This window comes from Salvelinus namaycush, chromosome 28 (assembly GCF_016432855.1).
Source record: "Salvelinus namaycush isolate Seneca chromosome 28, SaNama_1.0, whole genome shotgun sequence".
NCBI lineage: Eukaryota > Metazoa > Chordata > Actinopteri > Salmoniformes > Salmonidae > Salvelinus > Salvelinus namaycush.
The window spans coordinates 24,180,236-24,252,324 of record NC_052334.1 but is presented as its reverse complement, the minus strand read 5'-3'; the positions used below and the strand labels follow the sequence as shown (position 1 = coordinate 24,252,324).

Below are 72,089 nucleotides of genomic sequence, written 5' to 3'. Positions count from 1 at the left end.
GTCTGTTTGTAACTCCACTCACGACCTGTAGCTGTATAGTCTCTTTGTTTGTGTTGTTGGTGTTGGCAAGCTTAATGTTCCAGTCAGTAGCTACTGCAACTAGCACTCACTCACTCAAGTGGCTGCTAGCATCGTCATGAAAAGGGGCATGAGGGAAGCCTTACAATATAACGTTTTTCTAAGTAGTGAGAACGCTAGGGAGAAGGCGATGTTTAAAATTAATCTTTGACATGTCATATTTGGCCTCCCGAGTGGCGCAGTGGTCTGAGGCATCCCTACAGACCTGGGTTCGATCCCAGGCTGTGTCACTGCTGGTCATCACCGGGAGACCCATGAGGCGGTGCACAATTGGCCCAGCGTCGTCCGGATTAGGGGAGGGGTTGGCCGGCATGGATTTCCTTGTCCCATTGCACTCTAGTGCCTCCTTGTGGCGGGCTGGGTGCATGCAAGCTGACCTCGGTTGCCAGCTTTATGTTTTTCTTCCGATACATTGGTGCGGCTGGCTTCCGGGTTAAGCGAGTGTCAGGGTCGTATTTCGGAGAACACATGGCTATCGACCTATCGTTCGTAGGGGAGTTGCAGCGATGGGACAAGACTGTAACTACCAACTGGATATCATGAGAAAAAAGAATACATGTTGTACTTTTCTAAAATGTAGTTAATTCACTAAAACAAGCAGATTACAAGAAAATTGTGTTTAAAAAGGTCAAGTTTTTGCTGTGAGAGAATGGGGAGCCAATGGGGTAACCACAGGTTGTTTTCCCCACAGGCGGACATTCTATCTAATACTGACTGGGTCTATGGGGACAGCTGAAGAACCCTTTTGGTATCTTCTTTTGTATGAGTATGTGATGGTCTGTTTTTTAGAAGCACCAGTCAAAGAATGATTAGTCTATCACCATCCAGCTTTTCCTTCTATCTGCCAGTAGAAGTGGAATTGTGATTATCAGAGAGGATCTAAACTGGGTGAGGATGTTTCAAAAGAGACACTGTTTTCCTCTCACTGTCTTCCCCTCTCCATTTTATTATTCTATTCTCCATCTCTTTCAAACCACTTGAGCAGATTTCAAAACCACTCTGCATTTGGAGTTTATCACTCGAGAGATGCCCTTTAAGAATAAAGGGCGAAAAGACTACCTTAATTGTGAGCATGGAGAAGTACACGGAGCTATCCTTCCATACTGGCAGAGGCCCTTTTGTCATAAAAGGAGTAATCTCAGTCAAAGGAACAGGGAAGCCTTTATGGTGTAAATCAAAGCACCTTGAAGACTGGCCTCCTCCCAGGCAGCCAAACAGGGAGCTTTTGACTTCAGCTCTCTATGTCTCTCTTTTTTACCCCCTGTACTGTCTCAGTTCTCTCCCAGGCCATCTACCTCCAGTTAGAGCAGGGTAGGCATGTTTTGTGTATTTCATGTGTGTAGGGATGAGACTGTTGAAAGTCTGTCTCAACACACAGCAGCATTCTTTAGAAAGCATGGTTTTAAGCCTTGCATATTAACATGTAGGGTTGTTGTAGCCTTGGAAGCCATGTTTATCGAACTACGCAGCCAACTGGAATAAGGTCTTTATATTTCAATGTCACATTATATGTGTTTTGAGTATCACCACAGAATGCCCAATAGGACTACCAGGGACTTCAACTCTAGGGGAGACGGTTTGGTTGTCACACTTTTTACTCACATGTGTATTTCCCAGGACCAGTACATCTTACAAGACTCTTTTTGACATGAATAGAAATACCAAGGTCTTTGGTTGAAATAGGGATCCTTTTTATCCTCATATCTTATTCAAACAAGGAGTTATAAGCCATCCAACACACTCTGTCCACTTGTGACAACCAGCCCCATCGCAGGGTTTATGCCTCGAGAACAACATATTACATTTTGAGTAAATGTGTATGTGTATACGTGTTTGCACATGCATGTGTTTATGTGTGAGTATGTGACAGAAAAAATATGTCTGTGAGAGAGAGCACAGATACCTCTGCCCAACGGATGGACAGATGATGCATCGGGACGATGCCATTTAGACATCATTTGCTAATTGGCAAGACGTCTTAGAATACCTCCATTCTAAATTCTACAGTTTATACATCGGTCAGGCATCAACATTCTATTCTGATGTCTCGGCGACGTCTTCCCAAACACCCTCCATATTCCCTACACATTTTGATATGTCGGCCAAAGGTGTTCATATTTACTGGGAAGAGAGCAACAGCAACAGCCCAAAAGAGCTGGGGATTTACAGTATACTGGCAGTGGCAATGTCCCTGAACAATAATGGAGTTGATAGTGACAACCAACTCTACATTTCATGTGACAACCATCCCCCCAATGCTAATTAACTTATCTGATCTACGGATACCGAATACGGGTTCACTTTCCTAAACAACCGCTGAATTGCAGGGTGCCAAATTCAAAAATATTCCTAGAAATATTTATAATCATGCAATCACAAGGGAAATATACCAAAACACAGCTTAGCTTGTTGTTAATCCACCTATGGTGTCAGATTTTGAAAATATATTTTACAGCGAAAGAAATCCAAGCTTTTGTGAGTGTAGCTTTCAATGCTACATCAGCTAACCCCAAATTAGCATGGTCACGAAAGTGTGAAAAGCAATAAAATTAATCGCTTACCTTAGATAATCTTCGGACGTTTCCACTCACGAGACTCCCAGTTACACAACAAATCTTCTTTTTGTTCGATAAATATTTATTTTATCACAAAAAAACGCCATTTGGGTTGCGCGTTATGATGAAAAAAACTACAGCCTCATTCCGGTCCTGAAAGGAAGACGGAAAAACGTATCAGATTAAAAAATATTACTAAAAATATTTCTAATCATGCAATCACAAGTGAAATATACCAAAACACAGCTTAGCTTGTTGTTAATCCACCTATCGTGTCAGATTTTGAAAATATATTTTACAGCGAAAGAAATCCAAGCTTTTGTGAGTGTAGCTTTCAATGCTATAACAGTTTAGCCTTATATTAGCTTGGCTAGCTTGGTCACGAAAGTAAGAAAAGCAATCAAATTAATCGCTTACCTTTGATAATCTTCGGGTGTTTCCACTCACGAGACTCCCAGTTACACAACAAATGTTATTTTTGTTCGATAAATATTACTTTTATCACAAAACACCGCCATTTGGTTTGCGCAATATTTTGAGAAAACAAAAGCCGTGTTCCGTTCGACAAATCCCCAAAAGTATCCGAAATGGTCGTAGAAACATTCCAAATGTTTTTTATAATCAAACCTCAGGTTGTCTTTAACTTCTAGTTCCTCCCAAACCCGGATCCGGGAGCACCCCCACCAGTAAAAAAGCTGACTAGCATAGCCTAGCATAGCGTCACAAGTAAATACTAGCATCTAAATATCATTAAATCACAAGTCCAAGACACCAGATGAAAGATACACATCTTGTGAATCCAGACATCATTTCTGATTTTTAAAATGTTTTACAGGGAAGACACAATATGTAAATCTATTAGCTAACCACGTTAGCAAAAGACACCATTTTTTTTACTCCACCAGTTTTTTACTCCATCAGTAGCTATCACAAATTCGACCAAATAAAGATATAAATAGCCACTAACCAAGAAACAAATTCATCAGATGACAGTCTGATAACATATTTATTGTATAGCATATGTTTTGTTAGAAAAATGTGCATATTTCAGGTATAAATCATAGTTTACCATTGCAGCCACCATCACAACTCGACTAGAATAACTACAGAGAGCAACGTGTATTACCTAATTACTCATCATAAAACATTTCTTAAAAATACACAGCGTACAGCAATTGAAAGACACAGATCTTGTGAATCCAGACAATATTTCAGATTTTCTAAGTGTTTTACAGCGAAAACACAATATAGCGTTATATTAGCTTAGCACAGTAGCAAACCACACAACAGCATTGATTCCAGCCAAACATAGTGATAACGTATTCACCACCAAAATATATTAATTTTCACTAACCTTCTCAGAATTCTTCAGATGACAGTCCTGTAACATCATATTACACAATGCATATAGAGTTTGTTCGAAAATGTGCATATTTAGCGGCACAAATCGTGCTTATACAATGAAAATAGTGTCCAAATACTCAAGCAATCTGTCCGGCGCCATCTTGGAAAGACACCTATTCTTATCGAAAACTATTCATAAACTTGACTAAAAAAATACAGGTTGGACAGCAATTGAAAGACAAATGAGTTCTTAATGCAATCGCTGAATTACATTTTTAAAATTAACGTTACTGCGCAATACAGGGTGCGATAACGCAAGGCTACACTGCAAGAAATGGCGTCTTATGCATTTTACATTTTTCAACAGAACAATGAATTATCAGCATAAATAGTTCTTACTTTTCGATGAACTCTCATCAGAATCTTGGGAAAGGTGTCCTTTGTCCAGAACAATCGTCTTTTGGTTGAAAGCTGTCCTCTTGTCCTGTCGAAATAGCCGCTAACGTTCGGCATGTGCCGGAAAGGTGTCCAACTCTTGAAAGCGCGTCACAAAGAAATGCCAGAAAATCGCAATAAACTGATATAAATTGCTATAAGTCGGTTTAAATTAACTACCTTATGATGTCTTTAACAACTATAACGAATAAAAACATGACCGGAGATATAGAACTGGCAAAACGAAAGCTTGGCAGGAGGCCACTCTGATGTCCCTACTGCGCCAGGCGCAACGTTGAAAAGGACGGTACTTCCGCTCCAGGGTCGTATATAAGGTCCCAGATTGCGCAATCCACTCCATTCAAATTCTCCCCGCTTACTGACATCTAGAGGAAGACGTATGCAGTGCATGTAGCCCGATGGCTTACATGGGGACTTATAAACTGACCTCAGAACAGGGACCTCGATTTCTGAAATCTCACTCCCTGACAGGAAAAGTGCTGCAGAATGAGTTCTGTTTCACTCAGAGAAATAATTCAAACGGTTTTAGAAACTAGAGAGTGTTTTCTATCCAAAAGTAATAATAATATGCATATTGTACAAGCAAGAATTGAGTACGAGGCAGTTTAATTTGGGAACACATTTTTCCAAAGTCGAAATAGCACCCCCCATAGGCTCAAGAGGTTAACAAACATAATCGATAATATTTCAATCGGAGCATAACCTATTCATTAAGAGACAAAAGGAAAATGGAGAGCTCCCCTCTGGTGCGCAGGAAATATTGAGAGTACACCTGACTACTTCTGAAAAATCTCGTTCATTTTTCAAAATAAAAGCCTGAAACTATGTCTAAAGCCTGGTCACAGCCTGAGGAAGCCATTGGAAAAAGAATCTGGTTGATACCCCTTTAAATGGAGGTTAGAGGGGAAAGGAAACAAATATTTTTTTTTTAAATATCACTTCCGGGTTAATTTTTCTCAGGATTTTGCTTGCAGAATAAATATTATTTTTCTCACAGACAATATTTTGACCGTTTTGGAAACTTTGGAGTGTTTTCTATCCTAATAAGTAAATTATATGCATATTCTACGATCTGGGCCAGAGAAAATTTCCGTTTAAGTTGGGTACGTTATTTGAAAAAAAATAAAAAATCTGACCCCTAGCGCTAAGTTAAGATGCTAATTACCTCGTGGCTTGACCTAGCAACTCAGAAGTAGGTTTGGAATGTAGCTCTCTCTTTCCTCTTTTCAACAAACAGATTTTGTCATGTATACTCCCATAATTCAAACATTTATAAAGAAAATACCAAGACATCTTTTTCACCTATGAAAGACACACAAATTCACCTCACCTCAATGTTTTGAAATGCTGACATGAATTGACCAGGTGAAGAATTCACACATTTTAATCTTAAAATTATTACACAGCACCCTCAAGATTGGGAGTAATAAGCACTGTGACATCCAACCCTTGAGTCAATCACCCCCAGTCCCCCATACTTTGCATTGCTTTGGTGCTAAGATTCTTTTTAGAACCAGTCTTCCTAACATTACACATAAGCCTTCCCTGTGACATTTGCTTCATGTCAATGCCTCTGAAGCTTCAAGCACATCTGAAAGTGGCTAGTGACTCGTTATCACCTAATTGATATATAATTTATGAGCAGTCCTGGGAACGCTAATTGCCTGTCACTCTGCTTTCATAGCGTTCCTCTGATGTTTATCAACAAAACCCAGTGAAATACAAACTAGTCTACATTCCTCACTGAAAAGACAGTCTTCTCAGCATCTCTGCTGACTCAAAAGTAAGCCCCAGCCTTGGTTTAGATCTCATATTATGTTGCGGGTCAATTTGACCCATTTCCACTTTTGAGTTGTCTAAAATACTAGTGAACCTCTTTTTTTCTCCATTAAATTAAATGACTTTTCCTCATTTAGAGTCATGAACCTAACTTCATAATGTGGACACACTGATTTGTTGTGGAATGTCTGTGTAGATTTTGTATACAAACATGATGTTGTGGGTCATTTTGACCCGGAGGCTTTCATGTGTATAGATCTTTGCACGGGTCCAAAATAAACAAGTGTCTTTGATGTATTTTGTTTTGACTGGTTCTGGATGCACTTTTATAATGATGTTTGGGTGAAAAGGAGCTTCCTCAAGCTTCTCTTAGTGCGAAAGCAGCAGATCTCTGACACAGACACTCATAATGAACTCCAAACAGAAAATGCTTGTTTTTGAGAAAGGTAATATGTTTAGCAAATAAATCTTAAATATAGAGTTTTTGGAATCAACTGGTCTTGTATTTCTTCTTTCTGAAATGTCTGACAAGACAAAATCAAGTTTGGGCTGTTTTTACTTGATTCTTTGACTGTCTTGAGTGTGTTTAAACTGTGTGGGTCAATACCATAATGGACGTCATTTTTTCCCCAGCAAAGCACAACGGTTAGTTTAGCGTCTACAGATGTAGGATCTTAATTTGATTACTCTTTAGTTGCTGAGAATTTTCCTGCACAGTTTATAATTTCCACTTTAAAATTTCAGATTGTATTTGCCGAACAAAAAATGTATCAGCCCCTACAAAAAATGTAAATTAATTAAAATCCACATCATAATTCACATTTCCTGTTGCTGAAAGATTGTTTTCCTGCTGTAGCAAACTGGTTCAAATTAAGATCCTACATCTGTATGTGCACATCTCATACGTGCCGCTATTATGTCTTTCACAAATAATTTCCCCTCAGAATCATATCAGTGTATGCATGCAGAAGGTTGTCTGCTTATTGAACACAGAGTTCCTTTGTAGCCAATCAACAGAGTGGTGATATGTTCTGTAACAGAAAGTTCTTCATTATCACATTGATGCCCTCAAAGGAATTGACAGTATGTGCGAGGCCTGTGTATGAATGAAGAAAAAACACATCTTTCCTCTTTATAACCCAGACCTGGTTCCTTCAAATGGTTTTCATATCTCTGGAATTGAATCATAGGTATTTCAGAGAACTGCCTCTGACATCTGGTTCTCCCACCACACACCTTATTCCTCAGCAAAGGTGTAGGCGGCTGGCATACCAAATCAATTTGCACACTTCTGCTGCAGACACAGGAGATAGATTGTTGTTTGGCATTCCTTACAGCCACAGAAAATCTGCTTTTGGACAGTTTCCCATGCCATATGTGTACAATATGTTGTATACATAGTATATGTGTGTAGACTCTTGAGGGGGGAATGTGCAGAGGCTCTCACATAAAGGAAAGGCATTGGTAGTTGACTCTAATCCGGGCTGTGATATTAATGAGGGGAGGGTAATCTGTCATTTTCCACTCTGTGTCTGTCCATCCATCAGGCTGCCAGGCCAGGCAGGACTGCTGTGTATGCCCACCGAGTGATTGTGTTTAATGACCACACATAATTCATGCCGCAAGATTAAGACGCTCCACTTTCTCGCATTGACAAACTACCCGTTTATTTAAGATTAACACTCAAAACGGCTACAGGCCATATAACTACAGAAGAGAAGGACCCTGTCTGAGATAGAGGCATGAGGGTTTTAATACCAGCGAGTTGTCTCCCCCCAGTGGTGGCTGTAGGAAGTGAAAGGTACTGGTCTTTTTAGAAGTGGGGGGGCACAAGTATTATATATTTTTTTTAATCCAGTCTGATAAACACTCCAAACAGCCTACCGGACTGCTCGGAGGCGTCCGAATGCTCCTAAACCACACCGTTGACTCGTATCGTATCACATTCCAATGATCAAACTGGGGGGGAACAAAAATGCAATTTCAGAATGTGGGGGGGACATGTCCCTCCGTCCCCAGTGAAAGTTGCGCCCGTGGTTGCACCTATCAGAGATCATAAAAGGTGATCATAAGGACCTCATATTTCCTGCTTATGTCATCAGTTATGGTCAAAGCTGATGCAATGTGCAGTATTGTATCTGACCGTTCCATCCTCATATGCTATTATTAACTGTGTGTTTGGAAAAATGTGTTATTCACTCTCTCTTTGTCTCCTTCCATTGCCCTGTCTCTCCTTTCCCCTCCCTCCCCATTTCTTCCCACCTCCTTCTATTGTTCCCTCTCCTTTCTCTCTCCATCTCTTTCTTTCTCTCTTTCTTGCCATCGCTCTCGATCTCTCTTCCTCACGGTCTCCCCAGCCCTAAGTTCTTTCTACTAAACCCACCATAGTGTGCCTAATGAACAGCATTCATCAAAGTCCTATCCCTTTGATCAGAGAAAATCCCCTCTGCTATGCCTAGTACTGTGCTCCCCAGATCCCCTCTGCTATGCCTAGTACTGTGCTCCCCAGATCCCCTCTTGGCTATACCTAGTACTGTGCTCCCCAGATCCCCTCTGCTATACCTAGTACTGTGCTCCCCAGATCCCCTCTGCTATACCTAGTACTGTGCTCCCCAGATCCCCTCTGCTATACCTAGTACTGTGCTCCCCAGATCCCTTCTGCTATACCTAGTACTGTGCTCCCCAGATCCCCTCTGCTATACCTAGTACTGTGCTCCCCAGATCCCCTCTGCTATACCTAGTACTATGCTCCCCAGATCCCCTCTGCTATACCTAGTACTGTGCTCCCCAGATCCCCTCTGCTATACCTAGTACTGTGCTCCCCAGATCCCCTCTTGGCTATACCTAATACTATGCTCCCCAGATCCCCTCTGCTATGCCTAGTACTGTGCTCCCCAGGTCCCCTCTGCTATGACTAGTACTGTGGTCCCCAGAACCCCACTGCTATACCTAGTACTGTGCTCCCCAGATCCCCTCTGCTATGCCTAGTACTGTGCTCCCCAGATCCCCTCTGCTATGACTAGTACTGTGGTCCCCAGATCCCCACTGCTATACCTAGTACTATGCTCCCCAGATCCCCACTGCTATGCCTAGTACTGTGCTCCCCAGATCCCCTCTGCTATACCTAGTACTGTGCTCCCCAGATCCCCACTGCTATACCTAGAACTGTGCTCCCCAGATCCCCTCTGCTATGCCTAGTACTGTGCTCCCCAGATCCCCACTGCTATGCCTAGTACTGTGCTCCCCAGATCCCCTCTGCTATACCTAGTACTGTGCTCCCCAGATCCCCTCTGCTAAACCTAGTACTGTGCTCCCCAGATCCCCTCTTGGCTATACCTAATACTATGCTCCCCAGATCCCCTCTGCTATGCCTAGTACTGTGCTCCCCAGATCCCCTCTGCTATGCCTAGTACTGTGCTCCCCAGATCCCCACTGCTATACCTAGTACTGTGCTCCCCAGATCCCCACTGCTATACCTAGTACTGTGCTCCCCAGATCCCCACTGCTATACCTAGTACTGTGCTCCCCAGATCCCCTCTGCTATGCCTAGTACTGTGCTCCCCAGATCCCCTCTGCTATGCCTAGTACTGTGCTCCCCAGATCCCCTCTGCTATGCCTAGTACCTTGCTCCCCAGATCCCCTCTGCTATGCCTAGTACTGTGCTCCCCAGATCCCCTCTGCTATGCCTAGTACTGTGCTCCCCAGATCCCCTCTTGGCTATACCTAGTACTGTGCTCCCCAGATCCCCTCTGCTATACCTAGTACTGTGCTCCCCAGATCCCCTCTGCTATACCTAGTACTGTGCTCCCCAGATCCCCTCTGCTATACCTAGTACTGTGCTCCCCAGATCCCTTCTGCTATACCTAGTACTGTGCTCCCCAGATCCCCTCTGCTATACCTAGTACTGTGCTCCCCAGATCCCCTCTGCTATACCTAGTACTATGCTCCCCAGATCCCCTCTGCTATACCTAGTACTGTGCTCCCCAGATCCCCTCTGCTATACCTAGTACTGTGCTCCCCAGATCCCCTCTTGGCTATACCTAATACTATGCTCCCCAGATCCCCTCTGCTATGCCTAGTACTGTGCTCCCCAGGTCCCCTCTGCTATGACTAGTACTGTGGTCCCCAGAACCCCACTGCTATACCTAGTACTGTGCTCCCCAGATCCCCTCTGCTATGCCTAGTACTGTGCTCCCCAGATCCCCTCTGCTATGACTAGTACTGTGGTCCCCAGATCCCCACTGCTATACCTAGTACTATGCTCCCCAGATCCCCACTGCTATGCCTAGTACTGTGCTCCCCAGATCCCCTCTGCTATACCTAGTACTGTGCTCCCCAGATCCCCACTGCTATACCTAGAACTGTGCTCCCCAGATCCCCTCTGCTATGCCTAGTACTGTGCTCCCCAGATCCCCACTGCTATGCCTAGTACTGTGCTCCCCAGATCCCCTCTGCTATACCTAGTACTGTGCTCCCCAGATCCCCTCTGCTAAACCTAGTACTGTGCTCCCCAGATCCCCTCTTGGCTATACCTAATACTATGCTCCCCAGATCCCCTCTGCTATGCCTAGTACTGTGCTCCCCAGATCCCCTCTGCTATGCCTAGTACTGTGCTCCCCAGATCCCCACTGCTATACCTAGTACTGTGCTCCCCAGATCCCCACTGCTATACCTAGTACTGTGCTCCCCAGATCCCCACTGCTATACCTAGTACTGTGCTCCCCAGATCCCCTCTGCTATGCCTAGTACTGTGCTCCCCAGATCCCCTCTGCTATGCCTAGTACTGTGCTCCCCAGATCCCCTCTGCTATGCCTAGTACCTTGCTCCCCAGATCCCCTCTGCTATGCCTAGTACTGTGCTCCCCAGATCCCCACTGCTATACCTAGTACTGTGTTCCCCAGATCCCCTCGGCTATGCCTAGTACTGTGCTCCCCAGATCCCCTCGGCTATGCCTAGTACTGTGCTCCCCAGATCCCCTCGGCTATGCCTAGTACTGTGCTCCCCAGATCCCCTCTGCTATACCTAGTACTGTGCTCCCCATATCCCCTCTGCTATGCCTAGTACTGTGCTCCCCAGATCCCCTCTGCTATACCTAGTACTGTGCTCCCCAGATCCCCTCTGCTATACCTAGTACTGTGCTCCCCAGATCCCCTCTGCTATGCCTAGTACTGTGCTCCCCAGATCCCCTCTGCTATGCCTAGTACTGTGCTCCCCAGATCCCCTCTGCTATGCCTAGTACTGTGCTCCCCAGATCCCCTCTGCTATACCTAGTACTGTGCTCCCCAGATCCCCTCTGCTATGCCTAGTACTGTGCTCCCCAGATCCCCTCTGCTATGCCTAGTACTGTGCTCCCCAGATCCCCTCTGCTATGCCTAGTACTGTGCTCCCCAGATCCCCTCGGCTATGCCTAGTACTGTGCTCCCCAGATCCCCTCGGCTATGCCTAGTACTGTGCTCCCCAGATCCCCTCTGCTATACCTAGTACTGTGCTCCCCATATCCCCTCTGCTATGCCTAGTACTGTGCTCCCCAGATCCCCTCTGCTATACCTAGTACTGTGCTCCCCAGATCCCCTCTGCTATGCCTAGTACTGTGCTCCCCAGATCCCCTCTGCTATGCCTAGTACTGTGCTCCCCAGATCCCCTCTGCTATACCTAGTACTGTGCTCCCCAGATCCCCTCTGCTATGCCTAGTACTGTGCTACCCAGATCCCCTCTGCTATGCCTAGTACTGTGCTCCCCAGATCCCCTCTGCTATGCCTAGTACTGTGCTCCCCAGATCCCCTCGGCTATGCCTAGTACTGTGCTCCCCAGATCCCCTCGGCTATGCCTAGTACTGTGCTCCCCAGATCCCCTCTGCTATACCTAGTACTGTGCTCCCCATATCCCCTCTGCTATGCCTAGTATTGTGCTCCCCAGATCCCCTTTGCTATGCCTAGTACTGTGCTCCCCAGATCCCCTCTGCTATGCCTAGTACTGTGCTCCCCAGATCCCCTCGGCTATGCCTAGTACTGTGCTCCCCAGATCCCCTCTGCTATACCTAGTACTGTGCTCCCCAGATCCCCTCTGCTATGCCTAGTACTGTGCTCCCCAGATCCCCTCTGCTATGCCTAGTACTGTGCTCCCCAGATCCCCTCTGCTATGCCTAGTACTGTGCTCCCCAGATCCCCTCTGCTATACCTAGTACTGTGCTCCCCAGATCCCCTCTGCTATGCCTAGTACTGTGTTCCCCAGATCCCCTCTGCTATACCTAGTACTGTGCTCCCCAGATCCCCTCTGCTATGCCTAGTACTGTGCTCCCCAGATCCCCTCTGCTATGCCTAGTACTGTGCTCCCCAGATCCCCTCTGCTATACCTAATACTGTGCTCCCCAGATCCCCTCTGCTATGCCTAGTACTGTGCTCCCCAGATCCCCTCTGCTATGCCTAGTACTGTGCTCCCCAGATCCCCTCTGCTATGCCTAGTACTGTGCTCCCCAGATCCCCTCTGCTATACCTAGTACTGTGCTCCCCAGATCCCCTCTGCTATGCCTAGTACTGTGCTCCCCAGATCCCCTCTGCTATGCCTAGTACTGTGCTCCCCATATCCCCTCTGCTATGCCTAGTACTGTGCTCCCCATATCCCCTCTGCTATGCCTAGTACTGTGCTCCCCAGATCCCCTCTGCTATACCTAGTACTGTGCTCCCCAGATCCCCACTGCTTTACCTAGTACTGTGCTCCCCAGATCCCCTCTGCTATGCCTAGTACTGTGCTCCCCAGATCCCCTCTGCTATGCCTAGTACTGTGCTCCCCAGATCCCCTCTGCTATGCCTAGTACTGTGCTCCCCAGATCCCCTCTGCTATACCTAGTACTGTGCTCCCCAGATCCCCTCTGCTATGCCTAGTACTGTGCTCCCCAGATCCCCTCTGCTATACCTAGTACTGTGCTCCCCAGATCCCCTCTGCTATGCCTAGTACTGTGCTCCCCAGATCCCCTCTGCTATGCCTAGTACTGTGCTCCCCAGATCCCCTCTGCTATACCTAGTACTGTGCTCCCCAGATCCCCTCTGCTATGCCTAGTACTGTGCTCCCCAGATCCCCTCTGCTATGCCTAGTACTGTGCTCCCCAGATCCCCTCTGCTATGCCTAGTACTGTGCTCCCCAGATCCCCTCGGCTATGCCTAGTACTGTGCTCCCCAGATCCCCTCGGCTATGCCTAGTACTGTGCTCCCCAGATCCCCTCTGCTATGCCTAGTACTGTGCTCCCCATATCCCCTCTGCTATGCCTAGTACTGTGCTCCCCAGATCCCCTCTGCTATACCTAGTACTGTGCTCCCCAGATCCCCTCTGCTATGCCTAGTACTGTGCTCCCCAGATCCCCTCTGCTATGCCTAGTACTGTGCTCCCCAGATCCCCTCTGCTATACCTAGTACTGTGCTCCCCAGATCCCCTCTGCTATGCCTAGTACTGTGCTACCCAGATCCCCTCTGCTATGCCTAGTACTGTGCTCCCCAGATCCCCTCTGCTATGCCTAGTACTGTGCTCCCCAGATCCCCTCTGCTATGCCTAGTACTGTGCTCCCCATATCCCCTCTGCTATACCTAGTACTGTGCTCCCCAGATCCCCTCTGCTATACCTAGTACTGTGCTCCCCAGATCCCCTCTGCTATGACTAGTACTGTGCTCTCCAGATCCCCTCTGCTATGCCTAGTACCTTGCTCCCCAGATCCCCTCTGCTATACCTAGTACTGTGCTCCCCAGATCCCCTCTGCTATGACTAGTACTGTGCTCCCCAGATCCCCTCGGCTATGCCTAGTACTGTGCTCCCCAGATCCCCTCTGCTATGCCTAGTACCTTGCTCCCCAGATCCCCTCTGCTATGCCTAGTACTGTGCTCCCCAGATCCCCACTGCTATACCTAGTACTGTGCTCCCCAGATCCCCTTGGCTATGCCTAGTACTGTGCTCCCCAGGTCCCCTCTGCTATGCCTAGTACTGTGCTCCCCAGATCCCCTCTTGGCTATACCTAGTACCTTGCTCCCCAGATCCCCTCTGCTATGCCTAGTACTGTGCTCCCCATATCCCCTCTGCTATACCTAGTACTGTGCTCCCCAGATCCCCTCTGCTATACCTAGTACTGTGCTCCCCAGATCCCCTCTGCTATGACTAGTACTGTGCTCTCCAGATCCCCTCTGCTATGCCTAGTACTGTGCTCCCCAGATCCCCTCGGCTATGCCTAGTACTGTGCTCCCCAGATCCCCTCTGCTATGCCTAGTACCTTGCTCCCCAGATCCCTTCTGCTATGCCTAGTACTGTGCTCCCCAGATCCCCACTGCTATACCTAGTACTGTGCTCCCCAGATCCCCTTGGCTATGCCTAGTACTGTGCTCCCCAGGTCCCCTCTGCTATGCCTAGTACTGTGCTCCCCAGATCCCCTCTTGGCTATACCTAGTACCTTGCTCCCCAGAACCCCTCTGCTATGCCTAGTACTGTGCTCCCCAGATCCCCTCTGCTATGCCTAGTACTGTGCTCCCCAGATCCCCTCTGCTATACCTAGTACTGTGCTCCCCAGATCCCCTCGGCTATGCCTAGTACTGTGCTCCCCAGATCCCCTCTTGGCTATACCTAGTACTGTGCTCCCCAGATCCCCTCTGCTATACCTAGTACTGTGCTCCCCAGATCCCCTCTGCTATACCTAGTACTGTGCTCCCCAGATCCCCTCTTGGCTATACCTAATACTGTGCTCCCCAGATCCCCTCTGCTATACCTAGTACTGTGCTCCCCAGATCCCCTCTGCTATACCTAATACTGTGCTCCCCAGATCCCCTATGCTATACCTAGTACTGTGCTTCCCAGATCCCATCGGCTATGCCTAGTACTGTGCTCCCCAGATCCCCTCTTGGCTATACCTAATACTGTGCTCCCCAGATCCCCTCTGCTATACCTAGTACTGTGCTCCCCAGATCCCCTCTGCTATACCTAATACTGTGCTCCCCAGATCCCCTATGCTATACCTAATACTGTGCTCCCCATATCCCCTCTGCTATACCTAATACTGTGCTCCCCAGATCCCCTCTGCTATACCTAATACTGTGCTCCCCAGATCCCCTCTGCTATACCTAGTACTGTGCTCCCCAGATCCCCTCTGCTATACCTAGTACTGTGCTCCCCAGATCCCCTCTGCTATGCCTAGTGCTGTGCTCCCCAGATCCCCACTGCTATACCTAGTACTGTGCTCCCCAGATCCCCTCTGCTATGCCTAGTACTGTGCTCCCCAGATCCCCTCTGCTATACCTAATACTGTGCTCCCCAGATCCCCTCTGCTATACCTAGTACTGTGCTCCCCAGATCCCCTCTGCTATGCTTAGTACTGTGCTCCCCAGATCCCCTCTGCTATACCTAGTACTGTGCTCCCCAGATCCCCTCTGCTATACCTAATACTGTGCTCCCCAGATCCCCTCTGCTGTACCTAATACTCTGCTCCCCAGATCCCCTCTGCTATGCCTAGTACTGTGCTCCCCAGATCCCCTCTGCTATACCTAATACTCTGCTCCCCAGATCCCCTCTGCTATACCTAATACTGTGCTCCCCAGATCCCCTCTGCTATACCTAATACTCTGCTCCCCAGATCCCCTCTGCTATACCTAATACTGTGCTCCCCAGATCCCCTCTGCTATACCTAATACTCTGCTCCCCAGATACGCTCTGCTATACCTAATACTGTGCTCCCCAGATCCCCTCTGCTATACCTAATACTCTGCTCCCCAGATCCCCTATGCTATACCTAATACTCTGCTCCCCAGATCCCCTCTGCTATACCTAATACTGTGCTCCCCAGATCCCCTCTGCTATACCTAATACTGTGCTCCCCAGATCCCCTCTGCTATACCTAATACTGTGCTCCCCAGATCCCCTCTGCTATACCTAATACTCTGCTCCCCAGATCCCCTCTGCTATACCTAATACTGTGCTCCCCAGATCCCCTCTGCTATACCTAATACTGTGCTCCCCAGATCCCCTCTGCTATACCTAATACTCTGCTCCCCAGATCCCCTCTGCTATACCTAATACTGTGCTCCCCAGATCCCCTCTGCTATACCTAATACTCTGCTCCCCAGATCCCCTCTGCTATACCTAATACTGTGCTCCCCAGATACGCTCTGCTATACCTAATACTGTGCTCCCCAGATCCCCTCTGCTATACCTAATACTCTGCTCCCCAGATCCCCTATGCTATACCTAATACTCTGCTCCCCAGATCCCCTCTGCTATACCTAATACTGTGCTCCCCAGATCCCCTCTGCTATACCTAATACTGTGCTCCCCAGATCCCCTCTGCTATACCTAATACTGTGCTCCCCAGATCCCCTCTGCTATACCTAATACTGTGCTCCCCAGATCCCCTATGCTATACCTAATACTCTGCTCCCCAGATCCCCTCTGCTATACCTAATACTCTGCTCCCCAGATCCCCTCTGCTATACCTAATACTGTGCTCCCCAGATCCCCTATGCTATACCTAATACTCTGCTCCCCAGATCCCCTCTGCTATACCTAGTACTGTGCTCCCCAGATCCCCTATGCTATGCCTAGTAGAACAGTGTTGTTCTGCTGCCATTCCCTATACACTCGTAGTTAATCATGTAAAAGGCACTCCTATTATGTACTATGTTATTATAGTGCTGTCCTCCCCCTGCTCTGCTGCGTAATGCGGCCATGTTGATATGATGTTCTCCAACACTGAGCTTCTAATTGTGTGATGGATGCATAGCACTGTGTGAGAAAGAATGGAATGGACAGAGAAAAGACTTTTGCTATCTCTTCAGTTTCTCTAGAAAATATCATTTGTCCACCGATAACCCTCCAGATATCAATTTAGAATGGCATTCCGGTGTGTTGATTCAGCGAGAACCATTTTGATTCCGTTACAGTACACAGAGACTCAACAAAGAGGTACAGGCGTTAGCCATCCATAGCCATCAGTGGATGAGCTCAACCATCCCGATAGAGCCTGTGATGTCCCCATTCACTCCAAATGGAGTCATTAAGCAGCTCCTGTGTGTCTCAGAAAGAAAGGGAGAGAAAGAAGAAAGAATAGTGTGACAATGGTCATGTGGTCAGGGTCTCGGAACAGATGCAGGGGGAGGAGGAAGAGGAGGCTTGTTGGCAAGATAAATCTATTAACCAGTCTTACAGATTTCCCTCGCTGCGTACATACCCCCATCATCCCCACCACCACCCCTGCCAGTGTACAAGCTCTGGTCCGACCATTAGCATTCATCAGGCTGTAAAGAGAGAATTATGGTCTGTTTGCAGCTGGGGCCTGTGCCATGTTTGGCTCGCCGAGCGATCACTCGTGGAGGGGATCCAGCACTCTCAGAACCCCTCCATCTCCCTCCTAACGAGGGACGGGATACACCACCACAGCTAACTGAACCGTGATGAGGCAAGGCTGGCTATGGATCATCATCTTCTGCTGCATTCCACAAAGCCAGTGAGGCAGGTTGGGGTGTAATTAACTAAGGTTTTATTCAGACAGGAGATGGGGACCTCACAGAGGTAAATCCATTGGAGGAATCACATGAGTACCTTTGTGTGCATCCTTTTATGTTTGTACTGGGATCCTGTGTATGAGAGTAGACATTGGGGTATCTGTGTCTACATACACTTAGTGTACAAAACATTAGGAACATTTTCCATTACATTTTCCACTGACCAGGTGAAAGCTATGATTCCTTATTGATTCACGTCAATCAGTGTAGATGAAGGGGAGGAGACAGGTTAAAGAAGGATGTTTAAGCCATGAGACAATTGAGACATGGATTGTGTATGTGTGCCATTTGGAGAGTGAATGGGCATGACAAAATATTGGGGTATGGTAGTATGTGCCAGGCGCACTGGTTCGAGTGAGTCAAGAACTGCAATGCTGCTGGGTTTTTCACATTCAACAGTTTCCCATGTGTAATGTGTATCAAGAATGGTCCACCACCCAAAGGACATCCAGCCAACTTGACACAACTGCGGAGGCGTCCCTGTTGAACGCTTTCGACACCTTGTAGAGTTCATGCCTCGACAAATTGAGGCTGTTCTGAGGAAAAAGGGGGGGTTCATATCAATATTAGGAAGGTATTCCTAGTGTTTTGTACACTCAGTGTACTGTGTGGAGAACATCTATGCTTTTAATGAGTGTGTTCCAGTAAACCTGTTACTGAAGGCTAAAAGCATAAATCCACACTATTAGAACACAACGGATGCATATTGAGTTTCAGCTATATATTCAACAAGAACCTCAGGCTAGTCCTGACTCCTAACGACTCTGCCGAGCACTGTGGCATGAACAGCCTTTCAAATCCTAAATAGAAATGTTCAAATGAAATATCAATTAGGCTGTAAGAGAAGGCTAGTGTTACTTTATGATTAAAGGAGCTCATTAAGAGTGCCAGCATTATTGTTAAAGCCGTCAGATTACTTTGAATTTTCCCACAGACTGTAACGGCTGTCGTAGTCGTTCTCCTCCTCAGACGAGGAGGAGCATGGATCGGACCAAGATGCGGAGTGGTAAGTATTCATGTTTTAATGGAAAAACAACAAACACTACAAATTACAAAACCCAACAAACGTGACTAACCTGAAACAGTCCTGTGTGGCCCAAACACTGACACAGGAACAAACACCCACAAAAACACAAGTGAAACCCTGGCTGCCTTAGTATGACTCTCAATCAGGGACAACGATTCACAGCTGTCTCTGATTGCGAATCATACCAGGCCGAACACAAAATCCCAACATAGAAAATCAAACCTAGACCAACCCACCCAACTCACGCCCTGACCAACTAAAACAAATACATGACAAAGGAAAACAGGTCAGGAACGTGACAGAACCCCCCCCTTAAGGTGCGAACTCCGTGCGCACCAGCACAAAGTCTAGGGGAGGGTCTGGGTGGGCGTCTGTCCACGGTGGCGGCTCTGGCGCTGGTCGTGGTCCCCACCCCACCATAGTCAACCCCCGCTTCCGTGGCCTCCTCCCAATCTTCACCCTCCATGTCAATCCCACTATTCCAAAGGGCAGTAACAGACTGAGGGGTAGCAGCTGACTGAGGGGTAGCACCTGACTGAGGGGCAGCACCAGGATAAGGGGCAGCACCAGGATAAGGGGCAGCTCCGGACTGAGGGACGGATCCTGGCTGGATGGCGGATCCTGGCTGGCTGGCTCTGGCGGATCCTGGCTGGCTGGCGGATCCTGGCTGGCTGGCTCTGGCGGATCCTGGCTGGATGACGGCTCTGGCGGATCCTGGCTGGACGGCTCATGGCTGGCTGACGGATCTGGCTGCTCATGGCTGGCTGACGGATCTGGCTGCTCATGGCTGGCTGACGGATCTGGCTGCTCATGGCTGGCTGACGGATCTGGCTGCTCATGGCTGGCTGACGGATCTGGCTGCTCATGGCTGGCTGACGGATCTGGCTGCTCATGGCTGGCTGACGGATCTGGCTGCTCATGGCTGGCGGAAGGCTCTGGCTGATCCTGTCTGGCGGAAGGCTCTGGCTGATCCTGTCTGGCGGAAGGCTCTGGCTGATCCTGTCTGGCGGAAGGCTCTAGCGGCTCCTGTCTGGCGGACGGCTCTATAGGCTCATGGCAGACGGGCGGCTTTGCAGGCTCATGGCAGACGGGCGGCTTTGAAGGCTCAATACAGACGGGCAGTTCATGCGGCGCTTGGCAGACGGACAGTTCAGACAGCGTTGGGCAGACGGGCAGCTCTGACGGCTCGGGACAGACGGGCAGCGCTGGGCAGGCAGACAGTTCAGACCACGCTGGGCAGGCAGACAGTTCAGGCAGCGCTGAGCAGGCAAGCAGCGCAGGCGGCGTTGGGCAGACGGCCGACTCTGACCTGCTGAGGCGCACAGTAGGCCTGGTGCGTGGTGCCGGAACTGGAGGCACTGGGCTGGAGACACGCACCACAGGGAGAGTGCGTGGAGGAGGAACAGGGCTCTGGAAACGCACTGGAAGCCTGGTGCGTGGTGTTGGCACTGATGGTACTGGGCTGGGGTGGGAAGGTGGCGCCGGATATACCGGACCGTGAAGGAGGACACGTGCTCTTGAGCACCGAGCCTCCCCAACCCTACCAGGTTGAATGGTCCCCGTAGCCCTGCCAGTGCGGCGAGGTGGAATAGCCCGCACTGGGCTATGCAGGCGAACCGGGGACACCACCTGTAAGGCTGGTGCCATGTACGCCGGCCCGAGGAGACGTACTGGAGGCCAGATACGTTGGGCCGGCTTCATGACATCCGGCTCGATGCCCAACCTAGCCCTCCCAGTGCGGCAAGGTGGAATAGCCCGCACTGGGCTAAGCACGCGTACTGGGGACACCGTGCGCTCCACCGCATAACATGGTGTCTGACCAGTACGACGCCCTCTCACTCCACGGTAAGCCCGGGGAGTTGGCTCGGGTATCCAACCCGGCTTCGCCACACTCCCCTTTAGCCCCTCCCCCCCCCAAGAAATTTTTGGGTGAGCCTCTCGGGCTTCCAGCCTCTCTTACGTGCTGCCTCCTCAATCCACCGCTCCTGGGCTGTGGCTGCCTCCTTCTCCTCCCGAGAGCGGCGATTCTCTCCAACCTTTGCCCAGGGTCCTTTACCGTCTAGGATTTCCTCCCAAGTCCATTCCTCTTTTCCCCATTGCTGTTGTTCTTGCCTTCCTTCTCCAATCCGCTTGGTCCTGTTTTGGTGGGTGTTTCTGTAACGGCTGTCGTAGTCGTTCTCCTCCTCAGACGAGGAGGAGCATGGATCGGACCAAGATGCGGAGTGGTAAGTATTCATGTTTTAATGGAAAAACCACAAACACTACAAATTACAAAACCCAACAAACGTGACTAACCTGAAACAGTCCTGTGTGGCCCAAACACTGACACAGGAACAAACACCCACAAAAACACAAGTGAAACCCTGGCTGCCTTAGTATGACTCTCAATCAGGGACAACGATTCACAGCTGTCTCTGATTGAGAATCATACCAGGCCGAACACAAAATCCCAACATAGAAAATCAAACCTAGACCAACCCACCCAACTCACGCCCTGACCAACTAAAACAAATACATGACAAAGGAAAACAGGTCAGGAACGTGACACAGACAATCGAACTAGTCTGTGTTAGACTTCTATTCCCCGTGTGGAAACCTTTGTTATCAGACTGAAGTTTCACCATACTGGGGAAACATAAATCTGAAAAGCTCCTTAAATATCTATTATGATGTTCTAATGGGAGTCCATAATCATCATAATAATCACTTGATATACATAGATGTTTTTGTGAGCTCTATAAAGCGCTCTGTATCAGTCATGTACTGTATCACGCCATCTGAAATGAGCTACAGCTGGTCACTGCAATCAGTTTTCACATATTTATGCATACATATTGTTGAAGATTCTGCTTTTGATAGCATAGGGATTGAGAATAATCATTCCTGCTGATGTTGGCTATTTCAGCTCTCATCACGGGAGACAATAAGAAAGCATACATTTTTAATCATGGGTGGGTTTTTTCTTCCTTTTCTGACCTTCAGCAGGCCACATTTGTGGCCTGCTGGAGGTCATTTTGCAGGGCTCTGGCAGTGCTCCTCCTTGCACAAAGGCGGAGGTAGCGGTCCTGCTGCTGGGTTGTTGCCCTCCTACGGCCTCCTCCACGTCTCCTGATGTACTGGCCTGTCTCCTGGTAGCGCCTCCATGCTCTGGACACTACGCTGACAGACACAGCAAACCTTCTTGCCACAGCTCGCATTGATGTGCCATCCTGGATGAGCTGCACTACCTGAGCCACTTGTGTGGGTTGTAGACTCCGTCTCATGCTACCACTTACTATTCAAAAGTGACCAAAACATCAGCCAGGAAGCATAGGAACTGAGAAGTGGTCTGTGGTCACCACCTGCAGAACCACTCCTTTATTGGGGGTGTCTTGCTAATTGCCTATAATTTCCACCTTTTGTCTATTCCATTTGCACAACAGCATGTGAAATGTATTGTCAATCAGTGTTGCTTCCTAAGTGGACAGTTTGATTTCACAGAAGTGTGATTGACTTTTTGAGCAGTGTATATATATATATATATATACAGTTGAAGTCAGAAGTTTACATACACTTAGGTTGGAGTCATTAAAACTCGTTTTTCAACCACTCCACAAATTTATTCTTAAGAAACTATACTTGTGTCATGCACAAAGTAGATGTCCTAACCGACTTGCCAAAACTATATTTTGTTAACAAGAAATTTGTGGAGTGGTTGAAAAACAAGTTTGAATGACTCCAACCTAAGTGTATGTACAATTCCGACTTCAACTGTATATATATATATATACACACACACACACTCACAATCACAGTGGAAATGGGGGAGGGTTTGTGGGGGATGAGAGTTGCCTGCTGACGATTTACTTGGTTCTTTACTAGGGATGCACGATATATCGGTGAACATATCGGAATCAGCCGATATTAGCTAAAAATGCCAACATCGGTATTGGCCTGATATCGAGTTTAACAGCGATGTGAAAAACCGATGTCAAAGCTGACGTGCATACCTATATAACGACGTAATGTCACCACGTAAAATGTTGCGCTACACGTCTAACACAGCATTCCTATGTCTGCTGTGTGAATCGAGCAGTCAACAAGTTGAGCAGTCAGATGAAAGAGTAAGAACATTTCAGGGAGACAACTCAAAGGCGAAATCCATTAACGTCAAGATAATGGAATTCATTGCCCTTGACAATCAACCGTTCTCTGTTGTGGGTGATGTTGGCTTTCGCGACTGGTTGAGCACTGGTACACACTAACGTTACCAAATGTGTTATTGTTCAGATGTTGCCCTACCGGAGTTACACAGTACAGCGTCACTGCTATTAGCTTCACGACATACTATGGAACGCCGTTTGGGTCTTTGCGTGTCAAAAAAGATACACATCAAATAACACTATTTGACAATAACACTATTTTACGCGTTAAATAACCTTTTAATTTGACACGTCAAATAACACAGTTCTATTATAGAATGTTGTGTGTTCTGAATTTGCACGTGAAAGCCAAGCGCCACCACTACTATCAGTAGCACTGTCAAAACTGTACAAAAAAGTCTGCAAACAAGCAAACACCGGCCACAAACGATGTGTTTACAATACCGCGCTAGTAATAAAGCATTATTTGTTCGACCTCAACTTCTAGGATAGCTAGCTAGCTTTAGCTTGGTACCTAGCTAGCACCAATACAACCAGCCTGAAAATAATAACCAGTAGAAACTGCAGTCATTTTCACTATTCTTAGCAATGATTTAGGAATCCTTGTGAGTAAGTATTAGCTAGGTAGCCACTTGTTGTTCGCCTATTGAAATTGAACTTTAGTTCATGAAAATAAATAGCTAGCTACTTAACCCTGTTGCTCAAAGCTAACGTTATAAGCAGCCAGCTAGCTTCATCTGGCTAGTGAGGCTTGACCTGGCCGGGTTATGTGTTATGAAGCTAGTACTATAAGGATTAGGGACAATGGTTGGATTTGTGGTTTGCCTTCAAAATAAAAGTACATCTTTGATAGTGATGCAGAAGGTTACAATTGGTGGAATCATGACATATTTAGACTAGATATTGTTATACAAGTTTGGAATGTGAAGCAATGAAAAGGGGTATCCACAGAACACAACTGTGAAGAGTTTACGCAAATATTAGCGATGTAGCTCTTATCGCGGGACTGTGACTGTGTGAAATCACCTCCCCAGTCAGCCTATTGTGTGTATTGACATTCATATTACACTGTACAGCTTTACCTAAGGATTGGGATCAATGAAAAGGGGTAACAGTCTACTCAATACCCAATATATTTTTTCCCAATGTCCTCCTCAGAGTTATCAGACTCCAAAACAGCCACGCAGTATTGTTTTTCCTCTGGTAGTGTTTTTCCTCTGTGTTCAATACACATAGGTTGACAATAAATGTGGCTCAATTCACAGTTGTTTCAGAGTCCCGCAATAAGAACTACGATACTAATGTTGTCTGGGTGTCACTGAGTAGACTAATACCCCATGTCATTGATCCACAATCCAAAGGTAAGGCTGTACAGTGAAATAAGTATGCCCCCAATGCAATTCTAAAGTATAATACATCCAGTGTGATTTCAACAGATTTTTGTCAAATAACAAATTATTGTCTTTTGTTAATTTTATATAACTTCATTCCAACCTCGTTTAGCATGATCTAATCAATTATGGCATAATTCTACTATTTGTATTCATTTGCATCACTGTTAGTGACATAGTTTTATTTTGAAGACTAACCGCAAAGTCCACTATTGTGGATAATCCTTATTGTGGCTAGCTTCACATACATGGGTCCGACCACCATTAATCAAATAAGAACTGTCTTATAAATTAGGGTTATTTTAGATGACACCTAGCTATTTAGTTAGCCTGCTAACGATAGCTACTGAAACAGATTATGTCATTTTGCTATGTTTTGGGGAAGAACATTGTTTGCATCCATGAGCTAGCTTTTTTTAATGATCAAAACTGTAAGTGCGCGAGACAACTTTACCAGCATAATAACATACGCATCGATGAATCGTTGTGACATATGAAATACGAGTAATAGTGGAATCAATGTGTAATAGCTACGTAAAAATATGTATGAACGAGTTAAATTATTATGTGATGTGCAGTCATATTCAGGTCCTGATTGGTCAACAAGCTTATTTGAGATGTCAAATAGTGTTATTTGACGTGTATCTTTAAAAAAAATCCTGGTTGAGAATGAAATGCCAACAAATAACTTTTTGGTCAGTGTGGTGTGTGTGTGTAACCTTTATTTAACTAGGCAAGTCAGTTAAGAACAAATTCTTATTTACAATGATGGCCTACTTGGGCCAAACCCGGACGACGCTGGGCCAATTGTGTGCCGCCTCATATGCAGCGCGTGAGTTTCAAGTTTGGGAAAGATAATTTTCACCATAAAAATGCACCTTTATAATAAAAGCCTTACATGCATAATCGCATTTGTGGTCACTTTTGAGAATGTTTTTTTCCTGCTAATGGAACATTTGAGCTTATAGCCTACTGCCGTATGCGCATTGCTGCGCTTAAATTGTGAAAAAATAGCTCAATAGTGTATCAACATTTTAAGCCAAGCATTCTCATCTGTTTTGTCAGGCTCATTGCTTAAAACAGTTTTTTTTATGCTAGTGGTTGTATTAATTTGGGATCTATTGCATCCCACAACTGTCCCGGACTGTCCCGGAATATTTTTTGAATATTTATTTCTTGCACAGAACAGAATAGGTCAACTTTTATACTATGGGGGATAGTAGATTGACATAGGCTAGTGTGTTTGTTGTTCATTAGGCCTACACATCTTGGGCACAGGGACTATGGTGGTTTGCTTGAAACATGTAGGTTTTACAAAGTGAGGTTGAAAATTTCAGTGAAGACACCTGCTAGCTGCTTAGCGCATGCTCTCAGTCCACGTCCTGGTTATCCGTCTGGCCCTGCGGCCTTGTGAATGTTAACCTGTTTAAAGGTCTTACTCATATCAGCTACTAGAGCGTGATCATACAGTCGTCTGGAACTCATCTGCAAGGCTCACGTCCCTGGGCAACTCTCGGCTGGGCTTCCCTTTGTAATCCTTGATAGTTTGCAAGCCCTGCCACATCCAACAAACTTTAGAGCCGGTGTAGTAAGATTCGATCTTAGTCCTGTATTGACGCTTTGCCTGTTTGATGGTTCGTTGGTGGGCAAAGCAGGATTTCTTATAAGCTTCTGGATTTGTGTCCTGCTCCTTGAAGGCAGCTCTAGCCTTTAGCTCAGTACGGATGTTGCCTGTAATCCATGGCTTTTGGTTGGGATATGTACCAGTTGAGGCTCCTCAGAGGAGGAAGGGGAGGGACCATCCTCCTCAGTGAATTTCACACACATAAACATAGTGAAATAAAGTTAATTATTAATAAAGTTATAATTTTTAGATAAAACTATACTAAATATATTCACATCACCAAATAATTGATTAAAACACTGTTTTGTAATGAAGTTCTATAATAGCCTCAACAGCGTTCTGTAGGGTAGCACCATGGTGTAGCCGGGGGACAGCTAGTGTCCGTTCTCCTCTGGGTCATTGACCCAAAACCTAGAAGCCTCGTGGTTCTCATCCCCTTTCCATAGACTTACACAGTAATGATGATAACTTCTGGAGGACGTCCTCCCAACTATCAGAGCTCTTGCAGCTAACTAGCACTACTAGAGCGTCTGGGTTGTTATATAGGGGCTGGGTTGCCATAGCCAGCTAGGTAACATAGCATCCCTCTCTGTTTGAGCCGGGTGTTTGAGCCGACATGTTGTCCACACAATAAAAGGATCAGAGAATGAATCTAGTACTGAAAGCATAAGCTACAGCTAACTAGCACTGCTTGCATACAATGTGGTGAGTAGTCTCTCTAAGAGAGAGAAATACAATAGTTCAACAGTTTTTAACAAATTAATTGTTAGAATTGAAGGAGAAGCAAGAGAGAGAGTGAGAGAGCTATATTTCATATATATTTTCTCACTTTCACTTACTTAGGTAGCAAATGCAGCTAGGCACCGAATAGCAGTGTTCACACACACCGAATAGCAGTGTTCACACACACACGCAAACACACACAGACTACAGGCTGTGTTGATCCTGGCGCAAATTCTGGTGATTGAAGTGGGAAGCATGTTACCATGAATTATGCAACAAAAATTGTATCAGGCTAACAACCTGTTCCTCTCAACTGGTGGTGCTCCCTGGTTCAACTGATTAAGAGAGCTCAACTTCAAAAAGTCTAATAGTAACCAAGCTGTGAGTTTCCCAGATCCACTGTGTGTACTGTCGTTGCTACTCCCTTTATGCTTGTTTGGTTGACGTCTTATAAACCAAATGTGCATGCAGTAGATTCAAAACATTTTGCTTTCCTGTTTAGATGACATATCACATGTAAATCAACTCTATGGAAACTGTGAGGATTGCCATTGATCTAAACACAGTACCGTACCGGACCAGTAAGATGAGTCTGGCCGTCTGACACATTTGTATGGATTTGAAACGGATGCTAAATTTGATCTGAGTACCTGTCATTTCCTATAACATACCAAGTCTCTAACTTAATCCCTTTTTAAATTTTGAATCTTGAAGCATGGCAAGTTGATTAGATATGAGCTTTACCTAGATGTTTTGAACAAGAAAAATCTACCCCTCAAATACCTAGCTCCTACGATATGATAGGTTCTTTAAAGATCTATGAATACTAATGGGAGCTTAAGACAGATTGTCATGCAGTTCCGTACTGAAACTATATGCAGCAAATACAGTATATCTTTATGTGGTTCTGTATTGCAGGGTTTATACAACTACTGTTGATTTTATAACTCTTCAGTGTTCCAGTAACTACTGAAAGTGAAGTGATTGGCCAGAGAGGCACCTCACTCATGAGGCAAGGCTTAAATCCACTGCTGATTGAAATGGAACAATCAAAAGCAGTAGCAGAGACTACTGCTCTCAAGGACTGCAGCAGCTGAGCATCCCTGCAACATAACAACCTCTCAGGCGGATTTATAGAGCTGGTAGAATTAGCTGAATGTCTCTGCAGGTTTACAGTATTTCCATCTCCTTCCATTACATTTAGAGAGCAACAGAGATCCTGTGTGGCAAAGCATATATCCTGGCTCTCCTCAATGACTCCCCTGAAGAACCCCATAAAGTCCCTGCTCCAGGGAGGGGGAGTGAAATGCCACTGGACATTTGGGAAATTGAAGGGAATTTGATTGTTCATGGTCCATAGCAGATCTAGGGGGGTAATTGGTAATAGTGTAAGCTATGATATTCTTACCTCATCTGTTGGTGGTGTGTAAAGACAAGTCCATGCTACTTCCTCCATCCCCGGGACTGGATCAATACTGAATTAGCCTCGCTCAATTATTCAAAGTTGACTTATGATGGGCTCTCATTAGTGTTACACTGCTGACTAACAGCAGGTGGCCATTTGAGCCTGAGGAAGGTCCCGTTTCACTAAACAGGTTCTGTAATTCACACTGTGGAGTCCAACATCATGCCTAAAACTACCTCACTGACTGTCTGCATGAATCCCTTTTATATTCTACTGTATGCTATATATTGCAGCAGGCCTTTGTATTTGTCCTTCTCACCCACCACAGTGTTACCAACCTGTATTTCCCAAACCAGCAGCACGCTGGGCCAGGCATAGTGTGAGTGGACACCAGATGTGGTGGTGGTACTGGCGGCCGCTGTAACGGCAGTCTAGCTCTTCCTCCTCCTCGGACGAGGAGAGGCGAGAAGGATCGGAGGACCAATGTACAGCGTGGTAAGTTTCCATGACTTAATATACACGAAAACAATACACAATACAAAATAACAAACGAACTAACCGTTACAGTCCCGTTTTGCACAAACACTGACACAGGAAACAACCACCCACAAAATCCCAACACAAAACAAGCCACCTATATATGATTCTCAATCAGGGACAACGATTGACAGCTGCCTCTGATTGAGAACCATATTAGGCTGAACACAGAAACAGACAAACTAGACACACAACATAGAATGTCCACCCAGCTCACGTCCTGACCAACACTAAAACAAGCAAAACACATAAGAACTATGGTCAGGACGTGACAGTACCCCCCTCCTGAGGTGCGCACCCCTAAAACTCAAGGGGAGGGTCTGGGTGGGCATCTGTCCGCGGTGGCGGCTCCGGCGCAGGACGAGGCCACCACTCCACCATTGTCTTTGTCCCCCTCCTTAGCGTCCTTTGAGTGGCGACCCTCGCCCCCGACCTTGACCTAGGAATCCTCACCAAGGTCCCCACTAAATTTAGGAGACAGCTCAGGACAGAGAGGTAGCTCAGGACAGAGAGGTAGCTCAGGACAGAGAGGTAGCTCAGGACAGAGAGGTAGCTCAGGACAGAGAGGTAGCTCAGGACAGAGAGGTAGCTCAGGACAGAGGGGCAGCTCATGACTGGAGGGCAGCTCATGACTGGAGGGCAGCTCATGACTGGAAGGCAGCTCATGACTGGAGGGCAGCTCATGACTGGAGGGCAGCTCATGACTGGCAGGCAGCTCTGGCGGCTCCTGACTGGCTGGCGGCTCTGGCAGCTCCTGACTGGCGGGCGGCTCTGGCGGCTCCTGACTGGCGGACGGCTCTGGCGGCTCCTGACTGACGGACGGCTCTAGCGGCTCCTGACTGACGGACGGCTCTAACAGCTCGGGACAGACGGGCGGCTCTAACGGCTCGGAACAGACGGGCGGCTCTGGCGGCTCGGGACAGACGGGCGGCTCAGACGGCGCTGGGCAGACGGATGGCTCAGATGGCGCTGGGCAGACAGATGGCTCAGATGGCACTGGGCAGACAGGCAGCTCAGACGGCACTGGGCAGACAGGCAGCTCAGACGGCGCTGGGCAGACAGGCAGCTCAGACGGCGCTGGGCAGACAGGCAGCTCAGACGGCGCTGGGCAGGCAGGCAGCTCAGACGGCGCTGGGCAGGCAGGCAGCTCAGACGGCGCTGGGCAGGCAGGCAGCTCAGACGGCGCTGGGCAGGCAGGCAGCTCTGACCTGCTGAGGCGCACAGTAGGCCTGGTACGTGGTACCGGCACTGGAGGTACTGGGTTGGAGACAAGCACCATAGGGAGAGTGCGTGGAGGAGGAACAGAGTTCTGGAGACGCACAGGAAGCCTGGTGCGTGGTGTATGCACTGGTGGTACTGGGCTGGGGCGGGAAGGTGGTGCCGGATATACCGGACCGTGAAAGCGTACAGGAGTTCTTAAGCACCGAGCCTGCCCAACCTTACCTGGTTTAATGCTCCCCGTAGTCAGGCCAGTGCGGCGAGGTGGAATAGCCCGCACTGGGCTGTGCTGGCGAACCGGGGACACCATACGTAAGGCTGGTGCCATGTACACCGGCCCGAGGAGACGCACTGGAGACCAGATGTGTTGAGCCGGCTTCATGGCACCTGGCTCGATGCCCACTCTAGCCCGGCCGATACGTGGAGCTGGAATGTACCGCACCAGGCTAAGCACACGTACAGGAGACTCCGTGCGCTCTTCCGCACAACACGGTGTCTGCCCGTACTCTCGCTCTCCACGGTAAGCCCGGGAAGTTGGCGCAGGTCTCCTACCTGACTTCGCCACACTCCCCTTTAGCCCCCCCCCCCCCAAGAAATATTTGGGTGAGCCTCTCGGGTTTCCAGCCGCTCTGCCTTGCTAGCGCCTCATAATGCCGCCTCTCCGCTTTTGCTGCCTCCAGCTCCGCTTTGGGGCGGCGACACTCCTCTGGCTCTGCCCAGGGTCCTTTACCGTCCAGAATTTCCTCCCATGTCCATTCCTCCGGATACCGCTGCTGCTGTCGCTGCTGCCCGTTGCCATGCTGCTTGGTCCGAGTTTGGTGGGTGGTTCTGTAACGGCAGTCTAGCTCTTCCTCCTCCGACGAGGAGAGGCGAGAAGGATCGGAGGACCAATGTACAGCGTGGTAAGTTTCCATGATTTAATATACACAAAAACAATACACAATACAAAATAACAAACGAACTAACCGTCACAGTCCCGTGTGGCACAAACACTGACACAGGAAACAACCACCCACAAAATCCCAACACAAAACAAGCCACCTATATATGATTCTCAATCAGGGACAACGATTGACAGCTGCCTCTGATTGAGAACCATATTAGGCTGAACACAGAAACAGACAAAATAGACACACAACATAGAATGCCCACCCAGCTCACTGTCACGAATCCCGCCGAAGATGGTGCCTCTTCCTGTTCGGGCGGCGCTCGGCGGTCGTCGTCACCGGCCTACTAGCTGCCATCGATTCTCTTCTTTTTGTTTCTGTTAGTTTGGGCTGATTGGGTGCACCTGTTTTGAGTTTAGTTTTGTGGGTAGGCTATTTAAGGGCAGTAGGCCCGCTGGCTTTTGTGCGGGCTTGTTATTCTGTTTGTGGTGTTTGTATTCGTGTGGATTTTGTCCTTGTTTATTGTGGACTGGATGTTGACGCGCCCTTTTGTTGTGTGGCGTAGCCGTCTCGTTTATATTCTATTTTGGAATATTAAAGTATATCCACTTGCTCGAAACTACCCTGCTCTCTGCGCCTGACTCCTTCATTCACCATTGGAAACGTAACACTCACGTCCTGACCAACACTAAAACAAGCAAAACACATAAGAACTATGGTCAGGACGTGACAGCCGCTTGGAGGAAATTATGTCACTCACCCAGCAGACAGCCTAGTTCTCCTCTTGATCACTGTGTTGAATATTTCAGGAGGTGTGTGCTGCGTTCCCCTGTAGCTATCTGCCATCCCACTGATGATACCAGGTCATTATCATTAGTCTGAATTTGTGCAGGTTCAGTCAGAGATTATAAGTAATATTTTAAGGAAACTGCTAAATGGAACGTGGGAGACATTGTTATCTGAAATTGAACTAGGAAGTCTGGATTCTAGGGTTGAATTCGGTCACGGAACGTGTATAATGTCATCCGGTGGAGATTGGGTTGGTTGCCAAGCGGAGATAAATGGCTGTGTATAATTATGTGTCTTTTATCAGGCTGAGGCAGCCAGGCGCTGGTACACAACAGCTCTGCTCTGTCACGGCTCCTGAATGGCAGCTTTGGCCAGAAAGTGCCATGCCAGCATGGAGGGACCAATGGCACAGAGAGAGACAAGGTGCCTTTCAGGGAACTTACGCTCTTTATACAGCACAAAACCAGCCAGACTAACACGGCTATTGGAAAATACTGGAAGTTACTATTTTCTACTGTTACCTTTCCTCCTCATTTGTTGTTGTGAGATTTCCATGTAAGGCTGATATGAAAATATTCCATAGGCCTTTCCTGCAACCATCATATTTCTCTGTGACTGTGGTCATTCACTATTATGTTACGTGTGGCTTGGTAGACATCGGTAGGGTCATAAGCTATGTTTCTGTGCTACATGTATATTGTGATGTACACTGCCCCCTGTATTCCATATAAAAACATGCTGGAAGTGCTGGAAGGCTAAAGCAGGAAACTTTCATAGCAGTATGTGTCAGTCAAGAATTCTAAATGCAATTCAGTTACAGAGAAACCCCTTCGGTCTGAGTGCTGGTGTTTGTGTATGGTATTTGGGGGAGGCATTATAGACAGAAACAGGGACATCTTACTACCCTGCTCAGCTTTCTTAATACAGCCTCCATCTGCCCTGACTGGGGATTTCAGATGGGTTTTAGCCCCCCTGCTCCACCTACTGTAGAGACACACACACACATACATCACACCTGGTGCGTGTGATGTGAGTTGACACTGGAACACTTACTGTATGCTGGAATATTCAGGCCAATGAGCCATTACCAGTAGATCAGCAGAGCTTGGGCCAAGTGACAAAAGGATGCTCCTTACACGCTGCGTTAGAGCACTGTCCCGGAAAGGGAAGACAAGACGTGTCTGCTCCCAAGGTGAAGCAGGTTATGCAGCTGGAAAGGATGACATTATTGAGTTCCTCATGCAGACACACACACACACACACACACACAAGATGAGTAATAGATAGGAGAACAAGATGTAGAGGAAGCTACCATGGCCCACTAATCACTAATCACTGTCACTAATCCAAAAAGTAACAACTATAGCAAATAAACAGTTATGGGATAGCTTTCTCTTATCCTCCTCTCTTATTTTGGTCGGTCTGTTTTGTCCATATCCTAATGTTGGACACAGGTCTCCCTCTTCCCTCTCACTGTCGGCCATTTTGATCTTATCTTCCACTGACTCAAGGAGACAGTTGATTTTTCTTTCAGCTGAGGCCATTTAGAAGATGAAATAGGAGTTCAGCTTCAATAATGTGCTGTGTTTTATGATGAGTAACATTATCAGGGAACAAAGAAAGCATTAGGATGAAAACACTCCCATTTACTTATTCATTTGGTTTCCTCAAGCCACACTTGATGTAATCTCCAGCCCAATAACACTCTTCAAATTACCAATATTTTTGTGAAACACTCCCATCTTCCCAGATGCATTACCACTGTAATAACCAAGCTTTATCCCCCAGTATCAATTCACAGAGAAGGCACCGGTGAGATCAGCATAAACCTGATTACAGTATGACCCGTCGGTGATAAAGTCATTTCCGTAAGCTGTTTGGAGGCCATATTACATGTCACGCGTCTTTGAGATAATGCACTATCTAATTAGAAAAGGGATATCTCACATCGTTTTTTTATATAAGGGACACTTTCAAAAAGCTAGAAGAGGCATCAGAGAATCAGACAGAGGATAGGATGGATAATTGTTGCTCATTCAACAGGGATGTATTTCTCATGAGCTCCAGGGATTCAACAGGGATGTATTTCTCATGAGCTCCAGGGATTCAACAGGGATGTATTTCTCATGAGCTCCAGGGATTCAACAGGGATGTATTTCTCATGAGCTCCAGGGATTCAACAGGGATGTATTTCTCATGAGCTCCAGGGATTCAACAGGGATGTATTTCTCATGAGCTCCAGGGATTCAACAGGGATGTATTTCTCATGAGCTCCAGGGATTCAACAGGGATGTATTTCTCATGAGCTCCAGGGATTCAACAGGGATGTATTTCTCATGAGCTCCAGGGATTCAACAGGGATGTATTTCTCATGAGCTCCAGGGATTCAACAGGGATGTATTTCTCATGAGCTCCAGGGATTCAACAGGGATGTATTTCTCATGAGCTCCAGGGATTCAACAGGGATGTATTTCTCATGAGCTCCAGGGATTCAACAGGGATGTATTTCTCATGAGCTCCAGGGATTCAACAGGGATGTATTTCTCATGAGCTCCAGGGATTCAACAGGGATGTATTTCTCATGAGCTCCAGGGATTCAACAGGGATGTATTTCTCATGAGCTCCAGGGATTCAACAGGGATGTATTTCTCATGAGCTCCAAGGATTCAACAGGGATGTATTTCTCATGAGCTCCAGGGATTCAACAGGGATGTATTTCTCATGAGCTCCAAGGATTCAACAGGGATGTATTTCTCATGAGCTCCAGGGATTCAACAGGGATGTATTTCTCATGAGCTCCAGGGATTCAACAGGGATGTATTTCTCATGAGCTCCAGGGATTCAACAGGGATGTATTTCTCATGAGCTCCAGGGATTCAACAGGGATGTATTTCTACTCAAGATCTCTATTCAGAAATGTTTTCCTTCTGATTCACTCCCAAATTGACAGAATTAATTCTGATGGATGTCATTTCATTTGGAGGATGACGTTTTCTGATTTGCATGATCCTAGGAAGTTTCCGTTTTTCTTCGTCTTTTATTTATTTTCTTATAGTATGCTCATTTGAATACATTCTACCACATAGTTAACACTTTACTTGACACCCAGCGTCATATGACACGGTCATAACCATGTTGTGATATGTCATAACAACTGACATAACTTGTCAGAACCTGTCATAATATGGTCATAACATTGTCATGACCATATAGTTACATCTGTTGTGACATATATTGCATGATTTTATGGACGGTTATGACACCTACATAAGAGTGTCAAACTCACATTTATTCAAATGTGTTTTTTCCCTGCCAAGAAGTTTCCTTGTGTTTGAAAGTGTCACAATTTCTACCGAAGTCGGTTCCTCTCCTTGTTCGGGCGGTGTTCGGCGGTCGACATCACCGGTCTTCTAGTCATCGCCGATCCATTTTTCATGTTCCATTTGTTTTGTCTTGTTTTGTTTTATCTTGTTTTCACCTGGTTTCAATTCCCGAATTACATGTTGTATATTTTTCCCTCTGTTTCCCCCATGTCCTTGTCGGGAATTGTTTATTGTAAGTTCTTGTGCTATGTGTTACTGGTGTGGTTTTGTACCCATGTGTTTGTTGTTTTATATGCAGTTAGTTTTATACACTGCTCAAAAAAATAAAGGGAACACTTAAACAACACAATGTAACTCCAAGTCAATCACACTTCTGTGAAATCAAACTGTCCACTTAGGAAGCAACACTGATTGACAATAAATTTCACATGCTGTTGTGCAAATGGAATAGACAAAAGGTGGAAATTATAGGCAATTAGCAAGACACCCCCAAAAAAGGAGTGATTCTGCAGGTGGTGACCACAGACAACTTCTCAGTTCCTATGCTTCCTGGCTGATGTTTTGGTCACTTTTGAATGCTGGCGGTGCTCTCACTCTAGTGGTAGCATGAGACGGAGTCTACAACCCACACAAGTGGCTCAGGTAGTGCAGTTCATCCAGGATGCCACATCAATGCGAGCTGTGGCAAAAAGGTTTGCTGTGTCTGTCAGCGTAGTGTCCAGAGCATGGAGGCGCTACCAGGAGACAGGCCAGTACATCAGGAGACGTGGAGGAGGCCGTAGGAGGGCAACAACCCAGCAGCAGGACCGCTACCTCCGCCTTTGTGCAAGGAGGAGCAGGAGGAGCACTGCCAGAGCCCTGCAAAATGACCTCCAGCAGGCCACAAATGTGCATGTGTCTGCTCAAACGGTCAGAAACAGACTCCATGAGGGTGGTATGAGGGCCCGACGTCCACAGGTGGGGGTTGTGCGTACAGCCCAGCACCGTGCAGGACGTTTGGCATTTGCCAGAGAACACCAAGATTGGCAAATTCGCCACTGGCGCCCTGTGCTCTTCACAGATGAAAGCAGGTTCACACTGAGCACATGAGCACATGTGACAGACGTGACAGAGTCTGGAGACGCCGTGGAGAACGTTCTGCTGCCTGCAACATCCTCCAGCATGACCGGTTTGGCGGTGGGTCAGTCATGGTGTGGGGTGGCATTTCTTTGTGGGGCCGCACAGCCCTCCATGTGCTCGCCAGAGGTAGCCTGACTGCCATTAGGTACCGAGATGAGATCCTCAGACCCCTTGTGAGACCATATGCTGACACATGCACATTTGTGGCCTGCTGGAGGTCATTTTGCAGGGCTCTGGCAGTGCACCTCCTTGCACAAAGGCGGAGGTAGCGGTCCTGCTGCTGGGTTGTTGCCCTCCTACGGCCTCCTCCACGTCTCCTGATGTACTGGCCTGTCTCCTGGTAGCGCCTCCATGCTCTGGACACTACGCTGACAGACACAGCAAACCATTTTGCCACAGCTCGCATTGATGTGGCATCCTGGATGAACTGCACTACCTGAGCCACTTGTGTGGGTTGTAGACTCCGTCTCATGCTACCACTAGAGTGAGAGCACCGCCAGCATTCAAAAGTGACCAAAACATCAGCCAGGAAGCATAGGAACTGAGAAGTGGTCTGTGGTCACCACCTGCAGAATCACTCCTTTTTTGGGGGTGTCTTGCTAATTGCCTATAATTTCCACCTTTTGTCTATTCCATTTGCACAACAGCATGTGAAATTTATTGTCAATCAGTGTTGCTTCCTAAGTGGACAGTTTGATTTCATAGAAGTGTGATTGACTTGGAGTTACATTGTGTTGTTTAAGTGTTCCCTTTATTTTTTTGAGCAGTGTATATTAAACTGCTCCGGCTATTCACCAAGTTCTGCTCTCCTGCGTTTGACTTCCCTGCCACCAGTTACGCACCCCTTACAGAAAGTTTGTTTCTTAAGTTATTTGTGGTTGTTGTAATGAATTCTTTAAAGTCATTTTTTTTCTCCATCATATTTTGAATAACTTGTAGAAAATACACTTTATGACACTGTCATGAAGCATTATGACCATCCTGTGTCACTTTACCTGGACTAAGAAAATACACTTTAAGACACTGTCATGAAGCATTATGACCATCCTGTGTCACTTTACTTGGACTAAGAAAATACACTTTATGACACTGTCATGAAGCATTATGACCATCATAATCATGTAAGCCAGATAGACCTATCACGTACATGCCCTGATGTCAGTTATCAGTAACAAAGAGGGTGTCTTGTCCTGCTCCTGAAATCTGCTCCTGTGTTCATCCCAGTCATCAGCAACAGAGCATTGGGGTAGATGCATGTCTGACATCAATGTGTGCACTGTTACAATGATAATTTAATAATGTCAATATCAGAAAATGTTAAAATAACATAAACATACTGTTGACAAGTCATCTATGGTGTAATGGAATGTGTTGCCTTGTGTGGTAGTTTTTTAAGGTTTTGACACTCTAATGTAGGTGTCATAACCAGCCATAAAATAACGCAATATATGTCACAACAGGTGTAACTATATGGGTCATGACAGAATATGACAAGTTATGTCAAGTTATGAAATATTATGACATGGTTTAGACCGTGTCACAATGTGTTTGGATGCTGGGTGTTAAGTAAAGTGTTACACACACACTCTCTGTGTGTACAGCAGGTCCCATCTGTGCAGTGTAAATTACATGCTAATGTATTTGTTTGCTTGGGCAGCCTGACGGACGCGTCGGAGCATGAAAGCTTGGTGGTTGGTTGGTGCAGTGTTTCAGCAAGGAGTTCATTCCTCAGCCAGCAGGACACGGCAGGAGGGACGCCCAGGGGCTTTGACCTTGTACCATGTCACTATCCTGGGGTGAGAGGGTGCCAAAATACTGGCCCTACTCAGACTGTGGGCCACTGATAACACTACTTAAAAATCCCCCAATATTTAATGCTTCTTATGTGTCCAGTCCCAAGTGAGACTTTCTGAAAAATATATTTTAAGGAAGAAGAGACATTGCTAGGTGGAAAGGTTGAGGCAGAAATGAACTTATGGTGAATCCACCTCCAACCTCCAATGCATCTGATCTAACTTAACCTCTCTGGGGTAGGTGGGACGCAATCGTCCCACCTGGCCAATAGCCAGGGAAAATACAGAGCGCCATAAAATGATATAAAATCAAACTTTCATTAAATCACACATGTAAGATACCAAATTAAAGCTACACTCGTTGTGAATCCAGCCACCATGTCAGATTTCAAAAAGGCTGTTCGGGGAAAGCATAAGATGCTATTATCTGATGATAGCACAACAGTAAACAAAGAGAGTAGCATATTTCAACACTGCAGACACGACACAAAACGCAGAAATAAAATATATAATTCATGCCTTGCCTTTGACGAAATTCTTTTGTTGGCACTCCAATATGTCCCATAAACATCACAAATGGTCCTTTTGTTCGATTAATTCCGTCAATATATATCCAAAATGTCAATTTATTTGGCGCGTTTCATCCAGAAAAACACAGCTTCCAACTTGCGCAACGTCACTACAAAATATATCAAAAGTTACATGTAAACTTTACCAAAACATTTCAAACTACTTTTGTAATACAACGTTAGGTATTTTTAAACGTTAATAATCGATCAATTTGAAGACGGGATGATCTGTGTTCAATACAAAAAGAAAACAAACTGACAACTTTTTTGGTAATGTGCCTCTCTCAAACAATTTACTTCAAGTGAACCTCATTTACGATTGCCGTACTTCTTCATTACACAAAGGAATAACCTCAACCAATTTCCAAAGACTGGTGACATCCAGTGGAAGCGGTAGGAACTGCAAACAAGTCCCTTAGAAATCTGGTGTCCCAATGAAACCTCATTGAAAAGACAGTGACCTCAAAAAAATAAAAATTCTGAATGGTTTGTCCTCGGGGTTTCGCCTGCTACATAAGTTCTGTTATTCTCACAGACATGATTCAAACAGTTTTAGAAACTTCAGAGTGTTTTCTATCCGAATAATATGCATATCTTATATTCCGGGGATGTGTAGCAGACAGTTGAATTTTGGCATGCTATTTATCCAAAAGTGAAAATGCTGCCCCCTACCCCGAAGAAGTTAACTAGCATACGTAATGACTTGTCAGCTGTGCAAAGGTTAATGTATGATGTGTCAGCTGTTCATCTATAATGTATATATCTTTTGGGAAAAAATATGCACATTTAGATGTTATATTCGATTAGCAGCAGCAGCCAACCGTAACCGGTGTGATTTGTATGTGAGCTCACTATTCCCCTCACAGTGGAGATGTACTCTGGGTAATCACAATCCAACCTACAGAAGCACACCCACAGTAAGCTCTCTCTATAATATATTCTTCTCATGTTATCTGAGGCTTTGGAACCTAATTTGTACTGGGAGGTGGAGAGTATTGATGGTACAGAAGGTCTGATAGGAACACTGTGAGGAGATCAACATGCTGCTAATAGGATGTGTGCTATCATGGTTTTAGCCTCCCACAGGCCCTGAATCCTGGGTGACAGCTTTGTGACTCACCAAATGTCTATAACAAATGTCCTGTGAGGAGAGCAGAGTTTGAACCATCAAACTGTGATCACTTGTGGTCCACGGCAGAGAATAAACTAGGATGGCAGGACCACCTGACAGGGCTGTGACATGCACCTCCTCTCCACTCCGCACCACACTGGGAGGCACCGCTCTGATTTGTGACCTCACGCCTCAGTGTCATGCGGACGTGAGAGAATAAATAAAAACTGGACACCTGTCACCTAGAGAAGTATAAACAATTTGTTCTAAATTAGATGCCCACAAAACACTCACCCACTTTCTCAACTAAGGCCCTATTTTCTCTCTTTCTCTCTCATGTAACTGTCATGAAAAGGAATCAGCTGTTCCATATCAGTCAGGGAAAGCAGTCCTCAGCATGTTACAACCTGTCACGCCCTGGCCTTAGTATTCTTTGTTTTCTTTATTATTTTAGTTAGGTCAGGGTGTGACATGGGTATTTATGTGGGTTTTGTAGTGTCCAGGGTGATTGTAAGGTTTAGGGGGTTTATTTAGAGTAGTTGGGTTTATGTTTAGTATAGTTGTCTAGCTGTGTCTATGTTGGGTGTAGTTTTCTAGGAAAGTCTATGGTTGCCTGAATGGGTTCCCAATTAGAGACAGCTGGTTTCTGTTGTCTCTGATTGGGAGCCATATTTAGGGTAGCCATAGGCTTTAGTTTGTTGTGGGGAATTGTCTATGTGGAACGTTTGTAGCCTGTGTGTGTGTGTGTGTGTGTGTGTGTGTGTGTGTGTGTGTGTGTGTGTGTGTGTGTGTGTGTGTGTGTGTGTGTGTGTGTGTGTGTGTGTGTGTGTGTGTGTGTGTGTGTGTGTGTGTGTGTGTGTGTGTGTGTGTGTGTGTGTGTGTGTGTGTGTGTGTGTGTGTGTGTGTGTGTGTGTGTGTGTGTGCGTGCGCACTACGTTTATAGCTTCACGGTCGTTTGTTGTTTTGGTATAGTTTGTATAAGTGTTTCGTTTCATGTTCATCTTCGTCGTTCTAATAAAAGAAGATGGCTTATTTTCCTCATGCTGCGTTTTGGTCCGTCTCTCCTCTACACGATCGTGACAGAATTCCCCACCAACATTGGATCAAGCAGCATGAGCGGAACCAACAACAGCGGCAAAGTAACCAGGACTCATGGACATGGGAGGAAATATTGGATGGTAAGGGACCATGGGCTCAACCAGGAGAATATCGCCGCCCTAAAGCTGAGCTGGAGGCAGCGAAGGCAGAGAGGCGGAGATATGAGGAGGCAGCAAGGAGACGTGGCTGGAAGCCTGAAAAGCCCGTGAGTACTACCCAAAAATTTCTTGGGGGGGGGCTAAGAGGTAGTGGGTCAAGGGCAGGTAGGAGACCTGCGCCCACTTCCCAGGCTAACCGTGGAGAGCGGGAGTACGGGCAGACGCCGTGTTACGCAGTAGAGCGCACGGTGTCTCCTGTACGGGTGCATAGCCCAGTGCGGGTTATTCCACCTCCCCGCACTGGTAGGGCTAGATTGGGCATTGAGCCAAATGTCATGAAGCCGGCCCTACATATCTGGCCACCAGTACGTCTTCTTGGGCCGGCTTACATGGCACCAGCCTTACGCATGGTGTCCCCGGTTCGTCTACATAGACCGGTGCGGGTTATTCCACCTCCCCGCACTGGTCGGGCGACGGGGAGCATTCAGCCAGGTAAGGTTGGGCAGGCTCGGTGCTCAAGGGAGCAAATACGCCTGCACGGTCCGGTATTTCCGGCGCCACCTCCTCGCCCCAGCCTAGTACCACCAGTGCCTACACCACGCACCAGGCTTCCAGTGCGTTTTCAGAGCCCTGTTCCTCTTCCACGCACTCTCCCTATGGTGCGTGTCCCCAGCCCAGTGCCTCCAGTTCCGGCACCGCGCACTAAGCCACCTGTGCGTCTCCTGAGTCCTGTACACACTGTTATTTCTCCCCGCACTCGTCCTGAGGTGCGTGCCATCAGTCCGGTACCACGCACCAGGCATATAGTGCGCCTTGAGAACTCAGTGTGCCCTGTTGTTGTTCCCCGCACTAGCCTGAAGGTGCGTGTCCTTAGCCCGGTACCTCCAGTTCCGGCACCACGCACCAGGCCTACAGTGCGTCTCAGCCGGCCAGAGTCTGCCGTCTGCCCAACGGTGACTGAACTGCCCGTCTGTATTGAGCCTTCAAAGCCGCCCGTCTGCCATGAGCCTGCAAAGCCGCCCGTCTGCCATGAGCCTACAGAGCCTTCCGCCAGACAGGAGCCGCTAGAGCCTTCCGCCAGACAGGAGCCGCTAAAGCCTTCCGCCAGACAGGATCAGTCTGGGCCATCCGTCTCCTCAGCGCCGTCTGAGCCATCCGTCTCCCCAGCGCCGTCTGAGCCATCCGTCTCCCCAGCGCCGTCTGAGCCATCCGTCTGTCCCGAGCCAGTAGAGCCGCCCGTCTGTACAGAGCCGTCAGAGCCGTTAGTCAGTCAGGAGCCGCTAGAGCCATTCGTCAGTCAGGATCTGCCAGAGCCGCCAACCAGACAGGATCTGCCAGAGCCGCCAACCAGACAGGATCTGCCAGAGCCGCCAACCAGACAGGATCTGCCAGAGCCGCCAACCAGACAGGATCTGCCAGAGCCGCCAACCAGACAGGATCTGCCAGAGCCGCCAACCAGACAGGATCTGCCAGAGCCGCCAACCAGACAGGATCTGCCAGAGCCGCCAACCAGACAGGATCTGCCAGAGCCGTCAGTGAGCCATGAGCGTCCAGAGCCGTCGGCCAGCCATGAGCGTCCAGAGCCGTCGGCCAGCCATGAGCGTCCAGAGCCGTCAGCCAGTCATGAGCTGTCCCTTAGCCCAGAGCGGCTATTTCTCCAGAACTGCCCCTCAGTCCAGAGCTGTCTCTCTGTCCGGAGCTGCCTTTCAGTCCGGAGTTGCCCCTCTATCCTGAGCTACCTCTCTATCCTGAGCTATCCCTCTGTCCTGAGCTATCCCTCTGTCCTGAGCTATTCCTCTATCCCGGTGCTGCCCCTTGTGTCGATGTTACCCAAAAGATTAAGTGGGGGTAATATGAGGGTGGTCATTTGTAGGGGGAGATATAAGCTGGGATTGACTATGGTGGGGTGGGGACCTCGCCCTGAGCCTGAGCCACCACCGTGGTCAGATGCCCACCCAGACCCTCCCCTAGACTTTGTGCTGGTGCGCCCGGAGTTCGCACCTTAAGGGGGGGGCTATGTCACGCCCTGGCCTTAGTATTCTTTGTTTTCTTTATTATTTTAGTTAGGTCAGGGTGTGACATGGGTATTTATGTGGGTTTTGTAGTGTCCAGGGTGATTGTAAGGTTTAGGGGGTTTATTTAGAGTAGTTGGGTTTATGTTTAGTATAGTTGTCTAGCTGTGTCTATGTTGGGTGTAGTTTTCTAGGAAAGTCTATGGTTGCCTGAATGGGTTCCCAATTAGAGACAGCTGGTTTCTGTTGTCTCTGATTGGGAGCCATATTTAGGGTAGCCATAGGCTTTAGTTTGTTGTGGGGAATTGTCTATGTGGAACGTTTGTAGCCTGTGTGTGTGTGCACTACGTTTATAGCTTCACGGTCGTTTGTTGTTTTGGTATAGTTTGTATAAGTGTTTCGTTTCATGTTCATCTTCGTCGTTCTAATAAAAGAAGATGGCTTATTTTCCTCATGCTGCGTTTTGGTCCGTCTCTCCTCTACACGATCGTGACACAACCGCTGTCCTGACCGCTACTCGATCCGCCTGTAACATCCAGAGCGTTGTCCCCCATTGCCCCATCTCCCCAAAGCATGACGTCTCCTGCTACTGGCTGAGTCTGCCAGGTCTGTTAAAATTAGATTAGAATTTATGAAGATTGCCTCACCTGGCTCACTGGTGTAATATATGCTGTTGTAGTAATTCACGTTTGGCCGTTCATTTCCTAAGCAGCCAAGGGCCCCAATATTTCACCATGACAATGTAATCACAGGTCCACATTAAAAATAACTTATTGTTTAGAATCGGGGCCGAAAAAAACACTGACTATAAAACTATAGCCGTCTTGTCATTCACGTGGATGTTTACCTAAGAACCGAGGTCAAAGTGATTTAAACACACAGCTTACAACCTTATTGATTACAGGGGGGGTTTTCACAGACACACACACACACATAGACAGACATGCAGAACAGAGGATTCACAAGCCCTTTGTGTACTGATTAGCAGGAAATCTCAGTAATGACTTGTGATCCAGGGGATAAGTAAATGGATAAGTAAACTAAATGTTTTGATTAATACCTTAAAGCAGGTCTAATCTGTCTTGGCTGTATTGCTGTCTGGTCTTCGATGCTTGATATCTTTGCATGCATTGAGCAACACAATTTCTTCTGTCACTACTCACTTCTGTTTGTCTACCTGATTTAGTAGTTGCCCTTTGGGCATTTTGTCACTCATACCATTGTATAACATTACAGATTTCAATAGCCTGTGAATTAGGACAATTGTTTGGTATTAAAACAGTTTTCTGCAGTCAAATGACCAAATCTCCCTCTACATTTACCACTCTCACTCTGTCTCCCTCGTTTCCTTCCTGACAATGTTTTTCTGCTGCAGAAAAAACATTGGCAGGGAACGAAGGAAATGAGTGAGCAACAGGGGGGCTCAGGGTAGCATAGAATCAGAGAGTATATAAAAGGTAACTTATTCAGTGGTTCTGAGATGATGACATACGGTCTGAAATTTTGTCTTTGGGCTGTCTATTGTCAGAAGGATTTAGCCTTGGCCAATGAGAGAGGAGTAGGAGTGTGGAAATCACAGGACGCTATAGAAGGCAGTGAAGACACATCAAGGTATGGTTTAAAAATGTCTTCTGTACTTTGTGTTGCTGTTGATGGGTTTCCTTTAGTGCATTAATGTAACCGTTTCTCAGTGCTGTTTCTGTTCACGGGGGCCATTTCAGAGCCATTATCGAGCTTGTCAATTCCCGTTTCCCTCCCTGTTTTAATGAACATGTTTTCTAAGCAGATCAATACTTTATTTTTCATGTCTCACGCTTTTCGCAAATATTCTTTCGCAAATCAATACAGTCCTTGATGCGCTGCATCACCTCCTCCCCCACATGCATTTCCTGCCCCACCTTCCAAACACACAAGGTCGTCACTGCATGGTAAGACATGTAGTGGTGCTCAGCTTTAATTCCATTCATCTTATGGGCATTGCTGCAACCTTTTTCTGCCTGATCAAGGCTTTCACTAAATATTGGTATTTATTTAATATAAGCTTACAGTGAGTACGTTGTTGACCCAGGGCAAATGTAAGATGTACAATCAGGAATATATCACAGATTGTATGTAAAAACAGAGCAGTACAGCACAAAAGGTTTGCTGAAAAGGAGCACGTATGATGTCATCGCTAGCCTCTCAGCGCTCTTCTAGCCGATGAAATCGATTTAAACATTAAACCGACTCAGAACATTAGAGATGTATTATTTCAACATGGGAGCAGAGAGGTGGTTCTCATGAAACACATATCCATTCTCAGATCAGATAGTTGCAGGGTCTGTGTTAGAGTGGGGACTTTGTTTTACTGGAGATGGGGGGTTGTGTTGGCAGGGGCTTGTGTGATTACTGCTTACACTGATTTATAACTCACTTTTAATTATCTGAGGGGGACTAGAGCCTGTGCCAACAGTTACATCCTCTGATATTAAGACAGGAAAGGGAGAGGGAGCCCTCTTTGGTTACCACCCCAGCCCCTGCCCCTATTGTCTGAGACGGAGTCGGGGATTCACTCTGCCTCCTGAAGTTTCAGCAAGCCTCAGTGGACCAGGCCAGACGGATGTGTCTGAAATATATACCCAGTATGGGATCTGAGGATTTCTAATGGTAATATGAAGCCATGTTCTACTGGACATGGAAGTCTAACTAACATTCCCTGGGGACCTATAAATTAGACTGGTGTGAGGGCCACACAAATCACTGCCTCAGCCTATCTTTTCTAGGTTATCTCTCCTCTACTGTAGAAAGACACTGGCAGCTCCAGTTATAATGACTTTGTAGCTGTCTGTACACGGTACAATTTTTGACAAATATCCACACAAAATCCCAGTTGAGTATGAATTTTATAATCCTGACTTTCATTTTAGGTGTTATCCCTAATTGGATTCAGTTCGCAGTTCAACAAGTGGCCAGCGTTATCATATCTGTGATTTATAGTAATCATCATGTCATTTCCATTGAAGGGTTAGTTTATTTCTGCTGAGAACCTCGAAGGCCATTAAATCTTGGTAATGAGATTTTCATTATAAAAAGAGCAGGAGACGATTCATGGACCCTCAGAGGCTGAGCAGCGACATTACTCCCACTTCCTTCACATCCTCTCTCCTTCACATCCTCTCTCCTTCACATCCTCTCTCCTTCACATAATCAATGGAGATAACCAAAGTCAAAGGATCATGACTCTTCTGTAAATATTGTTGTTTCTAAACTCACATGGGAAAGAACTAACAGTGAGTCAGATGTGTGTGTGGTTGTATTTCTGAGGGAGCCATTCCTTATCTCTCGATTGGCTGTTTACATTCACAAACACTAAGTAAACAATATGCTCTGTCTGAAACCATCCCAGAGGAATCTTTCAGCATAGCCTGTCTGCATGGCATCTGTAACAATGCTCTCCCCCTCTCCTTTGCTCTCTCTCTCTCATCTCTTTTTCGTGCAAGAATAGCATGGCGGCTTATGTAAGGCCTAACCCCTGTATTTCGAGGCATATTGAGCCGTAGAAACTCATTGGTGTAATTTGGATAATGAATTCCGAAGATATCCCCACTGCTTTGGTAAGCCTGGTATGATCGATGCTCATGTTAATTCTACAGCCTTCTTCTTTAAATCAATATTAAGCCTTAATTCCTGATTCTGATTCATTTGTCAACCTGTGAGTTGAATTTAGTGAGGGTAGGCAGGAATGGGTGACATGACTTCATTGACGAATTAATTTGATAATGGAAATGAATAAAGAAATGATTCCATGGTATGAACATACGTCTCATGTGGAGTCTTGAAGTCTGAAGGGCGGTGTGCAACATCAACATATGTCTTTTTCATATTTTAGGGACATAAAAAGGGTTGTTGCTCACAGCAAACACACCAGAACCAAAAAAAAAACATTTGTGTTTGAAGTAACATGTTCATTACCATCATGATTATCATAAATTAGGAGTTTTGGGAGCCTGTAGAGCAGTGGTATTCAAACTTTTACAGCAGGGACCCCATTTCTTTTTCGCAGAATTTCTCACGACCCCACCTCACCCCAAATATAATGAACAACTTAAACATTGTTGCATTTACATTTTCATCTCTTATCAAAATGAAAAAATTGTTGCATTTATTCAATAAAATGTTATTTTCAAATTCTCTTTCTCAAAACATTTGTTGTCCCATACAATAATCTGTACTCTTAAATAATTAATTATTATATATTTTTGTAAATAAAATAAAATGGTGAAACACTGCAGTTCCTCGAGTTTGAATACCACTGCTGTAGAGGGAGGGGACTAGGGTGAGAAGGGTATTTTGGAGCAGGACTGTTTTTGTCTCTCATAATTATTTTTTATGTCGGTCATTAAACTGTACCTTGGGGGAGTGTTGCAGCAGCAGTCATCTCTGTTTGGGCCTTAGATTATCATCAGTGCTGCTTTTCCATTAACCTTCCTCTGTTCCCTTATCCCTTATCCCTCAGGATGCAGCAGTTTCTGCTAATCCAAACAGTTATATAAAAATGTACCCTCCCCTACGTATTCATTCGGACAGTGAGGCTTAAATATGTCAACATCTGGCTCTATACTCCAGCATTTTGGATTTGAGATCAAATGTTTCATTTGAGGCGACAGTATAACGTCACCTTTTAGTTTTAAGTTTTTTTTTTATACATTTTTGGACAAATCAACTTATAGTGTATTAAAGTAGTCATTAGTATTTGGTCCCATATACCTAGCAAGCAATGACTACATCAAGCTTGTGGCTCTATGTATTTTCAGTTTGTTATGGTTGTGTTTCGGATTATGTTTTGCCCAATAGAAACTGAATGATTAATAATTCAGTGACATTTTTAAGTCACTTTTATTGTAAATAAGAAAATAAGATGTTTCGGAACACTTCTACATTAATGTGGATGCTACCATGATTATGGATATTCATGAATGAATCGTGGATAATGATGAGTGAGAAAGTTACAGAGGAATAATGATCATACCCCCCCCCCCCCCCAAAAAAAAAATGCTAACCTTGTTATGGGGGCATGATATTTGTGCATCATTTGTGCAATCCGAAACACAATCAAAACAAACTGCAAATGCAACCAACAAGTTTGAAGTCACAAGCTTGATGTACAGTAGTCATTGCATGCTAGGAATACTAAACTTAGATTACATTTAATACGCTATGAATTAATTTGTCCAAATACTTATGACGGGTTCAAATGGGGGGACTTGTCACGGCCGTCGTCAGAAGGAGACCAAGGTGCAGCGTGGTGAACATACATTTTCCTTTATTATTGTAAATGTCACCAACAAAACAAGAAACTAAGAAACGACCGTGAAGCTTAACAGGGCTATAGTGCCACTAACAAAGATAACTACCCACAACTCCCAAAAGGAAAAAAGGCTGCCTAAGTATGATTCCCAATCAGAGACAACGATAGACAGCTGTCCCTGATTGAGAACCATACCCGGCCAAAACATAGAAATATAACACATAGAATGCCCACCCTAATCACACCCTGGCCTAACCAAAATAGAGACTAAAAACCCTCTCTATGGCCAGGGTGTGACAGGACTAGATACATAAAGTGCATTCATTTCTAAACGGTAAAACAGATATGTATGAAAATACCCCAAAATTCTGTACTTTCACCTCATATATTTCACCTCATTGGGGCGGCAGGTAGCCTAGTGGTTAGAGAGTTGCACTAGTAACCGAAAGGTTGCGAGATCAAATCCCCGAGCTGACAAGGGGAAAATCTGTTGTTCTGCCCCTGGACAAGGCAGTTAACCCACTGTTCCTAGGCTATTGAAAATAAGAATTTGTTCTTAACTGACTTGCCTAGTTAAATAAAGGTAACAAAAAACATTTGATCTCAAATCCAAAATGCTGGCATATAGAGTCAATTTAGAAGTTGTCGCTTCACTGTCCAAATAAATACATAGGAGAGTGTATGTCAAAACTATACATACCACTTTTAATGCGTTCTAATATAATATAGACTTTAGAAGACTCTTTCTCTACTTCTTCATTTATCTCTTTTTAATTTCAAAGCTATAATGCGTGTGAGGGCGTAAAAATCGTCTGTCCTCGGTTGCAACACTCACTACCGAGTTCCAAACTGCCTCTGGAAAAAATGTCAGCATAAGAACTGTTCGTCGGGAGCTTCATGAAATAGGTTTCCATGGCCGAGCAGCCGCACACAAGCCTAAGATCAGCATACACAATGCCAAGCGTTGGCTGAAGCGATGTAAAACTCGCCGCCATTGGACTCTGGAGCAGTGGAAATGCATTCTCCGGAGTGATTAATCACGCTTCACCATCTGGCAGTCCAACGGACGAATCTGGGTTTAGAGAACGCTACCTGCCCCAATGCATAGTGCCAACTGTAAAGTTTGGTGGAGGAGGAATAATGGTCTGGGGCAGTTTTTCATGGTTCGTGCTCGGCCCCTTAGTTCCAGTGAAGGGAAATCTTAACGCTACACCATACAATGACATTCTAAACAATTCTGTGCTTCCAACTTTGTGACAACAGTTTGTGGAAGGCCCTTTCCTGTTTCAGCATAACAATGTCCCCATGTACAAAGCGAGGTCCATACAAAAATGGTTTGTCGAGATAGGTGTGGAAGAACTTGACTGGCCTGCACAGAGCCCTGACCTCAATGCCATTGAACAGCTTTGGGATGAATTGGAACCCCGACTGTGAGCCAGGCCTAATCACCCAACATCAGTGCCCAACCTCACTAATGCTCTTGTGTCTGACTGGAAGCAAGTCCCCGCAGTAATGCACCAATATCTAGTGGAAAGCCTTCCCAGAAGAGTGGAGGCTGTTATAGCAACAAAGGTGGGGACCAACTCCATATTAATGCCCATGATATACCCCACAAGACATGCCACCAGAGGTCTCTTCACAATCCCCAAGTCCAGAACAGACTATGGGAGGTGCACAGTACTACATAGAGCTATGACTACATGTAACTTTATTCCACATCAGGTAACTGATACAAGCAGTAGAATCAGATTTTAAAAAACAACAAAAAATACACCTCAAGGAAGAGTGGGGACTGTGAATAGACACACACACACAGGTACAGACACACGGATACGCACACGTACATTGTAATATTGTTGTATGGTGGTATTATACATTTTGTATTGTAGATATGTAGTGGTGTAATAATGTTATATGATGTACTGTTTTATCTTTTGTTTTTTGTATAATGTAAGTGCCTTAATGTGTTTGGACCCTAGGAAGAGTAGCTGCTGCCTCGGAAGCAGCAAATGGGGATCCTAATAAATACAAATAGCAATGATTTTGGAATGAGATGTTCAATGAGCAGGTGTCCACATACCTTTAGTCATGCAGTGTACATTAAGGTAGTCATGGTTGACTGCTGAGCAGCGTATTGAAATCACTGAAGTTTGGTGGTCGGTCTCCGCATCCACTCTTGACTTCACATATCCTTTTTCCCGTTCCCGGAAACATTCAACTCTGCACCCACCCATCCACATATTTTCTTTCTGACTGGTGAGAGAAACCAATAAACTTCTGCTTTGTCAACAATGTAAATTGATATATTAAGGTTTAAATTATCATTTTTATGACTGGTCTAAAAAAGCCCACAGTAAATGCAATCAAATGGTAATATGTTACAGTATGTGATAAGTTAATGTAGAAAAGTGTTTGGTCAAACTTTGAAGACCCGAATAAATACTACAAAACTTCGTAATGTTGGGTTGTTGGGCAGATTTTGGTTAGTGTGCCAATATGGGAAGTTTCATTTCTAAGAGAGCCTTAAGTTTAGTTTCTATCTCTCTCCCACTCACACACCTCCTATTCACTCACCCTTACTCTCCCTCTTACACACTCACTCACGCACGCACGCACGCACGCACACGAACACGCACACACACACGCACACACACACACATACACATACACATATACATTCTCTCATTTTAACTCATACTCTCTCACTTACTCTACAGCACTCGTGTGAGGATGGCAGCCAGTTTCTCTCTCCTGGAAGAGGACCTGTCGTGTACAGTGTGCTATCAGATATTCAGGGAGCCAGTGATCCTGCTCTGCAGCCACAGCTTCTGCAAGGCCTGTCTGGAGGAGAGCTGGAGTAAACGGGAGACGCAGGACTGCCCAGTCTGCAGAAGGTCCTCCAGAGACCAGTCGCCTCCCAACCTGGCCCTGAGGCATGTCTGTGAGACTCTACTGAGGGAGAGGGAGATTAAGGACTCTCCTGGGCCCACAGAGGAGGCGACAGAGGGGCCCTCACAGGGTGAAAACACCAGCCACAGGGGGTTACAGGGTGTGTGTGGTTTACACTCCCAGAGGCTCCAGCTCTTCTGCCTTGAGGATGAATGTCTGGTGTGTGTGGAGTGTGTGTCGGAGCATGCAGGCCACAGCTTCTGCTCTCTCGTGAAGGCAGCAAGCCAGAGGAGAGAGGGGCTCAGACCCACACTGGAGACCTTGGAGGAGAAAATGTCTGCCTTCTGCAAAGCCAAGCTTAACTGTGACAAAATGGCTGCTCACATCGGGGCGCAGGCCCAGCTAGCAGAGAAACAGATAATGAAAGAGTTTGAGAAGCTACACTGCTTCCTGAGAGAAGAGGAGGTGGAGAGGCTAGCTGCGCTGAAGGAGGAAGAGGAGGAGAAGAATAAAAGGATAAAGGAGAGAGTGAAGGAGATAAGTAAGATGATGTCATCTCTGTCGGACACAATCAGGGCTGTGGAGGAGAAGCTGGCAGTGGATGATTTGTTGTTTCTGCAGAGCTACAAGACTATGATGGAGAGAGCACAGAGTGCGCCTAAGGACCCACAGCTGGGCTCAGGAGCACTGATCAACTTGGCCAAACACCTGGGCAATCTCAAGTTCCAGGTCTGGCAGAAGATGCAGGGGGCAGTGAAATACATGCCTGTAGTTCTAGAACCAAACACCGCACATCCCTATCTCTATCCATCTGAAGATCTGTCCAGCCTACGATCTGAAGATAAAGGACAGAGTCTCCCAGACAACCCAGAGAGGTTTGATTCATACCGTGACATCCTGGGTTCAGAGGGGTTCACTTCAGGGACACACTTCTGGGATGTGGAAGTCGGAGAAAATGATGACTGGAGGGTAGGGGTGGCCAGTGAGTCTGTTAGTAGGAAACATGGGTTAGATGAAGAAGAATGTGGAATATGGGCTGTTGGGGTAGCTAATGGTGAACCTTATAAAATGAAGAAGAAGACCCAGAGGATCAGAGTTTCGCTGAAGTGGGACAAACAGGAGGTGTCCTTCATTGATCTTAGTTCATACACACAAACCCTCAGAACATTTAATCACAAATTTACAGAGAGGATGTATCCATACTTTTATTTGTTAAATGGTCAACCACTACAGATCCTTCCAGGGAAAGTCTCTTTAAATGTGGAAAACCATGTGGAAAACCATGATATGGAATTGTTTTAAGGTGGGTATACCATGGATCATTTAGCTACTTGATTTAGAATTTTAGGATTATTTGATAAAATATTGAGTTTGGTCTTTACTGCTATGGCCCATAGAAATGCATTGAATAACACATTAATAAATGGCAAAACAGACAGTCAAAAAATAGGATAAGGTTTTGAAGTGTCTGTCCTATACAGTATCTAGGAGATACTGTTTAAGAAAACTCAGGAAATATGTATATATTTTTTACACATTTAAACCCTTTCTTTGTTGGCACAAACTATTTCCACACTTCCATAATTCTTTACAACCGGTACTGGGTTACTTTCAGATGAGTCCCGTGACACTTGTAGGGGTTGTAGAACAAAACAGAGAACACCATCGTGTCCGTGAGGGTCTCCCCTTTCCATATTAGTTTTTTGTCAAAACCGTTCGGATGCTACAGACGTTTGGTAACCTAACAGTGCAGTTCAAAGGCCAAATCTTGACCAAGACAGCAGGGAAGATTACAGGAATGACACTTCCCTCCTCTCTCCGGGATAATTTAGATGAGACCAGAAGAAAGACCAAAGTACAACGTATCTTTTCTCCTATTCTCATCAATGTTACTTTCCTTTGGTTTTGTGGCTTTTGATGCTAAACAGAATCTATCCCATTGTTATTTAAAAAATATGTTTTGAGAATTTCTGTGATTGAACTAAAGTAGATTCAGGCCTATTGTTCATTTAGAATCGTCAGCTTGCCAAACTCCTTATCAATGTGCAAGACAGGTGTCACGTTCGTCGTAACATTGAAGAGAGGACCAAGGCGCAGCGTGATATAAATACATTCTTCTAATTTATTATAACGTAACGAAGAATACTTAAACAGACTTGCAAAACAATAAACGAACGTGAAGCTATAATTTAAACAAGTGCAGACACAGGCAACTTACACATAGACAATCACCCACGACATACCCAATGAATATGGCTGCCTAAATATGGTTCCCAATCAGAGACAATGATAAAGAGCTGCCTCTAATTGAGAACCAATCTAGGCAGCCATAGACATACAAACACCTAGACTAGACAAAACCCCTAGACATGACAAAAACACCCACATCCCCCAAGTCACACCCTGACCTAACTAAAATAATAAAGAAAACAAAGATAACTAAGGCCAGGGCGTGACAACAGGACTTGTATAAAAAGGTAAATATTGAAAAAAGGCTAGTAAATTGATTTATTTCTTCTTCAATAAAAGAGACAATGGGCAAATATTTTCTGTTTTGGGTGGTTAACTTCCGGAAGATGGAATTCCAACCCTTCTAAATGACCATGCCTAGTGTTGTTGGAGCCATGGGGAATATAGGGATGAGGATGACCAGACACGGAGAATCTGCTTCGTCACGCAGCTCTGCCTCACCTTGTCTCAATCTCTCCATCCTGTCTCCTCTCCTTTCTCCACGGCCCAGTCGACTTGATCGCATCAATAGAAATCCTATTCAAACCCATACTGGAGAAGAGCTGAAAATCAATGGTTTGCATATCACCTGATTAGATCTGTGTGCGTGTGTGCCGGCTTGTTGTGTGTGGGGCATGGGGCCAGGGCCCCGCGGGCGGCAGCCCCTCTACATGGGAAACAGTAATGAGATTACCCCAGCCTCCAGGACCCCACACAGCAGACACAGTGATCAGATTAGGGAAAAGGACACTGAAACTTTTAGAAAGCTATGACTTCATCCCTGTCTGTCTGTCTGTCTGTCTGAGGGGAATGAAGCTCTCTCTCAGTAGGCCTACTGTTTTTTCTTGAGCCTTTCGACCAGTTCTCTTTTTTCTCTCTGGCGACCATGCCTCAGTGTTCCTGTATGCCTGCCGCTAAGCAAGTGTGACTGCTTTGGGAATCGTGGCGAAGCAGCTGTTGGGTGTGTAGAGGCTCTTGGCTGTCTGCGGAAGCCTGCGCTAGCTGAAGGTGTTGGCCATGGGGGGGTTGATCATGTCACTTTGATGGATTAGTGATCTCATTGCTAGCTCCAACGATTAGGTCACCGGCCCAGGAGACAGCAAACCACCTACCAGGAGATAGCAAACCACCTACTGCGAAATGCTGATGCTAGACTTGTCCACCGATTCTAAGTCACTGCATCAATGCCAAGCAGAGCTCCAGATAGTCAGAGGGCCTCCGTGAATAATAGGCCAGAGTCCCCTTAGAGAGGAAGGAAGCAGATATCATGGAATCAGTGCAACACACCCACACACAGAAACACTTACTGTAAGCTCCCAGCCCAAGTCTCTCACCACCAAGAACTGCCCTCCCTCACCATAATGAGATTCCTCTCTTCCCATGAGCCCACCTTCATTTGCTCAGTGGTGCATTCTCTGGCTGTTAAACTGAAGGATGGACTGTACAGGTTGTCTGGCTTTTATCTTTTTCCATGATTCATCTTCATCTCTCCTTTGAAAAGGAGAGGTACAGCAGTGTTTTTAGTAATTATTCCATCTGAGACAAGCAGATCTAACCAGCACAGGAGAGGAGGTAAAAAAGAATTATCATCTTATGAGGGTCTTCCCATACTTTCCTGGAGGCATGGAAACATTACTGTACCAAGAGAGATGATTGTATTAAGGTTTATGGGATATTACAGTAGAAGCTATGGCATCAGGTGGCCATGCTCTCTTCATACAGCCAAACGATGCCATGGTGACATCCATCTATCCCACACCACTTTACAGCTGGATTCACATTACATAAATGTGATTAAGTAGGGAAAACAGTTTGTTTTATTACCGCTCCAGAAATCACACAATATTGTTCTCCATAATAACCCAATTTTAATAAAGGGCCCATTTCATAAGTTGTAGCTTGTCTATTTCGACTTAAAGCTCTCTATGTTAGAGAGGAACATTTGTGTTTTTGCCATTTGTGTTTTCAGCATGTTCCTAATGACAGACCCGGTCAGATATCTGGAAATATGAACTTGCTATATTATATTGTGCAATGCCATCAAAATCAGACTGGACTGTATGCCTGGCAGCAGCTTTAAGAACATTATTCCCTTCCTTCTCCCTGTCTCTTGCGGGGTCTCTTAGAGGTCATTTTCCTACAATTAGTTGCATTAACAGCATGTACTTTCATGGAATGTTGATTTCTCTGTAATACTGTATGTAACCACACACTATAACCAGGTAACTAATTTCAAATGGTAAGTCTAATAATGTAACTGTCTGTCACAATGTAACTCTTTGTACATTTTATCCAACCTGTATTCTGGAGAAAGTACAATATATAGTATGTAAGGACATTTCACATTGATATTCATATCTTAGTAGAGAATATTTTTTGTCAGCCTGTAGTTTCTGCTCAAATAAAGCAGTTGGCATTTCCATATCGACGCCTCAATAAACAATAACTATAGCAGACAAACAATGCTGGATAGGAAACAATGGGAGGGTATACGTTAGGTGTAAACTAAAAGAAGAGGACCTCCAGCTGTGGTAAAAGCCTGGGCCATGTGAAGCAGAGGCAGCAGCATCATAAAGATCAGATGGGTGTTCTCTCTGCTTTCCATTCTCTGGGCTCCTGCAGAGCCTTTTGTCTGCATACATACACAGCTGTGGATGGATGCGTTTTATAGCCTGTGTCATGGAGAAATACACTCCTATTCTCACTGATTGCTGTCGCCTGCCGGGCATGCTTATCATGCCATTGTCATTGTTTTATTGGCGTAACGAATGGATCTGATAAGACTGCTTCTGCCAAGAACCTGCACATGCCATGTGCATATGTACAATAGCATGCTTTAGTAGTTCTGAAGTACAGCAGCTCAGGTGTAGAAATGTACAGTGTTGGTTGTTAACACGACAAAGTCTCTTTTTGTGTGTTAGAAAACAATACCGTGTTGACATATGCATAGTAGTTGATGATCATTTCATAGGAATGTTTCAGTAAATGAAATTAGTTTTGTTCCAGATCACTAGCCAAATTATTGAACTATGTTCCTAATATTGAGTTTCACCCCTTTTGCCCTCGGAACAGCCTCAATTTGTCGGGGCATGAACTCTACAAGGTGATGAAAGCTTCCACAGGGATGCTGGCTGGCCCATGTTGACTCCAATGCTTCCCACAGTTGTGTCAAGTTGGCTGGATATCCTTTGGGTGGTGGACCATTCTTGATACACACAGGAAATTATTGAGCGTGAAAAACCCAGCAGTGTTACAGTTCTTGACACTCTCAAACTACCATATCCCGTTCAAAGGCACTTCAATATTTTGTCTTGCCCATTCACCCTCTGAATGGCACACATACATAATCAATGTCACTTAAAAATCATTCTTTAACTTGTCTCCTCCCCTTCATCTACACTGATTGAAGTGGATTTAACAGGTGACATCAATCAGGGATCATGGTTTTCACCTGGATTCACCTGGTCAGTCTATGTCATGGAACGAGCAGTTGTTTTGTACACTCAGTGTATATTACAGCCTGAGAAATAGATTTGTTGTGGAGAGCCCTCTAACTGTGACTATGTTCAAATGAAGTCTTGTCTGCCCTCTTCAGGTCTAGTCAATGAATGAGAACAGCTACAGTATATCTGTATGCAGATCCTCAAGGAGATTACTGTTCTGAACTCAAACCTTCTAGAGAGTCTAGGGAATATCTTATTTGCATTTAGATTCCTTTTGATTTGGCCCATTTCTCCTGACCAGCACTCTATCAAACACTGCAGGAGTCGATTAGTCCAACTACGGCCCAGAAAGACAATTCCATAGATGGCCCCATAGAGAAGTCAAATTAGAAAATTCCTAATAAGACACAAGACATTGTCATCACCTTTGTGCACTAAACACCCATTGAATTATTCAAATAATTGTTGCTGAGGCTGCTTTCTTTTCCACCACTCACAGCTAAAGTTTTTAAATGTTATATTCAAATAAAATATAATTGTATTTGTCACATGGTTTGGAATAACATTTGTAGACAGTAAAATGCTTACTTATGGGTCCTTTTCCAACAATGCAGAGTTAAGATAATGGCAAAAAATATAAAATAAGAATAATCATGCCCAGCTGGCAAGGGGAAGTGCTGGTTGGTTTGTTTAGCTGTCCAGATAGGGCTGCACAATTAATCCAATTCACATCGAAATTGCAATATTGACATGTGCCAATATCCATATCGCAAGAGATCCATATCACATGCAATATTTTGAAACACCACTCAGACGTGTGTAATGTTCATGTTTTTCAATGTTTTTATAGTTTACACCATTTGTTGTCTCTCTCCTCTTGCGGCTGTTTCCCACACACACCAAGACCCGCCCCCTGTCACTCAAGCAGCACAGTTCCTCCTCCTTGCTGTTAGATTCGTGTATGGTTTGCATGCTGTTCTGTCAGGTCAAAAGCAGTCTGCAGATTGTTCCAAACAAGAACAATGCTGCTTTCCACTTTGCTTCTTAATATGAATCCAATGTAAATCATCATATTTATTTGATTCCAACAGTTCACCCAAGTGTTTTGATCTATACTGAACAAAAATATAAAATCAACATGCAACAATTTCAATGAGTTAAAGTTCCTTATGACTGGGGAAACAGATGTGCATCTGTTGGTCACAGATACTTTAAAAGAAATCCTCACTCCTCAGGATCTCGTCATGGCTTTCAAATTGCCATAGATAAAATGAAATTGTATTTGTTGTCTGTAGCTTATGCCTGCACATATCATATAACATATAACATATAACCCCACCCTCACCATGGGACACTCTGTTCACAATGTAGACATCAGCAAACCGCTTGCCAACAGGAGGCCATACATGTCTGCGGTTGTGAGGCCGGTTGGACTTACTGTCAAATTCTCTAAATCAACGTTTGAGGTGGCTTATGGTATAGAAATTAACATTAAATTATCTGGCAACAGCTCAGGTGGGCATTCATGCATTTAGCATTGCCAATTGCACGCACCCTCAAAACTTGAGACATCTGTGGCATTGTGTTGTGTGACACAACTAAACATTTGAGAGTGGGCTTTTATTGTCCCCAGCACAAGGTGCACCTGTGTAATGATCATGATGTTTAATCAGCTTCTTGATATGCCACACCTGTCAGGTGGATGGATTATCTTGGCAAAGGAGAAATGCTCACTAACAGGGATGTAAAACATTTGTTCACAAAATTTGAGAGAAATAAGCTTTTTATGTGTATAGAACATTTCTGGGATCTTTTATTTCAGCTCATGAAACATGGGACCAACACTTTACATGTTGCGTTTATATTTTTGTTCAGTGTATATCGCAAGTGAAATTGCAATCGCAATACTTGCCTATATCGCGCACCCCTATGTCCACGTGCTTGGCACGCTCTGGCATAGTTCCCAGAGCATGTTCAAGCTATACTGCTGTCTGTCCAGTGGGTACTGAGTGCTAGTGCACAGTGCACAGGCGTAGTAATCTAGTAAAACTGGATATAGAAAGGTGGCAGCAACCACGAAACAGTGTATGCGAACGTGAGTAGATTACGTTGAAAACGTCTTGGACGTTGTCTCTAGTTCATATATACCTCAGTGGGTTTTACCAGTAATACACATCCATCCTAATACTCAGCGGCCTCAGGTGACCTCAGAGAATGGATACAATTATCGCAGAACTAATGTCCTACTGAACAGCACTGTACTGTCAGCCTGCGTTCAGCTAGCTGGAGAGCAGCACTCAACACACACACACCTTCATGATTGCATTTATAGGGTGACATCATCATACATCAGCGTACAATAAGAGACTGTAAATGGCTGTCAAGTCAGAAAGAGATTGTTTCTAACAGATGAAACAGACACAAGCGCTGCTCCCCTCAAATGTTCCTTTCACAAGCACACAGTCAGAGACTCCCATTATACCATCATACCAAGCACAAATGAATCCCTATTCCCCTTTGACTGCCTTCTGAATCAGATTGACTCTGGGGTTCAGTGAGTATATGAGAGGGTTAATATCAGAGCTACATCAATCTGATTCATGATTACACATAGCCAGGGCCCCAATATGGAGTACTTATTATTCAGACAATGGCCCAGAGTGACAGTGTCTGGTTCTATGAGTTATGACTTCATACAGTAATCTGTGTAGCTATATAGATGACCTCCATACAGTAGAATGGACCAGGAGAATTAGAGCTGGGCTCTTTTATCGTTCACCAGTAACAGAATGGAGGATTTATCCCATCTGATGCGTCAGTCCCTTCTGACAAGGTGTTAATCAAGCCAGATCCATCCAAACCCCACATGGTCGGTTTGGGGCAGCGGGTGTGAAGTGGATTGGGAAGATGGATGCTTGGGTTTAGTCAACTCCATGTTGCATTGGAGTGGAGAGGGGTTTTCCTGTGATTGTGCAGGCTTTTCTGACAAAGGATCAATCAAGCTGGATAGCCTGGACATTGTGCACTGAGTCCTCTCATCCCATCCAATCCACTGTGAAAAGACACTGGAGCAGATCAATGTGTGGGTTTACTGAGGTCCATGGTGCTGTAAAGCACCTGTCATGGTCTATTCCCTCTTGACAAAGAATGAATCAAGCAAGATCTATCCAACCCATGTGTAGAGCTGTATGGTAGTGGTACTGTAGTAGTAAATGGGAGGATGAATTCTTGGGTTTAGTTAATAATGCCATTGAAAGAGTCCTTGGGAAAAAATGAATCAAGCAGCATTCTCCAGAGAAACCGTCACTCCAATCCAATCTACCCTGAACGGAATCACTGTGTTTGGGAAGATGAATGGTTGTCCAAACCAGCTGCCTCTTAACAAACAGGAAAATTATGTTTCTATAGACGTGCTGTAAATTCATACTGTAGTAGACATGGTTGTGAGGACCTGGCTGTGGACCCATATCTGGTCACTGTAGAGTTGGGTACCATCAAGGAAAAGAAGGCCATTGACACTATTGAAGATTCCACTGAATTGACTTTGAATGGTAAATACAAGACAAGACACTGACAGGAGTCAGATATGCTTGAGGTGGTGTGAGCTGAAAGTTTAGTGTTTATTTTGTGTGTTTGCTTCGTGGTTGTATTTCCCCCCTTTTGGTACAGTACTGGAGCCATGATATTGGAACAGAAAGCAGCATGAGGTTGGGATTCATCAGTGATAAAACTAATATTGCTGGATAATGATCATGGATTTTTACCATACGATGAGCACATTTCTCCTGGAGGGGAAACTGTCAACCATTTGCAGATGAATTTGGGGTTTTATTAGCGCACAATAAAATAAACGCTTAGATCTGGGGAATTAAAGCAATAGCCCAGCTTTACAGTCAAAGGAATCTGTAATATAAAAACTGAACGCTTGAGTGGTGGCGTACTAATGCACAATATGGTGGGAAATGGAGGTATTGGATATCTTTTGTTTTTATTTGATGCCACGCGTTTTAATGTACTTCTGCTTTGAAGCCATTATTTTAGGCTCTTTGTACATTTTCTCTTTAGGTTCATATCAGACTGAAAAAGCCATGAGGCTAGCTTTTTGCGAATATTTTATGTAGATATTGTCCATTTTTTTAAATAATAACAGAAATGTGTTTCATTATTCAGTATTGGAACAGTGAAGACCACAGCCACCCCATTGGATAGGACTCCCTTGTAATAGTCAATAGATCAATAACATAATACTTTTAGCAAAAATATTTATCTGTAATTTACAATCTGTTCAAACTATGAGAATAGAAAGGTTCAGAACTTTTGTGAAACCTCACAGCACAGTTGAAGAATATATGGCAAATAGAAATCTAATATGGGTGGTGTTAATAAGGAAAGAAATTCCACAAATTAACTTTTAACAAGGCACACCTGTTAATTGAAATGCATTCCAGGTGACTACTTCATGAAGCTGTTTGAGAGAATGCCAAGAGTGTGCAAAGCTGTCATCAATGCAAACAGTGGGTACTTTGAAGAGTCTGAAATATAAAATATATTAAAATTATTAACACTTTCTTGGTTACTATATGATTTCATATGTGTTATTTCATAGTTTTGATGTCTTCACTAGAATTGCACAATGTAGAAAATAGTAAGAATAAAGAAAAACCCTGGAATGAGTAGGTGTGTCCAAACTTTTGACTGGTACTGTATATATGTACATATACAGTTGAAGTCGGAAGTTTACATACACCTTAGCCAAATACATTTAAACTCAGTTTTTCACACTTCCTGACATTTAATCCTAGTAAAAATCCCCTGTTATAGGTCAGTTAGGATCACCACTTTATTTTAAGAATGTGAAATGTCAGAATAATAGTAGAGAGAATGATTTCTTTCAGCTTTTATTTCTTTCATCACATTCCCAGTGGGTCAGAAGTTTACATACACTCAATTAGCATTTGGTAGCATTGCCTTTAAATTGTTTATCTTAGGTCAAACGTTTCTGGTAGCCTTCCACAAGTGTCCCACAATAAGTTGTGTGAATTTTGGCCCATTCCGCCAGACAGAGCTGGTGTAACTGAGTCAGGTTTGTAGGCCTCTTTGCTCGCACACGCTTTTTCAATTCTGCCCACACATTTTCTATGGGGTTGAGGTCAGGGCTTTGTGATGGCCATTCCAATACCTGGACTTAGTTGTCCTTAAGCCATTTTGCCACAACTTTGGAAGTATGCTTGGGGTCATTGTCCATTTGGAAGACCCATTTGCAACCAAGATTTAACTTCCTGACTGAAGTCCGAAGCTTCTAAAGCCATGACATCATTTTCTGGAATTTTCCAAGCTGTTTAAAGGCACAGTCAACTTAGTGTATGTTAACTTCTGACCCACTGGAATTGTGATACAGTGAATTATAAGTGAAATAATCTGTCTGTAAACAATTGTTGTAAAAATTACTTGTGTCATGCACAAAGTAGATGTCCTAACCGACTTGCCAAAAATATAGTTTGTTAACAAGACATTTGTGGAGTGGTTGAAAAACAAGTTTTAATGACTCCAACCTAAGTGTATGTAAACTTCTGACTTCAACTGTATATATTTACAAAAATATATATGGGGGATTGGAAATGACGCAGACAATTACATTTATGGAAGCTTCAATCTATCTGCAATATTAAAGTCCCCTAAAAAATACATATAAAGGACTCCCTTGTTGGGTCTTTGGGGAGGGGACTGGCTCCCAAAGATGAACTATATCTCACATTGTGACAGGATACCCAGAGTCCTGTGTGGTAGAGAGTCCACATCTCAGTAGATCCAGATGGGTGATGTAAGAAATAAAAGCGTAGATCAATAAATCTCTGTGTTTTTAAATCGCTTAGGTGGTGTAGGGGTCCTCCCTGAAGAGGACGAGGCATGTGGGAATGTAATCAAACATCTCTCGTTCCCAAACAACAACAGATGAGCCAAGGGGTGGGGGGGTATGATTGAACCACAGAGGGACTGTACAATCCTTGCTTGTCTTTAGGCCTGGTATTGTACGACAGTATAAAGACAATAGGTCACAAAATTGAACAGTGTCTCATCTGTTTCTGATTAAACATCAGATATCGTCAGCTGTCATGAAGCACTGTGGTGGACATAATTACGATATTGTGTAGGCTATCACTAAATAAATACAGTTAGTGTAACCATATCGCATCTCCATTCTCCATGACAGAGAATAGAGCAGTCCCAGCAGAGGTGATGGTGATCCTCCAGGTTAGTCTCTCTGATTCCCATTGTGTGTCCTGTCAGGATGAGCAATGGCTGAGATTGGGGGATTGTCTGACCAGAGAGATGTATGGATCAGGAAGCAGTAAATCCAGCCTGGGCTTCCATTTGTTTACACCTCCTGTTTCCCGCCAAACAAACTGTTAGATTTCCCAGGAGACCTCCTGGCCCTCATGCCGCGTCCTCAGTGGACATGCTTTACGGGCGGCTGTGCCAGATAAAAACAATTAAATCACAATTGTTTTTAAATGTGTGTGTGTGTGCGAGGGGGGAGGGTGTTGGGTCTCAGACACAGCTAAATTATCAGCGCAGAATGAGAGGACATCCCATAAATCGCCATGCCGATCATGCACTTCATTCTGTTGAATTACCTGGTGTGATTCATTTCACAGGAAAACTATTATGCTCAAATGTTACGTTAATCCGTCTCCTGATTCATTCATCAAACCCTGCATCAGCAAGTATAGGGGAGAGGAATCTGTTTTTCAAAGCAGCATCTAAATTCTGTGAGCCAGTGATTGATTATGGAATAATCATGTGTGTGAATCTGATGTGACAGAGTGGTCCTATCCAGAAAGTAGCTGCTGAGAGTGAGTGTGGATATGATTAAACTCTAGTGCCTATAGATAAAAATGTACCATCTTGTCATTATTTAAATACAGCATTTATATCAAATGTACTTTTCTTTTGAATCTATGAACTGAATTAAATCTTTGAGCTTATTTCAATAGTTGTTATTTTAAATCCGAACAAGGCCTCACCACTGTGCATTTTGTACCTCCCAAGAGCATAAAATTAATATTGGGTGGCAGGTAACCTAGTGGTTAACAGCATTGGGCCAGTAACCGAAAGGTCGCTGGTTTGAATCCCTGAGTTGACTAGGTGAAAGATCTGTCTGTGCCCTTGAGCAAGACACTTAACCCTAATTGCTCCCGTAAGTCGCTCTGAATAAGAGCGTCTGCTAAATTACTTAAATAATTTGGCATTTAATATAATTTGGGATTTTATCTAGGAAGATAGATACAAATTTGGAAGGAAAACCTGCACAATTATTGGTCAGAAGTTTAGCATCCAAGCACGAAGTTAAATTAAGTTGTTTACTCTGCATCTCCTGCTTGATTTGTAAGTATTTCTGTCTGAGTGTTTTACTAACGGGGTGGCTCACAGACAACATGTGTCACGCCCTGACCTTAGAGATCCCTATTATTCTCTATGTTTGGTTAGGTCAGGGTTTGACTCGGGTGGGAAAGTCTATGTTTTCTATTTCTTTGTTTTTGGCCGTGTGTGTTTCCCAATCAGAGGCAGCTGTCTATCGTTGTCTCTGATTGGGATCATATATAAGTTGTCATTTTCCTTTTGGGTTTTGTGGGATCTTGTTTTCTGTTTAGTGTTTTGCCTGACAGAACTGTGCGCTTTCGGTTTCGCATTTTGTTTTGAGTGTTGTTTTTTTTTTACATTAAAATCATGAACACTTTCCACGCTGCGCCTTGGTCTACTCCTTCTACAAACGAGAGCCGTAACAACATGACATATTTCACCAGTGAAGGATGTGACCCAGGTTGATTATTTCCCATGATGAAATTGTCCAGAGTTTGATGACTTCGTAAATAACCCGTCCGTGGAGCCACCAGCAGCAGTAGAACCCACCCACCCTCTGGTGACCATCGCAATTATTACTGTGTAATCAAAGGTCTGCCCTGCAGTCAGCAGGTACTGTAGGAAAGGCCATTAACTGCCACATTTGCAGTCAGATGCTATAGCAATGGGATAGGACTTGCTGCATTGTCTATTTTCCAAGTGAAAATGCATTAACACTCAGATGTTTTCCTAATGGACTCCATCTTTGACATAGCCTAGTATGTCCTGATTTGGTTGGAATATCTACTGACCCTGTGGACAGAGTTAACAGTTATCCTGTTCCTCTGGTGCTGGATGACCTTGTCCATGTTCTCTCTGGTCTAGAGATAGACTGATATTTATGGACCAGATCCTTGGCTGCTTGTGTTTCCTGGACATCTCTGTTCCGCCTGTGCTAATGCAACCAACTCCTTTTCTGTAGCTATTCCACTTGCTGCACTTCTGTCCCACAGATAGGAACCCTTTCACTGACTATATCCTAGGTCTGTGATGCCTTTTTCACTATGGCTAACCTGATTAGAGTTAATCAGCAGACCTGGTCATATACAATTTCACAATTTGATCTAATTCACCATCAATTAACAGACATGTGACATTAGGCGGACTATGTATTTTTGTAAATAACAGCTGGTGCACGATATCTAAGGAAGTCTCAAGCTATTGCTCGCTTGAGGTAGAGTATCTCATGATAAACTGTAGATCACATTACCTACCTAGAGAGTTTTCATCTGTATTTTTCATAGCTGTTTACATACCACCACAGTCAGAGGCTGGCACTAAGACGGCATTGAATGAGCTGTATTCCGCCATAAGCAAACAAGAAAACGTTCACCCAGAGGCGGTGCTTCTAGTAGCCGGGGACTTTAATGAAAGGAAACTTGAATCCGTTTTACCAAATTTCTATCAGCATTGTCACGTCCTGACCATAGTGCTTATGTGTTTTGCTTGTTTTAGTGTTGGTCAGGACGTGAGCTGGGTGGGCATTCTATGTTGTGTGTCTAGTTTGTCTGTTTCTGTGTTCAGCCTAATATGGTTCTCAATCAGAGGCAGCTGTCAATCGTTGTCCCTGATTGAGAATCATATATAGGTGGCTTGTTTTGTGTTGGGATTTTGTGGGTGGTTGTTTTCTGTGTCAGTGTTTGTGCCACACGGGACTGTGACGGTTAGTTTGTTTTGTTATTTTGTATTGTATATAGTTTTCATGTTATTAAATCATGGAAACTTACCACGCTGTACATTGGTCCTCCGATCCTTCTCGCCTCTCCTCGTCCGATGAGGAGGACGAAATAGACTGCCGTTACAAGCATGTTAAATGTGAAACCAGAGGGAAAAAAACTCTGGACCACCTTTACTCCACACACAGAGACGCATACAAGCTATCCCTCGCCCACCATTTGGCAAATCTGACCATAATTCTATCCTCCTTATTCCTGCTTACAAGCACAAAATTTAAGCAAGAAGCACCAGTGACTAGATCAATAAAAAAGTGGTCAGATAAAGCAGATGCTAAGCTACAGGACTGTTTTTCTAGCACACACTGGAATATGTTCTGATGGCATTGAAGAGTACAACACATCAGCCGTTGGCGTCATCAATAAGTGCATCGATAACGTCGTCCCCACAGGGACCGTACGTACATACCCCAACCAGAAGCTATGGATTACAGGCAACATCCACACTGAGCTAAAGGCTAGAGCTGCCGCTATCAAGGAGTGGGACTCTAACCCGGAAGCTTGTAAAAAAAATCCCGCTATGCCCTCCGACGAACCATCAAAAAGGCAAAGCGTCAATACAGGACTAAGATCGAATTGTACTACACCAGCTCTGACGCTCGTCGGATGTGGCAGGGCTTGCAAACCATTACAGACTACAAAGGGAAGCAAAGCCGAGAGCTGCCCAGTGACACGAGCCTACCAGACGAGCTAAACTAATTCTATGCTCTTATTATGGAAGACTGTGTGATCACACTCTCCGCAGCCGATGTGAGTAAGACCTTTAGACAGGTCAACATTCACAAGGCCGCAGGGCCAGACAGATTGCCAGGACGTGTATTGCAAGCATGCGCTGACCAACTGGCAAGTGTCTTCACTGACATTTTAAACCGGGAGCACGCCTTTCTTGTTTCTCCTTTTCTATTGACGAAGCTTTTGTCCGGTTGAAATATTATTGATTATTTATGACAAAAACAACCTGAGGATTGATTTTAAACATCGTTTGACATGTTTCTACGAACTTTAATGGTACTTCTTTGATTTTTCGTTGGTCTGTTGTGACCGCGCTTTTTCCAATGGATTGCTGAACAAAACGCACCAACAAAACTGTGGTTTTTGGACATAAAGAGGGACATTATCAAACAAAACAAACGTTTATTGTGTGACATGGAGTCTTCGGAGTGCAATCATATGAAGATCATCAAAGGTAAGTGATCAATTTTATCGCTATTTCTGACTTTTGTTACTCCTCTTCTTGGCTGCTAACTGTTTGTAATGATTTGTCTGCTGGGCGCTGTTCTCAGATAATCGCATGGTTTGCTTTCGCCGTAAAGCCTTTTTGAAAATCTGACACAGCGGTTGGATTAACAAGAAGTTTATCTTTAAGCTGGTGTATAACATTTGTATCTTTTATGTATGTTTATTATGAGAATTTCTGTTTTGTTGAGTTTCACGCTCTGCAATTTCACTGGATGTTGTTTGAGACAGTGGATTATTGACAAAACACGCTAACAAAACGGAGGTTTTTGGATATAAACATGGAGTTCATCGAACAAAACAAAAATGTATTGAGTAAATGGGAGTCTTGTGAGTGCAAACATATGAAGATCATCAAAGGTAAGTGATTAATTTTATCACTATTTCTGACTTGTGTAACTCCTCTACTTGGGTTGTTACTGTTTGTAATGATTTGTCTGCTGGGCGCTGTTCTCAGATAATCGCATGGTATGCTTTCGCCGTAAAGCCTTTTTGAAATCTGACACCGTGGTTGGATTAACAAGAAGTTTATCTTTAAACCCATGTATAACACTTGTATGTTTCATGAATTTTTATAATGAGTATTTCTGTTTTGGAATTTGTCGCTCTGCAATTTCACTGGATTTTGGCCAGGCGTCCCACACTCCCTAGCGAGGATAAGTTTGCCGATGACACAACAGTGGTCGGCTTGATCACCGACAACGACGAGACAGCCTATAGGGAGGAGGTCAGAGACCTGGCCGTGTGGTGCCAGGACAACAACCTCTCCCTCAACGTGATCAAGACAAAGGAGATGATTGTGGACTACAGGAAAAAGAGGACCAAGCATGCCCCCATTCTCATCGACGGGGCTGCAGTGGAGCAGGTTGAGAGCTTCAAGTTCCTTGGTGTCCACATCACCAACAAACTAACATGGTCCATGCACACCAAGACAGTCGTGAAGAGGGCACGACAAAACCTATTCCCCTCAGGAGACTGGAAAGATTTGGCATGGATCCTCAGATCCTCAAAAGGTTCTACAGCTGCACCATCGAGAGCATCCTGACTGGTTGCATCACTGCCTGGTATGGCAACTGCTCGGCCTCCGACTGCAAGGCACTACAGAGGGTAGTGCGTACGGCCCAGTACATCACTGGGGCCAAGCTTCCTGCCATCCAGGATCTCTATACCAGGCGGTGTCAGAGGAAATCCCTAAAAATTGTCAAAAACTCCAGCCACCCTAGTCATAGACTGTTCTCTTTGCTACCGCATGGCAAGCGGTACCGGAGCGCCAAGTCTATGTCCAAGAGGCTTCTAAACATCTTCTAGTGCCCAAGCCATAAGACTCCTGAACACCTAATCAAATGGCTACCCAGACTATTTGCATTGCCCCCCCCCCCCCCCCCCCTCTTTTACACCGCTGTTACTCTCTGTTATTATCATCTATGCATCGTCACTTTAATAACTCTACCTACATGTACATATTACCTCAACTAACCGGTGCCCCCGCACATTGACTCTGCACCGGTACCCCCCTGTCTATAGTCTCGCTATTGTTATTTTACTGCTGCTCTTTAATTACTTGTTACTTTTGATTTCTTATTCTTATCTGTATTTTTTAAATTGCAGTGTTGGTTAGGGGCTCGTAAGTAAGTATTTCACTGTAAGGTTGAATTCAGCGCATGTGACTAATAAAATGTGTTTTGAGTTGTCTATCTGTTAACACCAGACCAGCTGAATGTGCACAATCACAGGAAATATGGAAGCTGCTCTTGCATTGTTCTTGGATTCATTCATGTCTGGCTTTATTCATGTCTGGGTTCATGATGACATTTAGTTGATGCAATGGACTCATTGCATGCAAGCTCTATGACCGGACGGCTACAACAGTGAACGTGTTTATATCCATGCATCCATCTACAACAGTCAGAGAATGTACAGCAGAGCAATAGGAGTATTAGCCTATGTTATAAAACCTCAATAATCGACTGTGTAGCCCTCTTCTTTATGATGATGCTGTACAACATACTGTATTATCACAAAGTAATGACCCAAAGTATTGTCTTTGTAATTCACTGTGAAATGTTGTCATGTTGCTGTTCAGATCTGCCTCCATCCCATGCGTTGTCAGCGCAACTTACTGACCCAATGCATCCACAATATAGGCAATCTATAAACACCTCCCCCCCAACGCCTCCATGCCTGTATGAACCCGTGTGAGGAAGGGAGAAATTAAAGGCCCAAGCTAACGGGATCAATAAACATATTATGTGCGGTTGTTAATGGAAATGTCATCAGCAGAATCCTCACAGCTCTATCGAACGATGAGCCAATCTCGCTTACTCTCCAAACCACTCACATGTAGAATAGCAGCAAGTTTCAAGGAGTGTTAAGTAGGTTACAGTTGCAACCATTCAAAAAACCTGACCAAATTTTCTAGCCGATTAAATTTAACTGCCCTTCATCCCAGGATTGAGGAAGAGGAAAAACCCCTGTTATGATGGACTTAGAGAAACAGGGGTTTGGGGAAAGAGGAGAGCTTTGAGGATGAGTAACACATAAACATTTACTGCGTGGTGTCTCGTCTAGCCACTAGCCATCCGTATAGCCTTTGATAATCTCCTTGTTATTGAGATACCATAAAGCCAGGCGGGTTTCTCTCTAAATCCTGTATCAGTGGTTGATTGACCGTGACGCTGACCATACAGTGCCTTCAGAATAGATTCATACCCGTTGACTTAATCCACATTTTGTTGTGTTACAGCCTGAATTCTAACTTGAATAAATTGTTTTTATTATCTCACCCATCTACACACAATACCCCATAATGACAAAGAGAAAACATGTTTTTAGACATTTTTGCACATTTATTGAAAATAAAATACAGAAATATCACACCCCTGAGTCAATACTTTGTAGAAGCACCTTTGCCAGAGATTAAAGCTGGTAGTCTTTCTTGATATGTCTCTAAGAGCTTTCCACACCTGGACTGTGCCACATTTGGCCATTATTCTTTTCACAATTCTTCAAGGGCTGTCAAATTAATTGTTGTCATCGCATTTTCAGGTCTTGCCTTAGATTTTCAAGCAGATTTAAGTCAAAACTGTAACTCGGCCACTCAGGAACATTCACTGTGTTTTTGGTAAGCAACTCCACTTTTGGCCTTGTGTTTTAGGTTATTGTCCTGCTGAAATTTTTATTAATCTCTCAGTGTCTGGTGGAAAGCAAACTGCACCAGAGAGCATACAGGTCGCAGTGGTGGGTAGTATATGTAGCTTTGGTAACAAAACGGATGGCACTGTGATAGACTGCATCCAATTTGCTGAGTAGAGTGTTGGAGGCTATTTTGTAAATTACATCGCCGAAGTCAAGGATCGGTAGGATAGTCAGTTTTACGAGGGTATGTTTGGCAGCATGAGTGAAGGATTCTTTGTTGGGAAATAGGAAGCCGATTCTAGATTTAATTTTGGATTGGAGATGATTAACTTCTTGACGCTAGGGGTCCGATTTTTTTTTTTTTTTTTTTTTTTTTTAATAACGTTCCCAAGGTAAACGGACTATTTCTCAGGTCCAGATTGTAGAATATGCATATCATTTACAGATTAGGATAGAAAACACTCCAAAGTTTCCAAACCTGTCAAAATATTGTCTGTGAGTATAACAAAACTTATTTTGCAGGTGAAAACCTGAGGAAATCTAACCCGGAAGTGATTTTTTAATTTTTTATCTGTTTCATTTCCCGTCTTTCTTCCATTTAAAGGGGTATCAACCAGATTCCTTTTCCAATGGCTTCTTCAGGCTGTGACCAGGCTTAAGACATAGTTTCAGGCTTTTATTTTGAAAAATGAACGAGATTTTTCAAAACTAGTCAGATGTCCTTTGATTAGTTCCTGCGCGCAAGAGGGGTAGCTCTCCATTTCTCTTTTATTGAATAGGTTACGGTCCGGTTGAAATATTATCGATTATGTATGTTAAAAACAACCTGAGGATTGATTATAAAAAACATTTGACATGTTTCTACGAACATTACGGATACTTTTTGGAATTTGTCGAACGGAACGAGGCTGTAGTTTTCTGAACATAACGCGCAACCCAAATGGCGTTTTTTTGTTATAAAAGTAATATTTATCAAACAAAAATAAAATTTATTGTGTAACTGGGAGTCTCGTGAGTGCAAACATCCGAAGATTCTTAAAGGTAAGCGATTAATTTTATTGCTTTTTGACTTTCGTGACCATGCTAATTTGGGGCTAGCTGTTCTAGCATTGATTGATACACTCACAAAAGCTTGGATTGCTTTCGCTGTAAAGCATATTTTCAAAATCTGACATGATAGGTGGATTAAAAACAAGCTAAGCTGGGTTTTGGTATATTTCACTTGTGATTGCATGATTATAAATATTTTTAGTAATATTTTGCGCCCTGCAATTCAGCGGTTGTTTAGGAAAATGATCCCGCTAAAGGGATCCGTAGCGCAGAGAGGTTAATGTGAGTCTGGAAGGAGAGTTTACAGTCTAACCAGACACCTAGGTATTTGTAGTTGTCCACATATCCTAAGTCCGAACCGTCCAGAGTAGTGATGCTGGACGTGCGGGCAGGTGTGGGCAGCGATCGGTTGAAGAGCATGCATTTCGTTTTACTTGCATTTAAGAGCAGTTGGAGGCCACAGAATGAGTGTTGTATGGCATTGAAGCTCGTCTGGAGGTTAGTTAACACAGTGTCCAAAGGAGGGCCAGAAGTATACAGAATGGTGTTGTTTGCGTAGAGGTGGATCAGAGAATCACCAGCAGCAAGAGCGACATCATTGATATATACAGAGAAAAGAGTCGGCCCGAGAATTGAACCCTGTGGCACCCCCATAGAGACTGCCAGAGGTCCGGACAAAAGGCCGTCCGATTTGACACACTGAACTCTCTGAGAAGTAGTTGGTGAACCAGGCGAGGCAGTCATTTGAGAAACCAAGGCTGTTGAGTCTGCCGATAAGAATGTGGTGATTGACATAGTCGAAAGCCTTGGCCAGGTCGATGAATACAGCTGCACAGTATTGTTTCTTATCGATGGCGGTTATGATATCGTTGTACACCAAGTCACTCGGATCCGTTATATCCTCACATGGTCCCTCCTATCATTGCTATGCGGATGACACTCAACTACTTTTCTCCTTCCCCTCTTCTGACACCCAGGTGGTGACACGCATCTCTGCATGACTGGCAGATATCTCAACTTGGATGTTGGCCCACCACCTCAAGATCAACATTAACAAGAGAGAGCTGCTCTTCCTTCAGTGAA

The 72,089-nt window shown here is 44.9% G+C and overlaps 1 protein-coding gene across 1 annotated transcript; it reads left to right on the top strand.

Annotated features, from left to right (window-relative positions):
- Nucleotides 1-44,096: 44,096 nt before the first annotated feature.
- Nucleotides 44,097-53,031, top strand: LOC120023461 (E3 ubiquitin-protein ligase TRIM39-like). Its single transcript, XM_038967480.1, has 2 exons — nt 44,097-44,214; nt 50,608-53,031. The coding sequence occupies exon 2, from the start codon at nt 50,621-50,623 to the stop codon at nt 52,079-52,081; it is 1,461 nt and encodes a 486-aa protein (XP_038823408.1). The 5' UTR covers nt 44,097-44,214; nt 50,608-50,620; the 3' UTR covers nt 52,082-53,031.
- Nucleotides 53,032-72,089: the final 19,058 nt, after the last annotated feature.

Bases quoted from the DNA above. Each gene is read 5' to 3' on its own strand.
- LOC120023461 (XM_038967480.1), top strand. From the start codon at position 50,621: ATGGCAGCCAGTTTCTCTCTCCTGGAAGAGGACCTGTCGTGTACAGTG.